Source organism: Semicossyphus pulcher, unplaced genomic scaffold (assembly GCF_022749685.1).
Source record: "Semicossyphus pulcher isolate SPU_LCO1_2020_fin unplaced genomic scaffold, fSemPul1.0.p SCAF_10, whole genome shotgun sequence".
Classification (NCBI taxonomy): domain Eukaryota; kingdom Metazoa; phylum Chordata; class Actinopteri; order Labriformes; family Labridae; genus Semicossyphus; species Semicossyphus pulcher.
The window spans coordinates 23,423,625-23,494,106 of record NW_027211604.1 but is presented as its reverse complement, the minus strand read 5'-3'; the positions used below and the strand labels follow the sequence as shown (position 1 = coordinate 23,494,106).

At 40.0% G+C, this 70,482-nt stretch overlaps 3 protein-coding genes across 3 annotated transcripts; 2 read left to right on the top strand and 1 right to left on the bottom strand.

Annotated features, from left to right (window-relative positions):
* Positions 1-34,591: 34,591 nt before the first annotated feature.
* LOC138601905 (lathosterol oxidase-like) lies at positions 34,592-40,228 on the top strand. The gene is made up of 5 exons (XM_069673210.1): positions 34,592-34,633; positions 35,832-36,049; positions 36,423-36,555; positions 36,682-36,782; positions 37,731-40,228. Exons 2-5 carry the CDS (start codon positions 35,840-35,842, stop codon positions 38,193-38,195), a joined length of 909 nt encoding a protein of 302 aa, XP_069529311.1. The 5' UTR covers positions 34,592-34,633; positions 35,832-35,839; the 3' UTR covers positions 38,196-40,228.
* A 933-nt stretch (positions 40,229-41,161) lies between these two features.
* Positions 41,162-46,289, bottom strand: plekhb1 (pleckstrin homology domain containing B1). The gene is made up of 6 exons (XM_069678140.1): positions 46,253-46,289; positions 45,000-45,152; positions 43,545-43,647; positions 43,414-43,453; positions 43,218-43,308; positions 41,162-41,295 (listed from the first exon to the last, which is right to left on the bottom strand). Exons 1-6 carry the CDS (start codon positions 46,287-46,289, stop codon positions 41,162-41,164), a joined length of 558 nt encoding a protein of 185 aa, XP_069534241.1.
* Positions 46,290-50,879: 4,590 nt separating this feature from the next.
* On the top strand, positions 50,880-65,544 carry tbcelb (tubulin folding cofactor E-like b). Its single transcript, XM_069674567.1, has 8 exons — positions 50,880-50,940; positions 55,597-55,739; positions 56,477-56,616; positions 58,129-58,310; positions 58,535-58,791; positions 58,895-59,021; positions 59,459-59,575; positions 63,088-65,544. The coding sequence occupies exons 2-8, from the start codon at positions 55,607-55,609 to the stop codon at positions 63,431-63,433; spliced, it is 1,302 nt and encodes a 433-aa protein (XP_069530668.1). The 5' UTR covers positions 50,880-50,940; positions 55,597-55,606; the 3' UTR covers positions 63,434-65,544.
* The last annotated feature ends 4,938 nt before the right edge of the window (positions 65,545-70,482 follow it).

Sequence of the window (70,482 nt, the reverse complement as noted above, 5' to 3'; positions counted from 1 at the left end):
TGTTGTCACTTTGAGATCTCAGCAATGAAGTTGGTGTCTTGTCATAACTGATGGAACTGATGGCCTCACCTCTGAAACTATGACCGAGTTTGAATATTTGTTTTCCATTTTAAGATTTGACAAACTTTTATAAGACCCTTTGATTACTTTGTTTTTTAAAAATGTGTTGATTTCTGAAGTATTTGGTTTAAAATCAACATGACTTCAGATCTAAAGACACCTTGCAATAACAGCCTTTACACAGCCTGTTATAAACTGTTGAGTACCTTCCTCTTGGACATTAACAAACCCCTGCAACAAATGCTACCCCTCTGAAGCCAAATATTCAAATTTAGTTCACACTCTGTCAGCGAGGTAATATTGCTGAGGCTGGAATTAGTGTTGTTGGTGTATTGTAGTGCAAGGTGCACACATTTCTTTACCCCTGGTGTACAAATGGGTTGTGTGGGTGCAGAGGCAGAGACAAAACCTTCATGTTCACCTCACTATGAAAAGAAATGGCTTTTTGTGTCTTGTTATATTGAACATGTGCTGACCCCCTGAAGGCCTTAATAATGCTAAAGGGTCTCTCTCACTGGTCAGTAAGGTAGAAATAAGGCTGGAGCTAACCTTTAGCCGCTACATGGCATCAAAGGTTTCACCATGTTTAACCCATGGGGTTCTTTAGCCAGTCGGTTTAATATATCTTTGTGCCTCTCGATGGGGCTGTAAATTATATAATCCTGGAGGTCATGACAAACCTTGTGCCTCCCAACAGGAAGTTTGTCTGTTTTTGCTTCCTTGATAAGAGCAGTGGGTGAAAGGACCGAGCTAGTCAGTCATGTACGCGGGCATTTTTGTTGCTGTAGGGTGCAGGGAGGAAGCCCCAAGGCCATGCTTGTGGTGTTGAGGTGAGAGACCTGCAGAATCTCAACCTCAGGTCAAAGTAAAACTCAGTCATCAGCAAGTGGTCCTGAGGGTTTATAGTTTGGTGCAGGAAAGTTGATGGCTGAGTCTGTGCTAAACTGTTGTCCCTAGTGAATATGTTAGTCATGTTAACAGCATATTTTGGCCTTACTCAAATTGAAACATTTTCTACTTACAACATGTGGGATGTGCTGATATAACCCAGGTTTTAGAGGCATTATTTGTACATGTATACAGCAAATAGGAGTCTAAATGAGCTTTTTTCCCTGATATTTTTGTGATGCATGGCCCGCCTGTTTACAGTCAGCTCTGTGGGTTGTAAACAAACAAGCCAACAGTATGCAAGGATGGGGTACAGATGGGTGCACAAAAGGCCCACAATTCTGGTCAGAAGGAGAAAAACACCTACGTTTAAACACAATGCACAACACACTCTCAGCCTAGGTTGTCAATTGCAGATGCATTGTCACACTACTTTTGCTTTTCATACTGCTGCAATAGGTAGTGGCTGTCACAAGATGTACAGACACTGTAGGTTCTGTTTTCTTCTTGTCAAACACGTGGTTACTGTCAAACAGAGGCACAAAATGACATGGTTAATGTTTGCAAAAAGATCAATGTATTGGTTAAATCAATAACACGCACAGGCCTCGTCTGCTGGGTGAAGGACCTATAATGTTTTCTCTGTTGGTCAGCCCCAACCTCCACCCCAAAAGTACTTAATCTCTCTTTCTACTGCGTCATTTACAGCTGTTGCTCTGAATGTCTAATATTTCTGCTGATGGGTTGTCATTGCAGTTTGTGGAAAGCTCAGTTTTTCTTCATGCAGAGAGTGTACAAGTGTATCTTGTGCATCTCTATAGCCCCTTACAAACATGCACTGCACTCCTAAATATTTCCTGACATTGACCGGGTGAGCTGCATGTGTGGCTGAAGGACTTTTTTGCAGACTTTTTTCCTGCCAGCTTCCTATAGTAAAATGTTGGTAAGCCGATGTGTGAATGCAGCAGGTAACAGTCAGGAACATTCACCGTGAGCAAGTGGGCGAAGTGATGACGATTATATCATGCAACCGGTGTGAAACCAGAAGAGCGACACTTAACAGGATGAATAAAAACATCCAAGATTGATGAAGAAGGATCATTCAAAAGACGACAATAGCCAAGATGTTGGAGAGATCCAGGAGATGTTGGCTGTTAGGGCCGACGCCAAAATCGCGAGTTGCAGAGACTGCCATGTACTTTTATACGTCATGTCCTTCCACATGAGACTCCCCGATCGCCCCCCTGCCAGTCCGGCAGGGAAAATCCAGCTCTGAGGGACAGGTGTGAAAGGGAAACTCTGGAAAATGCTGGGGGCAGACTGTCTTGAAAATTTCGGAAAAATGTAGGGATTTCATGTGTGATGGGCTAGAGAGATGTGACGTAGCTTCGATATTTTACGCTTCAGGAGTAAGCGCATATCGTGTATTGCGAGCCTCTGTGTTGCATGTAGAGATTTTAATAACTTTCTGATTTAAATTATTATGTTTTTAAGTTTTTAGGGTGACTCAAAACATCTGTCCAGGGACTACAGATGAAAAATAGCCTCTTGGCTAACACTGGCACATTTACAGCAATGTTCCTTTATGTGCACTGTCCCTGTCAAATTAACTAATAAATAAATAAGGCTAGGTTGCAAGGACCGATATGAGCAGGTTTTTGGATGTGCATAAATATCGCAGCAAGGTGGTTGATTAAGGGCCCAATCAGACAGAACGCGTTTTAGCAGCTGGGAGCAGCTTTTATGTCGTTGTTTTCAATGAGAGGCTTTTTGCGCGCTGCTTTTGCGTTGCAGAGCGCCTCGCATTTTTCCGCTCTGTGCGCCTCGCGTTTTTGAGGAAACGCTCTGAGCGCTAAAAAACTTCAACTTCAAGCAGAAAAGCGCCCAACGTCATGGGCCTTTATTGTTATTGTCCAATAGGATGAAAGGAGAGACGGGCCTTGTGTCAGTAGACAATATAACGGTTAGGTTAATGACAGCTAGGATTCGGTGGTTGCCTTAACGACAGTAGAAAAAAAAAGACTGCTGCTCTTTTTTTTACCATAGGCTTCAACATAAAAGGCAGTGCGGCTGTAAGGCTGTAAAACGCGCTCTGTCTGATTGGGCCCTAAATGAATGACAAAGGCTGCGTTTGCACATGTATAATAGTGTGTATAGCTGAATGAAAACAAAATATATATGGTATATTCTTTATTTACGACTTAAAGTAGGAATATTTTTAAAATAAGGGCAGAAACAGAAACATTTTCCATGTAAATGTGAACATTAATCGAAGAGGAAGAGTCCATTTGAGCAGATAGAAGTCACCACATGAGCATGAGAGGCCAAGTGCTTTTCTGGACAGCAGCAACACCATGACAACACGGTCAATAACTCCAACTCCTGACCACTCGTATATCTCCACACATAAAGAGCACATATGAGCTGTAGGAGCAGATTTATTGCTGACCTTTTGTTAAAGCACACATGAATGCTGATGGACAAATCTATATTTGATTTACAACCTCGAATATGGATGTATGATGTTTATTCTCTTTATTTATGTGCAATGATGCTTCCTTTTTCTTTAGTCCCTTTAGCTCTTGAGTGTTGTTCCTTTGTAAAGTTAATTTTCCGTCATTTATCCAGTTCGGTGTTGTTTTGTTTTGCTTTCATACCCTCCAGAAAAAGTGCGACTTTCCAGACAACTTCGCACCAATACATAATAATAAATAATTCAAAGTTTGAATATGCTGGAAAGATATAATACGCTGTACATTATTTTCAATTAAAAGCAAATGTTGAGCTGTTTTTCTTCCTTTGAGCAATTTTTAATAAATGCAACTCTTTTTATTTTATTTAAAGAGGTTTTGTTTGTTTGCCCACTCAGGACCTTTTCCGATCTTATTGATTTTTTGCTGCAAACTTCATGTGTGTTCTTATTATATAAGGGCAGATTCAGAAATAATTTCCTCTGTTTCTTTGAGCCTACATCAGAAAGAAACTGTTTTATATTCATCTTGCTGAACTCGCAATGACCTTTTTATTAATAGGGCTGGAAGAACCAAAGGAGGACTGCACTCATCAAATCTTGTGTTAAAATCTCGATCCAAGGTGCTTGTTCATGTTCTTCTGTCTTTCTTTACTACTTTATCTGATCAAGCAGGGAAAAAAAGTGTTTTAGATTTTGTAACTCAAGTGTAAAACACATTTTGTTTTGCGCTGCAGTTTTATTTTTTAGAAATGCTAATTTTGTTCAAAAGTTGCAACCCTCTTTCTGCCTGTTAAACCTCCATCTGAAGCACCTCTCCCTCTGTGACTCACTGCACGAGCTCTGAAACAGGTGCTAGAGCGCCTTCCTATGGCCACAACAGGAAGTGCATGGTAATGGCTAATCAGTGGCAGCTTCTTCACAAAACAATAAACTGTATTTAGGCACATGGAGGCAAATCTATTGAGTTATATGTTATGAGTTACATAATTACTTATTAATTTGGACCCTATTAGCCATGACCAATTTAGCAACTGCTCTTCCTGGGGTCCAAACATGCAACATTAAAATGTACAAGGCACATGGGAACAATTGTAATGCTAATAAAGATGATGATAATGATAATAATAATGTACTTCTATAGCTCTTTTCCAGTCTTCTGACCACTCAAAGCTGCTTTTACACTAAGGATCACATTCATCCCTTCACACACACATTCACACACTGATGGCAGAGGCTGCTACGTGTGCCCAACTGTCAATCAGTCATCATATTCACACACTGATGTCTATGCCATTTGCAATTTGGGGTTCAGAGTCTTGCCCAAGGACACTTCGACATGTAGACTGCGGGGATCGGACTTCCGACCTTCCGATTTAAAGATGACCAATTACCACTCAGCCACAGCCGCCCCTTCCTATAATAATGATAATGATGATAATGATGATAATAATAATAATGCAAACAATGATAATAATCATAACAATACTAGTAATAATAATTAGTATTATTTATATTATGATAGTAGTTGTAACACTGTTAATACTATTGACGATTGTGATAATAATGATAACAATGATAATACTGATAATATATATAATATTATTAATAATTATTATTGTTTTTATATTATGATATGGTAATAATGATGCCAATATTAATAATAATAATTATAATATTGATAACAATGATAGTACTGATAATAATAATCGTAATGACAATAATGATGACAAACTGAAAATTACAACAGCCAAAACACCAACACCAAAAAAAGGAAACACGTCAGATATCAACTTCAAATCAGAATCAGCTTTATTGACCAGGTATGTCACATACATACAAGGAATTTCACTCCAGTTTATCTTTGCTCTCTATGTACACTTAAACATTAAATATTAAAGTTACATGTACAAGCCTACATTAAACATTAAACATTAAACTAGTATCTACAAGCCTATGAAAGATAATAGTGCAACGATGCTGAATATACTGTATAATAACCACCTGATTCATAACAACATTTATCTCAGCATCCATTGCAATATTGTCTATTAAGTGTTGTAGTGTTTATTTGAAATAATGTATTTAGATATTAATACTTTTTAATACATATATTTATACCCATTGGTCTGTATGTAGCAGTTTGAGTGTGAAAGTGTTGTTTAAACATTGATACGTCTGTTTGACTCTGGTTTTACATAACTCTCAATGTACCGACACACAAAGTCCTCGTATGTGCCTACGTACTTGCCAATTCAACTGATTCTAATTCTGAACCATGATGACAAAGACATCAAGTTCCCACAATACATCTATACAGTCAGTAAGACAGTTGATAAAGCTAAACGACAATGGTGCTGCTTAAAACAACACATTGAGGGAGTGTTGTACTGTATGAAAATGTCAGTTTCTTCTTCTATAATGCATTTCTAGTCTGACTCGTATTGATATGTCACATTGATTCTTGCCTTTGTTCATCACGTGATTTAGGGCTTTAACCAACCCCACTCAAAAAGCAGGACCTCTAAAAGATAATTACCCTCTCTCTAAATGATGGTAATTTGAGTGGACCATTACTAATTGGTGTCACTAAATACAAAGATTTTTGTAACCGCGGTGTATTAAACGATTTTGAATGATCCAGCCTGTTTTTTTATTGACGGTTACAGCAATACATGAGAATCCTGAATATCAGTCTGATGGATCTTATTAACCATGTCCTCCAGACGAAGGTGAATTAATCAAAGCAGACTTGATTTATAGACCCCGCCCCTTCCTTTGGTCCTCCACCTCTCTTCCTCTCTCTCTCTGTTTCAGTGCTCTCTCACACGGAAGCAGCTGGGGATTCATTTGTCTTGCTGATTAATGATGAGAACCATATCCTCCACAACACCAGTAAATTAAAAGAGATCGGGGACAGAGAGAAAGAACATCAAGGTCCATTCATCCCAATCAAATTTCACAGTAGGCCCAATTCATCCTAAGCTTTATTTGTATTGTCTGCTATACAAACACAAAAACACACTAGTCATTCACTTTCTCCTCCCAGGCCCTCACTGGCAGTCTGGGGATTTTTCGGCTGGCAACTTTCCAGGTACGCGCTCATTTTTTCAGCCTTCAGGCCACAAACATATCCACTGCTGCACTGCTATGACAGCAGCATGTCTGTTTCAGATAATTGTAATTGTTCGTCAGCAGCAGCCTTCGCTCACTGTTAGCACTGTTTCCTCCATGTGTCCTCATGTTCTCCCTGTGTTTGCTGAGCTATCCTCCCTGTCTAGACAAATACATTTAAGGCCATGCACAATAAGGACATTGGAGACTCTAGGTTTGTAACAAGTGATGTGCATGTATGGAGTCTGTGGTGTACTTAACTTAACACAGTGATAGAGTGTGGTATATGCTATGCTGTGTAAAAGCTTGAAAAAGAAGAATATGAATAGTTATTCTAGACATAACTAACTTTTAAGAGGGGGTATTATGCTGATTCACATTTTAAAACATATATATAATGTTACAGTGTTGGATGTCAAGACTAAACGTGGGTGAAGTTTCAAATCTGTAGGTAAAAGTATGTTGGAGTAATCCCCAGGCTTCTCAGCTCAGTCTGCAGGCTGCTGTGAACGCCAGGTTTCATGCAGTTTTTTTACGCACTGCACTTTTTGACGTCACAAAGTGCAGCCTCGGCAGGATTTGAGAGAGGTGACCAATCAGAAGAAAGTGGGCTTGTAGGGGCGGGGTTTCTTAAAGGGACAGAGCTGACTGAGTTGTTTCAGGCAGAGGCTGAATGAGGGCCTGCACAGAGCACCAGGGTGAGAAACATCAGTTTTTTAAACTGTAAATTACGCTAAGCTACTCCACAGTTATCACAGAGTGAAATATGAAGCTTGAAATTAGCATAATACCCCCCTTTAAACAAAACAAAAAACCTACTGCCCAGCTAGTCTAGCATGACCAGCTTGCATAGACCGCTCAGGCCAAACTGAAATTAGACAGTCTGGTCTACGGAGAATTTCCTGTTAAGACAGCATTTCTTTCTTATCATTGTACTGTTACAATTCTCTGAATTCTCTCTCCACATCTCCATTGCCATTTCCCAGTCCATTCCCTTGCAGTGGGACACCTAGGGTTCTTCAAGTTTTGCAGTGAGTCTTAAAGCTGTATTAAGCCTAACTTTTAAAATACTGAATTTATTGTTAGTTATATAAGGTGCCATTGTCCTGTCACCAAGGAGACAAAGCCGTGGATGTATGGTCCAGGACACATTTGTTGGCCGCTTCTGAAGGAGCCTTTGAAATGGGACAGCTTTTGCGCGCCGCTGTGACGCAATCTGCCTTGAAATACGTCCTTCGAAGGATGCAGGCCCTGAATTGGGACACAGCTACAGTATATCAGCTATACCAAGGGCTACCAACAGCCCTGATATGGACACATTGATTGTTTGACACACAGATTAAGCAGTGTTGAATTCCAACCATTTTTTTATGTTTTTATATTGGGTTAGGTAATATGAGTGAGGACTGGATATGATAAAGAGCTGAAAAAAAATAGCATCATTGTTATTTTAGTCTTTGATAGATACTTGTTAGACTCAGACAAACCAGGTTGTCACCCTAAGCTAACAGCGTCAGGCTTTTGCTGGCTTATGCATGGGGATACTATTAGCTAAATGTCAACACACTAAAATAATCTCAAGGACCATGCTCCATCACTGAGTTAAAAATACACAAGCTAGGTCAGTGTATACACCAACAATAGCGGCATCATTCTTTGGTGATTTAGCATGCTAACGTGCTTACAAAGTAAAACTGCGTGGAAAGTGATCCAGAGAAACATTTCTTTAACAGGTTTGTTGTCTTAACTGTCTATGATCTGTTTTTATTGTTGTAGCTGTCATTTCCTTCGTAAGCGGGCTAATCTTTCTTGGCAGCTTTTATTTTCCTCCCAGTCTGTATCATCTTACTGTTGTACTGTTGCAACAAAGCATTTCCCCACATTAGGAATCAATAACGTCTTGCATTTGTTGGATGTACTGACAGCTCTACTCTAAGCAGCACCATGCAGCGTGTGGAGGGTATTTGTACATTGTTCAGGGACACAATCAGGCTGTAAAATTTCATATTTTTGGGAAACGGCCACAGCATTTGGCAGTTTCCCAAAAGTCGTTTGGAGTGACTGACGTCCTTAGGAAATAGAAAGCACTCAGGTCACATCTCCCTAATTAATGCTCCTTCCCTCTGCTGTTTTAAAATCAAATGTAATGTATTTTTTCCTTTGGTTTCTACTCTCTGTTTTACCTGCCACTGCCTTCAAAGTCACCAGAGCCCCATTTTGGATCAAAAGACGAGGAGTTACACGGAGGAGGTGAGGACAGTTTGAAAAAGAGCACCTCTGCGGCAGCAGAAATGATTATTAAATAGTCTGTGAGGTTAGTAACCCACTGACATTTAACTAGTCATTGATCTATGTCAAAAATATCAGTAGAAACCAGACGTAAAGAGCCCTGTAGAAAATATTTGTGTGTCTTTCACAAGAATACAAGAATAAAAAAGGAACATTCAATCTTTTGGCTCCATCTGCATGACCAGAAAATTACATTTGGCACAAGTGAGGAGGCGTATTCTGCAGCAGAAAGGTTCCCTGTTAGGAAACACTTTGCCTCCTGGTTTTTAAACACTTTAGGCAGGAAATTAAGCTTTAAATGCTCCTGGAAAATAGTAATATCTGCCCCTGGAAAACTTGATCATTATTGCCAGGGCCTACAGTAAGGGTTCACACAGAGTCATTTTTGGCTGGTCTGCAACACTGGATATCTGTTAACTGACTGACAGAACAACTTTACTATAGACCGCATGCTGCATTACCAATGTCTTTCTTTAAATCTAGTTCGGTGGTTGCTGTAAAACTCATTCACGTCAGCCATTTTCATCTGACGTCATGGTCAGATGCTGTTATCAAAAGGACAATATTTGATGCCTTTTTTTTAAGTTACTATTTATATAAATATATAAGTAATTTGACAAATCAATCATGTCAGCAAACATTGGCTTTATGAAAGCTAAAAAATATTGGAGGGGGGGAAACATCAAATGTAAGGTAATGAGGTGTCAAAGGGAGTGTTAACTCTGACATTGATGAGAGGACACTGGGTCACATGACAAACAAAAAAACCGATAAATGTTTCCATAAATAGAAGGAAAAAAATGTATTCAAAGTTTGTCTTATACACCAAATTTTACGGTATTTGTTTTGTGTTAATGAAGCTTAAAAGGTTAAAGGTAATCGTTTTCCTCAGAGGAAATGAGAAGAGACAGAGACAGAGTTTGAAGTTGAGATAAACTAACTAAGTTGTTAAGTTCAAAATATTCACCCATTTTATGTTCAATACACTAAATGGAACGGGTTCTGTTTACTTAATGTATTTAAGTTACCTTGACAATGAATAAAACAGTAAGGTTTCCTCAAATGGTTTGAGTTGAACTGACTGGTTTTACAGTGTACTTGGAGACATTAAGTGCTGACATCTTTAAAAAAGTGCAGCTTACTAAATAAATAACGCACGTTCATTCTAAACTCTTTCGCAAGGTAATCGGTTTCCTAATTTTTTTTAAGTAAACTTAACTTGTTAGAATTTACAGTGTAGGAAAACCCCCCAAAATACTTAAGAACCATAAAAAGCTCTTTGTTACCAGGTAATTTTTAGTCTTTTCGGAGCAGCTTGACCTGTGACCTTATCATCAGAACTTAGAATAACCAAGAATAGTCTATGGTGGCAGCTTGAACTTCCTTTTCAGTATTTCTTTCCTGCCAGCTATAATCTCCCCTGTTCTCTTCAATAAGGTTGTCATTATTGTCATATTTAATATTTTAACAGCAATTTATTATATAATTTTATTTTAAAAAGAATTCTTTAGAAACACTATTTGTGCATTGAGTTTGCCATTCAGACTTTGAATCACATTTTACCCACCCAGCCGGTAAGCTAAACAGCCCTTGAACGTAGCTGACCCTTTTCAAACATTAATCCAGCTTGTTGGAGGGGTACACTGTTGAGGGATTCATCTGCAAAACATTCATTGTACCTGCGGAAGAAAGACACTTTTCAGTTATTTTTCTGTAGTGTGGGACCCATCTGCACCTCTTCCTTTCATTGTTTGGATGTTGATTTGACCTCTCTCAGCTCCAGCCTCTCTCTCTGTTTGGTTTTGGTGAAAGTGATGAGCAAGATGTCAAGGAGAAAGAGAAGGAATATTTTATTTTAGCAGCTCTGAAAAAGAAGACTGCCCTTTCAGTTCCCACATCAGGAAGTACTTTAAGTTTGAAGGGCATCTCTGCTGCACTTCCTGCTGACCCAGGGTCACTGAGAGACGGAAACACAGAGTCATAGTCCTGAATACTTCAATTTGGCCATGAAGGATGCACTGATACTTTCAATGACAGCCGAAGTGAGAACACCTTCCACCAAGAAAAATATCGCAAAAGTTACAACCTTTAACAAGGAAGCAGCAAACATCTTGTTGCCTAAGTGGCCATGTACAGATGTTTACCCAATGTTGCCAGTTAATTAATCAGTACACCTGCTCTCAATTAGTTTGACTTTACAGTTTCTTTTTAAGACTACCTTCTAAGATATGGATGATATACCTTCTGTCCTTAAAATGATGCCAAATAAGAAACTAAAAGGCAACCTAATCCATAACCAAAGTGAACGCTCTTGTTTGTGGGACTATCTTGTGAAAAAGAATTGTGCTGGAGTACAGTAATACAGTATCCAACATTAGAAAACATGATCCAGGGGGCGCTGTTTAGCTCAGTTGTTAGAGCAGGCGCCCCATGTATAGAGGCTACAGTCCTCGTGGCACTGATAGCAGGTTTGACTACCGGTCTGCCGATCATTTGGTGCATGTCGAACCCCCATTCTCTACTCTTAACATTTCCTGTCTATCTTCAGCTGTCCTATAAATAAAGCCAAAGGCCAAAAAAATAATCTTAAAAAAAAAGAAAAAAGAAAACATGATCCAGTATCAGAAATGTGTCCCATACCAACAGGGAGTATGTCGGTCAATTACCAGATCAGATGCCATAGTTTACTAGCCCCGCTAAAAATTAAAAACGGAAGCTTTGCCTCCACTAGCAACTACTGTTTTAGAGCACGCAGCAACCTCCTGTGTTGAAAAATGAAGCCAATGTGGAAGTGCAAAAAAAACTGCAGTTCCTCAAGTGGCCACTTGAGGCTGGCTCCAGAAAACAAGAAATAACATTACAGCAGGTGGGAAAATGCCAATTTTTACAGCTGAAATAAACATGTTTACAGCCAGTTACAAAAAACAGTTTTGTTAAAAATAGCTAATTTTATTGTTCAGGATAACTGTACGGTGGGTGAAATTTTTTTATAACAGACCCGTTTTAATTATATTAAGCCTTAAATCATAGGGGCCGACTCACTTGATTGACAGGTGGATCCTGCTGGCTGTCTGCTAGACGTCAACACAGACAGCAGACAGTGTTTTTTATTGAAAGTGAAGACAATTAAAACAGATAAAATCACCTAATAAAGTAGTTTCATGTTTAAAATCAATGTTTCTTCAACGCTCTTTGTCAACAGTTTAAGTCAGGAGAGGCTGTGTGCTGAGCTGCTGCTAATGGTTGGTTAGCTTGTTTCTAGGTGCTCAAGGTTTCCAGTGATCATGGCAACTATTCCACCTTTTGTGATCAAAAAATGTATTAACAATCAGACCAATCAGTCCGGGGCTGTGCGAGGCTCACCCCTCGAACCCACAGGATCCGTCTACAGTCGATCGCGCCCATTCAAGTCAATGATTGTGATTCCACAGCACGCGCTGCCGTCGGTCTCCGGCGCGTCCCAGTAGCGTGTCTCCGCTCTTCTCCGCTAAAAATACGTGCTGGGTCTATTTTTGACGGAGGCCGCTTCAAACACGCGTCAAGCTCAACAGAGCAGATCGTTCCAAACAGGAAGTCACACACGAAAGCACATACAGCATCCGGTCATTTCGAAATAAAACACCATGTGCAGACCGGTACAGACTCCCGTTTTTTCCCGTTTATTTTTATTCCCGTTATACAACACATTAAAATCTCAAAAAAAGAACACTTTTAATTAAGTAGTGTACTCCTCCATGTTAGAAGCACAAAAATCACAGAATGATATCCAAATGAGAAGATAATCAACCTCGGATGTGCTAACTGAACTGTTGTTTGTGTGTTGCTCTGTTTAACATTGACGTTATCGCGTGATTTCTCAATTCTCGCGTGATAAGGTAGTTCTCTCGCAATCTTGTGATCTCGAGAATCCAGCTGCTTGGGCCAGCACTCTGCTGTGCTGCGGATCAGACACGCTTCCTGTGGGCGAGGGCTCGCGCCGTCTGACAGAACAGAACCGCGGCACAGACGGAACGCGCCGGACACGAATCCTGTGGGATCAAGGCCTGAGAGCGCAGCAACGCGCAGCAGAGAGTGGAGGTGCAGACAGCTTCTCTCCACAATCAGACACAAAACAAGAGCAAACTGCACAGATCTGCGAAACTTATGGGCGTTTTTGCACTTGAATATCATCAGTGCAATATGCTTTGTGAATCGGACCTTGAGATGGAGCAGATAGCGGATGCAAATGGTGCGCAATTTGTGGTGCTATCAGCAGCTGCAATTCATTCTTAGTGAATTCCCCTCACAGTTGTTAAAAATGTTATCTGTTATTATTTGTGGGGTACCTTGTATCAGCTGAAGCTAAATCTAGCGAGGTCTTGGAATCTGAATCAGAGATGGAAAATGGTATTGAATCATCTCTACTTCTAACAGGTAGATTTTTACTTACCTTCAGTCAAAGGTTTAAAGACGTCCGCGTATGCAGCTAATAAGCACCTGGCCACTGTGTTAGGTCATTGATCCACTTGTATAGGGGAAGATTGGCATGACAGCTGACATTTAAACCTTAATTTATTCAGGTATCGCAAACTCTTCAGTGCAGACAAGGGAGCCAAATAACTATTAGACATGTCTATAAAACAACAGCATGCATACAAATTTCTCAAATTGCACTGATATCTTAATAATTGTTGGTTTTCTATGTCCAAAAAAAGGCGTGAAGCTTTCCAAAAGTACCCTTATGTGCCAGTCTGGTTCATTGCCTCTCAGTGTCAGACTAATTCCCTCTCTGATCCTGTTGCCTGTCCTTCATCCTTTAACGCTGACATCGTGCTCATTTCATTAAATCTCTTGGACATACTCTCGTCGGAGCAACTGGTGCGAGCAACTGGTGTCTGGCTCATGTTTCCACAGCAATATACCATCAACTCATACCAAGAGCCGAAATGTGAGTGAATCATTCATTATCAGATGTGTTCTCATTTGGTTTCTGCTTCAGTCCCTCTGTCGCGGCCAGAAACACTAATACCACAGATGATGGCGCAGCACTCAAAGCTCAGCGGTACAACAACAGGGTGTCGGGGTTGCATGCTCCACAAACATTGGCTTCTTTCTACCCGCAGAACACACACATGGAAACACCGCTGCTGCCTCCAGCATGTGCTATTTTGCCAACTGCAACCCTGGGCAAGATAATAAGATGGCTAGCAGACATTTTGTCAATATTTCTGTCTTGGCTGGGAGTACGCCTGGCCGGCTGCTTACTGATAGATGTGTTGACTGAATTCTTCTTCTTTTTCATTTTTTACACAGGAGCTCTGCCCCAGTTTGCCAGACTGCGAGAGAGCAAGTAGAGGCAAGTGTACAGGGAGGAGAGAAGGGCTCACTAATGCAAAACAGTTCATTAAATCCAGGCACAAAGCATCTATCAAGGGGGAGGGAAGCAGCTAATCAGTGCCTGTGGTTAGTCCAGCAATATGTAAAAAGAAAATGGTGCACTCCTCTGTTGTGATCCTGTCGGGGGAGCAGCGGAGTTAGTTGATGCTAAGGAGGCTGTGCAGATGATTGATTTTCCAGAAGGATGCTTTGAGACTCTCTTGCTCTTGGTCTGCCATCTGATTAACATACACAGCATTATTCATGTCATGAATATACAAGGAGGCGAGGAACAAATAAATACTGACATGCATCCAGGAGCTGATAAATATTAAATGGAGCACACATGGCTTCAGATTTTACCATTTCATAATTTGAGCATTCATGCTGTGAGGCCCCAAGCCAAGGTCTAATCTTGGGTTTAAACAGGTTGAGCAGCCATGTGTGGAGACCAAAAGTTCTCCATAAACATCATATTTGTGTTTGCTTTAGTGTCATGAATACTGCATGCTGGTGTAACTGCCTGATGTTTGCAGTTCATACAGTCCGTCGGCACTTAAAGGCAGCCATACTTGCTCTCATATTTGAGTCTTTAAGTTTTGATGCTTTTTTAAAAATGAAACAAAATTATCATCTTATAAATTCTTTTCATAACACTAACACTGGAAAACACAAATTATTTATAAGACTGTTTCATGCAGCAACATCTAGAAGTTTGGATCTGATAAGCCAGATAGATTAAAACAACACCACATCTCTAAGGCCCTGTTTACACCTAGCATTAGCATGCAACCTGGGTGATGTGATCACATGAGAGCAACTCTGGCATTAGAATGCGTCTCCACATGCGTTTCTAGTGACCACTTGTGATCGGCTCTCACTTACCCCGCTCTATATGCAAATAAACACATACATCATTTACGTTTGCAAAGACCGAATCAATGTTGTTCTTAACCCCATGTGGAGGTCAGACAGCGTGTTTTGTGTAGTCTGTGTAGCTGTTCTTATCTACATTATGTTTGGATCGTTCTGTATTATAAAGTGAAAATCACTGTCCCTTACTGAATCAATAATGTGCGTAATTTGTCTGGTATTTTTGTGCACATCTCACTCTGATGCATAATTTTTACATGCTTGGAATAACATGATATATTATAAACAACCACAAGAGTTTCATGAGACGTAGCAGTGAATTTCTTTACACACCTCTGAAAGAATGCAGCCATATGCATCCAAGACGACCTCCGAATGTGGTCTAAGCTGTCAAATCTCACTTGTACTTAGAAGTCAACTTGTAATTGGATCACACGTGCTTCTGCCAGGTGTAAACAGTCGATCAGAAGAGTGTCTGTTCTTTCATAGAGGCTGATCAAATGAATGCTTCTATGCACTTATATGGTTTGCATAGAAATTAGATCATGAATAAGCCTTGATGTTCGATGATCCATTCAAAGCTTTAAGTGCTCTCAAAGACTCATATTGACTTGGCTATTTTTAAACGGCGGTACACATCAATTCATGATACATCCTGAATTAACTCAAGCATTAAATCAGTGAGCAGTCAGGCATTACCTAAGCAGTATAACAGAATACGGTCCTGACCTGTGTGTTCTGATGGAAAATTGATTGATTGATTGGTAAGCATGTTTTGTTTTTTAAAGCCTACTGTATTTTACAACTTTTTTGTTAGGATTTAAATGTAATGCTTGTTTGCCATTTCATTGTACAATAGTAGATTGTGTTTGTGTTGTCTTAAAAGAAGTCGGGAAATCTGAACGCTGAACAGCTTTCGTATCATAGCGTCAAGGGAATTCATCTCAAGTAAAATGTTAGATCTAGAACAGATTGTTAGCTGTTAGCATGCAGATGTCTGTTTATAGAGATTAATAAGAAGCTAAATCATCGTCAGATCACGCTGACGGGAGCCGGGATGTCATTACGGTGGATTATCTACCGCCTGCTTTTACTCTCCTCACAGACTGTTTTTCCTGCAGCCTGCTGATACGTGACTGGTCAATATTACTCATCACTACAAGCGTAGTACAAATGGAAACCAGAACATTTGCCTTCCTGGAAATCCACATCCCTGCGTACAGATTCTACATTTCCATATAGAATCTGTAAATAGAGATTGGAGTATGTGTAACCCAGCAGGTCAGCTCAGGCTTATAAGGAACGGTGCTGCAGCCTAGTGGTGTGGCTGACTAAAAAGCCTACAGTCTTTAAACCTTGAGCAGCTTGCACGACCTCCCCATCGCATTATTATTTAGTTTATATTCTCATTTTCTTTATGTAACCCTTTTTGAAGTTGTTAGAAATAAACAAGTATCTTTTGATTTTAAATCATATCTGGACACTCCCCTTTTTATAGTGTGTTTAATAATATCAGTCAGCCCCAGAGTGACCTACATTAACGGACTAAACAAAGGATATCATGGTCACTAAAATGTTGAACCCACTTTTTAGTGACAAGTAAGTGATTACGGAGTCTGGAACGAATTTAGCCGCTCTGTGAGGCTATGTTCTTACAAAGTGCTAACATTAGCATTCTAACATGCTGACAATTACAATGCTGTCCTTGCTAATGTTTAGCAGGTTTTATGTACTTCATGTTCACTAACTTAGCTTAGCGTGTTATTTTGCTAATATCACACAAATGAAGAATCACTAATTCATCTTGATGGGGACATTGATGTCTGTACTAAAAGTTTCAAGACAGTTCTGAAAAAATATTTAACCTCGTGGTTGAACTTGAAAGAAAAAGTCATCTCTGAAAGCGTATAGAAAAGCTTCTTTGTTGCCTAAATACAGGTTTTATGCATGTGTAAATGCTTGTTTATCTTTAGTGACAACATGCAGTGGCTAATTCACATTGTGTTATTCACAGAGGAGGATATGAATACGCTATTTGCGCTTACAGCTGTAACTGCATGCTCTCATATTTATTATCCGTGCAAACACAGTCTACGCAAATGTATGTATAGAAACGTTTGGGAGCAACGTTGGCAGAGTATCCAGCTGTGTCTCTGACCAATAATAATGTCTCATTCAATAAATGTGTTTCTTTAAACTCTCTTCCACACATTAAAACATGTTTTATATGTGTCCTCCCACTTAAAACTCAAGAGGAGAGAAGGAGACGAGAAAGACAAACTGGTTAGTTTAATATTTCATTTACTCAGTACTTGTAACAAATTATTATTAATTTTTCATCAAAGAAAATCAAGAACACTTTACAGAAAGCGATCAAATATATCAGGCTCAAGTATGGTGTTCATTTCTTTGCTAATGTAACGGATGATAGAATGGATATAGACTGAAAGTATATCAGGGATGTTGAATCGCTTCTGCACTTTGTTTCTACTTCCAGTGAATCATTGTGTTGTCCGCTGATATTTGAGGACCTTACATTTAACATCCATTACACCTTATCATATTGAGGACATTGCATACAGTAACCTTTACACACTTTACCAAGTAACACTTGCAGCTTATGATGCACATTAAAATTAGGGCTGTCAAAATTAACGCGTTAACTTAGGATGATTAATTAGTGGAGTTAACGCATTCATTTCTTTTAAAGCATTAACGCATGCGCAGAATGACCCGCCCCACATATCCCACAATTCCATCCACTCGCACTAGTCGTCGCTCTAACGTTATGGCTGATGGAAATCCGAACGAGATGGAGAAAGAACCTGGTGGCCCTCTGGATGGGAAGTTCGAGTATAAAAAAAACAAGGATGGAACACTCCGTAAACACGCCATGATTTGCACACACTGCAGGAAGGAGTTTTCGTTTCACCGAAGCACTTCAAGCTTAAAGTACCATCTCAACGCTAAGCATGTATTTGTTGGGGGCTTCTAGTTCTGGTGTCAGAGGTAGACTTACTCATCTTAGTTAAGTTGACTAACACAATTGCCAAATGGATTCCAAAGGACTGTAGACCGATTAATATTGTTGAGGACATGGGCTTCGCGGAAGCTTTAAAAGTTGCGGCTCTCGACGCATCCTACAAGCCACCGTCAAGAGGCAAAGTAATGACTAAAATCCACGAGCTCTATGAAACTGAAAAAAAAGCAAAAAGAAGAGGATTTGGCTGTAGCGGAACATGTCGCCCTGACCACTGGACCTCTGTGAGTAACAACAATTACCTGGGTGTAACTGCACATCAAATCACCAAAACATGGGAACTGAAGTCGTTTGCACTAACTATAATGAAAAAAGAAGAGCTTCACTTTGCAGAGGCATGTGCAGAACAGTTCCTAACAGTAGCACGGAATTGGGCAATTGAAGGAAAAATCACAACAATAGGGGCCGACAGTGCACGTAATATGATAGCTGTGGCTAGACTTCTGCTATTTGAGCACATGCCATGAATGGCTCACATCCTCCAGAGGAGCATCTCTGTGAGCATCACTGTGAGCCTCTCTGACAGCGGATTTGTGCATGCATTGTCCAAGTCTCGCAAAATTGGCGCCCACTTTAAACACAGCCCGGCAAACGCCGCGGAGCTTCAAGCATAACAAGCCTCCACTGGACAGCAGCGGGAGCCACTGATCCAGGACGTTCCAACACATCGGAATTCAATGCTGGAAATGGTCAAGCGTCTATACCGCAACCAAGCAGCATTAAATGCAACCCTGGACCAACAGCACCACAAAATAGTTATGCTGACTCTACCAGAATGGGACAAACTGCAGAGACTGGAAACTCTTCCCGAGCCCTGTAGGTAAGTAATCCACATATAATGTGATTATTAGTATACAGTAGGTTGAAAATTAAATTGAATTAATTAAACTCATACCGAGTTGTGTTCTAGTAACTCACTGTTGTATCTCTTTCTCTGTGTGTTTGTGTGTGTGTGTGTGTGTGTGTGTGTGTTATTCCACTGCAGGTATGTTACTGAGATTCTGGGTGGGGAGGCATATGTCTCCTGCTCTGTGGTACTGCCTGCCCTCTGCCACTTGCGTCATGTAATCAATGCATATGTGGTGAGATTTAAGACGTCACTTAAGGAAGACCTAGCCTACCGAGTTAATACCAACAATGCATGGCTCAAGCTTGCAACGGTGCTAGATCCTCGTTTTAAAGACTTCAAGAGCCTGCCCAAGAGTGAAAGAGAAGAGGTGTGGACCACAATCACTCAGAAGGTCTCCACAGACTTCTGAAGATGGGCCACCCAAAAAGAAAATTAGCCTTCTGCAGATTGGCTCAGATGAAGAGGTGCAGCCTGAACAAGTCATACACAAGTGCAGAGCAGAGCCGAGCATTAGTATGGAGGACTGCCCCTTGCAGTGGTGGTCTGCTCATTCAGGAGTCCATGACAAGCTGGCCCTTCTGGCTCGCAAATATCTAGCCACTCCACTGCATCCACGGTTCCGTGTGAAGACTCTTCTCAGTCACAGGCCACATAGTGCAAAGGAAACGGTCAGTTTTACTGTCAGAAAATGCAAACCACTTAATTTGCCTCAGCAAATGACAGAAGGTAGATTAGCTAAGAGGGCCACATTTAAATGTGTTACGATGTGGTTGTTTGTTTGATTTAAAAAAAGAATCGAAAAAAAGTTTTATTCAACCACCCTAGTTCGCTAAAAAAGAGCAATGGCTAAGATGCCTAAATTGTTTAGAATAAAGGTTATCTCTCGTTTGATTTAAAACTGTCCATCCTATATATGCTAAGGGGCATAGGAAAGAGACAGCCAAATTGATTTACGGTGTGGTATGTTTTAGTTCGATTTTTTATTTTATTTTTCAATCTTAATAACACCATTTGGATTTGTCATGAATAAAAAAAACAAATGTTAAATGTATATGTCCGCCTTCTGTCATTTATCTTTCTGTTTCCACAACAATATACAGAGTCATTTTTGGGGCTTATTTACGAATGGTGATTAATCGTAATTAATCCACAGCCACCCAGTGATTAATCTGATTAAAAATTTAAATCGTTTGACAGCCCTAATTAAAATACATGCGCCTTTTCAATGCAAGCCACCAAACACCTAGTCATACATACGTACATTCTAGAAAACTGATTTGCACATCCAGGCTTCCATACATGGCTTGACTAGTTCTTGACTGGACTCCCCGCAGTTGCAGAATCTCGGCCTCAAGGGGCGCTATAACAGCAAGTCCATGAGTGCTGAGGGCTGTCCATGTTCATGCTTTCCAGAGACCTTGATTAATTTAGAGTGAAATGGATGTCCATCCATCCATTATCTATACCGCTTATCCTATTGGAGGTTACGGGGGGCTGGAGCCTATCCCAGCTGTCATTGGACGAGAGGCGGGGTTACACCCTGGACTGATAGGCCAATCCCACAATATGGCGCTCGGAACCGGATGTAGGTCCCTCTCCCTTCCGGTGAGCTCCGTAGTTGCAGTAGTAGCGTTGTGCCGGTTCGCACATGGTAAACAGATTTCACTGCCGAAATTTCGTACCACAGATGATGTGAGGATAGCTAATAGCCATTCGACTGTTAAACATTCTGTGGACAAGGGCTGCAAGTTTTTCTTTGAGCAGTTCATTATTAAGGTTAGTGACAGTAAAACAGAGATTGCGCTGCATAGCTAAAGCTAACAGTTAGCAGCTAACGTTAAACCGGTACTAGTAGTAGCTACATTCTAAGACTAGTAGCTTTGATCATAGTTTATTTAAACATGTAAACCTTAGTTTTTCCTAGTTTTTTAGTTGTATTTTGTAACGTACCATAGGTGTTTAGTTATATTACATTACGTTACCTGTCAAAATGTTAGTGTGCATACCTGCCTTGTTGCATGTGAGAATAGTAACGTTACTCCAGCTTGGCAAAGCAAAACAGTTTACTAGCTGGAAGCTATAACAGACAACTAGTATAGCAAACTGCAGAAGTATCAGTCTCTTAAAATTACATATAACATACAGTTGGTTTTCAAATTGCAATATTGTTGTGCATTATTTGTTGTCACATACACGCATCAATATTTCGTCCGTTTCATCTTCAGCTGTGAAACCTTGCATTGCTGTCAATAAAACTAACATTATTTGTCAAATGTGTTTGTGTGTTATTGTGCGTGTGCCTACCTAGTCTCTAACATTGTAGCAGGCAAGGTGTTTGTAAGATCGAGATGCTACAGATCTCTGAGGACGAGTGAAGAACCACACAAGCTCGGGGTTAAGAAAGTCCTCTGTGATGCATATTACAGACATAAAAAGATGTTAAATGTATTGCTGCACTTTTTCAGAAGCAATTCCTGCTGTCAAGACATACTATTTACTGTATGTTTACAGTACAGTCATGTTATATATGAGGGAATCTCCGTGATTTGGCAAATACACCTCGACTGCTGTTTGCAACCGGACCCGTGGGTAGGTATGTCTGCAACCTCAAAGTGCAGCGAACAAACATAGCTGCTGAAACGCTTTATGGCAAAATTAGGGCCCTCGTCCCTCCTGATTGCAACATCCCACCTTTTCTTTCAGAGTTTCACTTGTCGGGGAAACTATGGAATGAAAGATATGGCTGTTTAAACCTTGAATTAGTGCACATAGGCACACAGCAACATTGGCTACAGCGGGATTGCACCATTGTTATGCTAACCGGAAGGAGAACAGACCCACTTCCATTTTAGCTATGTGGAAATGTGAAAGAGGCCTATCACCAGTCAATCACAGGGCTGACGCGGACAACCTTTTACGCTCATACTCACCTCTATGGGCAATTTAGAGTCACCTATTAACCTAACGAGCATGTCTCTGGACTGTGGGAGGAAGCCAAAGTACCCGGAGGGAACCCACGCATGCAAACTCCACATAGAAAGGCCCCCTACTTTCAAACTGGGGTTCGAACTAGTAGTCTAGTAGGAAGATAGGGTCCCCATACACCACGTGGATATATTTTTCGGACTTAGTTTTTTGTAATCCTCATGGTGTCTAGTAAACAAATTTTGGTGTTCCCAACTCAAAGTATTATCCCAAGGGTCTGTTTGGCAGCCATTTTTGCAGCTTGGATTTCTGACGAAAAATTGAACATCTACATAACTTTCGAACTAGAGATCATGCAGAGACAAATGACCCCATTCTGTGTAATTGTGTCATCATCACTGTCATAATTTCTGTCATCATAACTGTCATCATCTCTGTCATTTCTGTCATCATCGCTGTTGTCACCATCACTGTCATCATATCTATCATCATGATTGTCATCATGACTGCCATCATCTATGTCATCATCTCTGTCATCATCTACGTCATCATCCCTGTCATCATCTTGTAACACTCGACCTTTTTATTTTATCGAGGTTCAACGCTCAAGGGTTCTTTTAGAAGAAAAGAAAACCTATAACCTTTTTAATCAAAAATTTAAACAGGTATCAGAGAAAATATCAATATGAAATAAGTTTCACCCTTTTTAATAGGTATTGACAGGCTACTCAGGTGATTAGAGCAATATGCGTCACTCACAGAAATATGCTTCACCCAGCTCAATGCGACAAATAAAAATTTAATTACAAGAAAAATAACTCTCTAAATCAGTCCAATATATATTCACAACCAACTAAAAGTCCAAATCTAACGAAATATGAACTTAATTGAACGAAAGTTCACTCGAATAGTCACTTTTGGTCCTTCTTTTCCCACCCCGAAAACAAACAATAAATCCGTTGATGCCGTCGTCCGTTTGTCCCCAAAAACAAAAATCCTTCAGTTCGCTCACAAAACCAAATATAATCCACAAAAAAAACGATCGAGCGCGACTGGTACCAGTATTCAAAATCCAGACAAAAAAGGAAAGATCTCACCAAGAATCCGGAGGAAGAGTAATCCCAAAGTCTTTGTTCTTGGCGTCCTCATGCTGCGTTCAGCCGCGGGAGATGCCGGAACGGAGAGCTCGAATAATATTCCTTTTACTTTCCCTCACAGTACATTCAAAAGTCTATTTCTTCATTACATTTTTCCACAATTTGAATAGACTGTGTAGTAAAGGGCAGCTGCAGACTCTCGCCTGACGCTCACCAATTCAACCCTGCCGCGCCGAATCTCCCTCTTTGTCTACGTCACATCCCCCTTTATCACCTCTGCACAGACATATCTCTTAACTGGCACATACCCACATCCTTTTAATTTACAGTGGACAGTTTAATTTTCATAGCACTAAAAGGCAAAACAAACATTATCACTCTTAGTGTCTTAGTTTTAATACCCTTCTAATGACCATTCATTTGACACTTTTTTTCTTCAATGTGGCTCTGTCACAATCTATGTCATCATCCCTGTCATCATCCTTGTCATCATCTCTGTCATCATCCCTGTCATCACCCATGTCATCATCCCTGTCATTATCACTTTCATCATCTCTGTCATCATCCCAGTTATCATCCCTGTCATCATCCCTGTCATCATCTATGTCATCATCCCTGTCATCATCTCTGTTATCATCCCTGTTATCATCCCTGTCATCATCCCTGGCATCATCCCTGTCATCATCCCTGTCGTCATCCCTGTCATAATCCCTGTCATCATCCTTGTCATCATCCCTGTCATCATCTATGTCATCATCCCTGTTATCATCTACGTCATCATCCCTGTCATAATCCCTGTCATCATCCCTGTCATCATCCCTGTCATAATCCCTGTCATCATCCCTGTCATCATCCCTGTTATCATGTCTGTCATCATCCCTGTCATCATCCCTGTCATCATCTATGTCATCATCTCTGTCATCATCCTTGTCATCATCCCTGTTATCAACCTTGTCATCATCTATGTCATCATCCCTGATATCATCCCTGTCATCATCCCTGTCATCATCCCTGTCGTCATCTCTGTCATCATCCTTGTCATCATCTCTGTCATCATCCCTGTTATCATCCCTCTTATCATCCCTGTCATCATCCCTGTCATCATCTATGTTGTCATCCCTGTCGTCATCCCTGTCGTCATCCCTGTCGTCATCCCTGTCATCATCCCTGGTATCATCTCTGTCATCATCCCTGTCATCATCTATGTCATCATCCCTGTTATCATCTACGTCATCATCCCTGTCATAATCCCTGTCATCATCCCTGTCATCATCCCTGTTATCATCCCTGTCATCATCTATGTCATCATCTCTGTCATCATCCTTGTCATCATCCCTGTTATCATCCTTGTCATCATCTATGTCATCATCCCTGTCATCATCCCTGGTATCATCTCTGTCATCATCTCTGTCATCATCCCTGTCATCATCCATGTCATCATCCTTGTCATCTTCCCTGTCATCATCCCTGTTATCATCATTGTCATCATCTATGTCATCATCCATGTAATCATCCCTGCCATTGTCCTTGTCATCATTTATGTCATCATCTGTCATTAATGTCACCATCTCTGTCATCATCACTGTCATCAATATCTGTCATCACTGTCATCATCCCTGTCATCTACTGTTGTTCTACTGTCAACAACTATTTTGATGATCGATTAATCTGTCGATTATTTCTATGATTAATCTATTATTAATCAAATAAGAAGAAAAAAAGATCAATGTTTCTATTAGCATTATATTCAGTAATATCTCCTTGATTTACTTAACGTGATTTTATATCTGCCAATCAATCCTTTTTTTTTTAATCATATCATGTCAAATCACAAGTGATCTCATGACACTTACATATAGACCAGGTCAGACTGTACTGTTTATAAGTGTTTGGCAACAGTGGCGAGAAAAAATGTCCTTTTAACAGGTAAAAACCTCATGCAGAACCAAACTCATGGTGCACAGATAGGAACAGACTCACAGACAAACAGGGAGATGTACTCACAGCAACAAAAATAACAACGTAGCCTATAATACAGACTTATGAAAGCAACACCAATAATAATAGTAGAAATATAACTACAGTCTTTTGTGCATAAGCTGAAAAACGTGTTATATTCTGCAAGGCCGAACAGGCAGAGGTTGTTTTCAATGAATACAACTGTGTGCATTTGTATTATGTATTTTATTGAGTATTTACTGCACATACTGACCATATCTAACTATGGCTTCAATGCACTGCAGCCTGCACATACCATTCGATAGTTTGCATTGTACCTTCAGCCTTTCTCTCTATGTGGGGCATCCGCCCCTCGCTGTGGGTTCAAATGATGTGTATCAAATGGTGTGAGGTGCACTGTGTGTGTTTTGCACTTTATCACTGAATTGTCTGCAGGATGGAGAAAATAAATATTGCAGGGAAGAGACATATCCATTGACTAGAAAGCAGAGCAAAGCCAAGTCAGCATTTAATTGAGGCCAAGACCAGTCCGAACCAAAGCCGATTCAGAAACGAAAAAGTTTTTAAACAGGAAAAAAGTTGCAGCTGAGACAAGAATCCTGCTCAGACTCAGACTCAAACTCGATAGAGAAACTGAAAGTAAAAGTATTTCCTGCGCTTGCCGAGGTGTCTTGTGTATGCATCACAGAGGTTATTAGCCTCAGTCTGGGGTTGTTGCCTTTGAATCATTAAGTAAAGGGTGAGTGTTTGAAGCTCCTTGATATAATGATCCTTGGCAACTGTGAGAGTTCAAAGTAAATTGGCAAGAGGAAAAAAAAAGGCTTTTCTGCCACTGAACAAAATAGAGAAATCAGCCAACTATGTTTAATAGAATTTTCATCAGTGCTCAACCAGTCTCTCAAATGGGTTATCTAAGATAATGGCTGCACGGGTTCATTACCTCCTTGTCAAATTAAATTTCTTCTTCTCCTCCAGGGGGGATTGGATAGTGATTACAGATCTAACCAGAAGAAACTCTAACTTTCACTCTGTGAAACTGGAGAAAGGCTACAATGATTGCAACGTTTCTGTCATCTTCAGACTTTTAGTTGTACACTACAGTGACCCGTTCACATCAAATAGAGAGTGTGTGTTTGTGGTGGTAGCATTCTCTTTCTTTGTGTGACACTCGTTCTGCCTAAGTGTCTTTTGTGAAAATGGGGTTATGCAGAAGGCAACAAGGGGCATATACAGAGAAGAAAACAATTTCAGCCGATGAGACATTGCTGTAGGGCTTAATGGATTCTTATTCATGGCTTTTTTTTTTTTTTTTTTTAAGAAAAGGAAATTAAAATGTTAAATGATGCGTGGAAAACATGCAGCCTCCAAACTTAACTGAATCCTGGAGATATAACTGTTCCAGACCAGAAGAGGAATAACTGTAGTTTTAATTTATATTAAGTATATTTAAAGATGAGCTCTATAAACCTGTGCTTTTCTAGTATTTATGTCCAAATGACCTTAAAGCTGGGCTTATCTTTGGAAAAAACATTGAGTAAGCTACATTTTGTTACCTTGGCTGTGCCATCAAAATGGCATACTATATACTGGATACTGCGTTGGGCGGTAGTATGTAGTGCGGAGCTGTTCAAATTTATTTTGCAGTATGCTAAGCCAGGTGTTCCCCATTTCAACTTCCGTTGTGACGTTTCAGCGCTTTGCATTGTGGGATACAGTAGGCGAGGTAGACTGGAGATTTTTTCCGAGTCAGTACGACATCCGGGTATTTTTGGCATACTGCACATTTTGCTTTTGTTTGCATACTACATACTACATTTTGGCCGAATCAGAACTTACTGCTAGTATATGCTGTGTTCGAAATGCCATACTAGCAGTATGTACTGATTTGGCCAAAATGTAGTATGTATGCAAACAACAGCAACATTTACAGTATGTCAAAAATACCTGGATGTCATACTGATTCAGAAAAAATTTCCAGTATGCATCGGACCAGTCTACCTCGCCTACTGTATCCCACAATGTAAAGCACTGTTACGCCACAGCGGCAGTTGAAATGGCAGACGGCAGCAGCATTCCTGAAGAGCAGAAAGGGGGCGCTATAGCTATTGTTTACTTCTGCTTTTGAAAACCGGAAACTCAGCCTGGGATTGCATACGGCAGAATACATTTGAACAGCTCCGTACTACATACTTCCACCAAACGCAGTGTGTACTATGTAATATATAGTATGTAGTATCCAATTTTGAACACAGCAATAGTTTGCCATTTGTCTCGTGTTGACCCACCTCCTGCCTTTGTGTGTTTCCCTCTTGTTTGATGATGTGCCCTGCCCTTATTGTTTTCACCTTCCCCTTGATTGTCTCACCTGTGTCTGATTAGCCTCACCTCCTAAGTTTATTAGTGTTCGTGTTCCCCTGTCTCAGTGTCAGTTTGTCGCTTGTCTTTGTCTGTGAAACCCTTCGTTTGTAAAAACCCTTTGTCTAGTGACATATTTTTCTCTTGTGGATTTTCCTTGTTTTTTGTCTGGACGTTTGGTTGGACATTAGTTGGACTTTTGTTACTTGGATTCTGAACAGTAAGCTTTTGTTTTTGCCTTGTTTTTTGTATATTTTTGTTATAAAATAATATCACTGTCTGCATCTGGGTACAGCAGGTGCCCCATATACAGAGGCTCAGTCCTCCCGCCCTCGGACCTTTGCTGCATGTCATTCCCCGCTCTCTTCTCCCCATATCCTGTCTCTCTTCAGCTGTCCTATCTAATAATAAAAGGAAAAGGGCCAAACAAAAATAATTCTTAAAAATTGTTTATTGCATTTGGCGTATTAATTGCTGTAATGTGAGAAGTTCAAAAAATATAACAAAACACATGATGTTGTTCAGTGGGAGGAATGATCTTTCAGGCACTTTCAGCTGATATTTTGTTGCTAAGACATCTAAAAAGCAATATAAAAGACAAGTCAGAGGCGAAAACCTTCCCTTCCCTGACAAAAGGAGAGGAAAAGCTTTTTTATTACCTTGCTCGTTCGAATTGCAGTGAAAATAATAGCCAACATGTTTTGGCTGCAGACTGGCCTTCAGTATTGGGGAAGTACAAAGCAAAGTGAACAAAGCAGCTATCTCTCTTCACCTAAAAAGCTGCAGAGAACCTCCTCCAAAAAGCATTTCCTTTTACCCGTCTTTGAGGAAGAATTACATCAGGCTGCAACCGTCAGGATGTGCAGGATCTACAAACAGACAGCTTCAAAGAGATGGAGGTGCCACCTGTGTGATGAGTGAACTTTAAGCATCAAAGTGGAATGGGTGGAGCAGGTCGTGTCCACGAGGCAATCTTCATTTAATTATGATTTAAGTTGTTTGATTCAACAGGGTGTGGGTGTTTCAGGAGCCAAATATCAATTAGCAATTAGTTCAGTCTGTAAATGTTAAGAAACACTGAAGAAGGTTAATGAAGCCCTCAAGGGAGTTCGAGTGAGTTCATCTGAATGATCCTCCTGATGTATTGTTCATGGCATCAAATGAGAATGTTTCTTTATTCAATAGTTGACTTGGATGCTTTATTTATATCAAAGTGAATCTGCGGTGGTAGCTGACCGTAGTAGTTTATGTATTAGACTAAAAAAGGTAAGAGAGCTAGTAGCTAGCTCACTGCTGGCTTGCCCACAACCCCAGGGGGGAAAGCGAGCGCACAATGACATGAATCTGTTTACCTGAAATGGCCGCTCTGTGGAAAAACATTAATCCTGACTCCCACGCACAGGCCGACACAAATGAATCAATGTATCCTTCGAAACAGACTTATTAGACAGACTTACTAGTCTGTTAATACAAAAAAAAACACACAGCAAGCCTTACTTTTTGCATCAAAGGTTCTACAAAAATCACAAACACAGCCCAGAGGTTAATTTCAGTGATTGAATAGCTCAGCATACACCTCTCTTTTGTGAACCATGCCTCTAATTATGCCTAGCTTGAAGCCCTTATATCATTTAAACAGGTGAGTTATATAAATCTATTGTTGCCATAAATAAAGAAAAGAGCTTTGAAGTCCAAAACTGTATTTGTACCATTTTACTATGGAGCATAATGGGAGTTGACTCACTTTTGGAGCCAGCCTCAAGTGGCCACTGGAGGAACTGCGGTTTTGGCACTTTCCCAGTTGGCTTAAATTCTCACCTCCAGAGGTTTCCGTTGGGTATGTCTAAATCTTGGCTTTGAGATCCTGAGTCAAAACCATAAAAAAAACTCTATTTTATAAGTTTGATCAGAACAAAATCAGAGCTAACCTTAAGCAAAGAGCTTTTGTTGCCTAAACCTTACCACACGCAGAGCAGAATCAGAATCAGTCTCTGGTTGGCTTCATTTTGAATGTCTGCCATCCAGCTGCACCACATTTTTTACAACTCAAGCACACAATTTATCACTTCATATTTCAAAAATAATGGCGTGTGAACATAATTCAGGCAGCAATTATACCTGTCATAATGCCATTGCTAGGTGAATGGAAAAATACTCGTAATATAGAAGCATAATTTCTAGGAGACAGGCCTGGATAGCTATAATGCTTAGTGAAGTGGGTCATTGTGCATGGAGACTCTTTGCTCTTAGTCTGGAGGTCTTGCTCTGGTAGCTCCTCTGTGTCTTCTCACTGTGGAAAACTGCTGTTACATAAGCTTAAAACCAGTGTTGTGACAGGTGCTTTTATAAACAGTTATCTCATGTGACAACAGAAAACTGGCTTCCAATTTGTGTTGTTGTCACATAAATCCAGTCATAGTAGAGGAAAATGATGTTTGCAGTATTCATACGACATAAATTGAAGCTATTTCACATTTCATGAAATTTTATGAGGCTGTTTTATTTATGAGCAGATGCAGCCCCAAAACTGACTAAACAGCAGCAGCTGTGGCTGCAGCATCCAGATCCAGAGAGAAGGTGAAGAGGGTCTAACGTCTGGCTGACTTCAGCATCCTCTGAGTGACCCATGTTTGGACCCAGATGACCCAGAATCCTGCTTAAATACAGAAGTATGGATGATCTCGTTCACAAATCTTTGATGGGAGGTTTTCATATTTTTGTCAATAAACTATGAATTGATGATGTTTATGTTGGCCTTGATCTTGTGCTGCTAAGGTGTGGCTCTAATGCATCAATATGAAAAATGCGGATGTCAGTAAGTTTGTGCTCAGCAGCATCCAAGTGTGCACACTATCAATATAAACGTGGGAGCTGCTGAAAAGGTGTGCTTGATAAATCTGTCTCGATAAAACTAAAGAATAAATTCCTCTTTATTAGAGCTTTGGTCTTATTTTTGTATTTGGCCTTCATTTAAAAACTCTTTCCTCACAAGTACAAGATGAGCAGTTGGACGATCACAGGCTGGAAAAATAAAGGCAGTTTTGACAGATTTTCTGTCACTTTATTTGTTGTTAAAAACCCACAAACTGTATAAAAAAGATGGCTATAGACTTTGAACTGAAAACTGAAACCAATGTGGAAGTGCCTTAAACCTGAATTCTTTCTTATTGCCACAAGGGGGCGACTCCACTGATTGTGCAAAGTTTGATATTAAAGATTAAGAAAGTGACTCTACTTCTGTGTCCCAATCCAGGGGCTGCAGCCCTTGAAGGAGGCGGTCCACGGAGGATGCGTCATTCGTAGCCTGCGTAAACCATTAAAGACGAACTGAAATGAAACGGTCTGGTCTACGGAGGCTTTCCTGTTTGCATCACCAGCTGTCGCCTAGCAACAGGTAGCTAGCGGGCTAACTAGCTAGCTTAACTTACGTTGAGTAAGTTAACCTGTTATTTTAAAGATAATTTGTTTCAAGGGCACTTTTGTTTTTTATCATGTGTATCTCTAGCTAGGCGATAGAGTTGAAACCAAAAACTTTAACATTTTAAAGTGTATTCCTCGGCCGCGCAAGAGTCCGCAATCCCGTTTGAATTGGCATGCAATGCATCTCAGGATATGTTGGGCTGTGAAGGATGCATCCGATGCATCCCTTATGGCCCGGGAAACGGAGGGCGCATTTGTCTGCCGCATCTGAGGGAGCCTTCGTATTGGGAGAGCCTTCGAAGGCTGCAGCCCCTGGTTTTGGACACAGCTTATTCCTCGCTTGATTTAGTATTTCAGTAAACATTTTTCCGAATTGGTTTATGGTCCCAGATGCTAGTTTCAAGTCTTCTTTAAAATCACTGTGATGGTTATTTTGTAAATAATAGTCCCACTTAGAGTAAAATAGACGATAAACCATGCTGTGCTTGAGGGCATGGCTACCTTGTGATTGAGAGGTCACTATCTCGATGACCTTTTAATCAGTGTAGAATCGTTGCAATGTATATCCGACCTCTTGTCCAAATATAGTCACTTCCTGCTCAAAAAATCAAGATGGCGACGGCCAAAATGCTAAACTCAAGCTTCAAAACAGTATTCCACAAACCAGTTAATGACTTCACATTAGCTACGTCACATGGTAAAACCATTAGCGTGCCCAGTAAAATGTTCTCATGACTGTTCTCTTAAGCTTCATTCCCAAATCTCAGCCGTAAACTTTGTGAGTACAATGTTTTTATTACTGTGATGTATATGTTGTAACTCAAGTGTGTAACAGTAAGATCAAATTCACCGTAGTCCCATCCATGTATCGAGATAATTTAAAGTGTAATGGTTTCAAAAGTTGAACAGTCTCTGTGTCTGTGTGACAGCGACAGTTGTGACAAGTTTCTCCAGTTTTTGATTACATTTCCCAAAGTGACACATCCACTGTGGAGGCCCACTGAGGAGATGATGAGCAGCAGGTTTTCTGCAGCTCAGCATGAGGGTTCTCTCTCTGCAGATATCCTGATTGGTTGATGTGTGTCTGCACACAGAGGGAGATGCTGCCGAGCCGGCTGCGAGATGGCACCAGCTCCGCTCAAAAAACCAACATTCTTCTCAAGTGGAGACAGACGAGATTTCACAAACAAATGTAAGTACCAAACTAAGTGAGAGAAATGTGTTTACATAGCTCTTTCCATAGATATAAGTCACAAGGTGCTTTATAAAAACATAATACAACATACAGGAATAAAAGGTGAGGTGACCAGCCATGCCAAAAACACAAAGAAGAATATTCTTCTTAAAGAACACTTTCTTTACACATTCACAAACAAGATATTTTATAACTGATGCAATCACTGAAGCATTAGAAATATAGATTTATTCAGCCAAAGCATGAGATGCTTTCTGGAAGATATTATTATACTTTTCCTTTTTAATGTATTGTATTTGGAGAGAAAACCTTTCATGTCACTGTGGCTAAGGAGGAAGAGTGCGCCTTCCACTAATCACAGGGTAGGTGGTTCAATCGCCAGCTCCTCCTCTGCACAGACAAATACCTCCTTACCACCATTGCAAACCTAGTTGTAATTCTGGGCTAAAGCTCATGCTGGTGTTGTGTCAAAATCAGATCCCCTGTCAAATGGTGCCCTCTGTAGTTTGGGTTAGATCATGATTAGGCCCCCCAGTTCAGGATAGAGTGAGAGTTTGTGGATGAATAAGAAGCATAAAGCACTTCAGATGAGCCATTAAATCTTTATATTTATGCTCATTAAATCACTTTAAACTTGTAGCATAAGGATATCAAATATTGGGCATATGCATAAACAGAAGAACTAGTTTTTTGTGATATAAGACAGCCGACAGCTTCGTATTAAACACAAAGTGTGGCCATCTGCTGTCCTCTCAGCACCACAGGCAGAGCAGAGCAGAGCAGAAGAGCTTCATGCTGAAAGGGCAGCTATGGTGATGCATATCATGCTAATGGCCTTTTTATATTGATGGCTGGATTTGGTCAAAACCACACTGGTCAAAAAGCATTATGCTATCTGTACCAGTGTAATTTACCTTCTAAGTGTATTTAGCCTTTTTCTTCCCCTGCTTCTGTGTTGTTCTTTTTCCTTTGGATATTTTCTTGCTTCCACTACGCAACAACTGTAAGCTATAAGTTTTGCCTTTTTGTTCGTATCAAATAAGTCTGCTTTTGTGTCCCTTTCGTCTGTGTTTTATACCAAACTTGATAAAAAAAATGTGCTACATTTCCAGTTGCTAAGTAAAGTTGCTATCTGTGGAGAACTTTTGAGACGTTTGTTACTGAAAATATGAATGTACAGATAAAGGCTGAGGAGCAGTAGCAATAAAGAATAAGATGTGTTTCTGATTTTTATTATTTGTTTAATCAATCAATCAACCAATCAATCAATCAACCAACCAACCAATTCATCAAATATTGTAAGACTGGTTAAAATAAGTCAAAAGTTTAATATATGCAGAAAAAAAAGCTTGAACAAGGTTCAATTTTGTCATTAATTTAAACAAATCTTTTATTTTTTATGTTTTAACTTTTCTTGTAGAACCTGAATCTTTTTTCCAGGTATTCAATTAAAGTTTGACATGGGATTTGACATTAAGCTGTTTACAATGATCAAAACAGTTAAGACAAAATAAAGGAAAAGTAGTCACTGACTTTTGCAACATTATACACTTGTGGATTACCTTTCAATATAATAACAAACCGATTATATCTGTCCCAAGTGTCTTAATCTGCATTTTATGATATCAACAGGCAATAATTTGTGACGTACAATCTCTAAACTTGGACACAACTTCAGATAGGGAACAGAAGATGAAAAACCTTTTTATTTACATGGGCTTTAAATTCATCGAAATATAACAGCCAACTTTACAGGCAATAACAATACATTTTCCTACAGAGTGGCCAATTATTTTCGATAGCTATGTGGTGGATTATCAACATATTGAGGTAGCCTATTGAAGCAGATATAACTTTGATTAGGAACAAAAATAAGCTATGAAAAAAAATCAATATAAACTTTATTAAATGTATGCATTTTAACACGTTGCACACCAATCTTGACAGTATTATATATATTTGTATTATATTTTATTTTATTTTTTACTATGAACTTTGCACATTTTATAGCCTATGTTACATTACAACTTTTGAGAAGCACTGGACCGGGTTTTGCAACAAGTCCCGCCCTACTGTGCTGTGATTGGCCAGTAAACGTTGCCTCGATACGTCCTTGTGATTGGATGCTGGCAGTAAGCGCAGCTACTAGTCCCACCTTACTGTACTCTGAGCCAGAGAACACTCTGGTCAACATTATGGAGAAGGAAATGTTAACAGTTTCTTATAGTTTGTCTAAATCTTTGGATTGTAGGGGTTTTAAATGAAACGTTTAAACCTAATGTAGATATGCATATTTTATTTAGCCAGCTACATGTTGTGTCTTCAAAATATTTTATTTCTGTAATGTATCATAGGCTACTACAACTCTATGTTCGTGTGATGGGTTCAATGACAAATTTACGGCCAACTGCTTATTTATCAAACGGTGTCAGACAAGAAAGCGTTGAAAACGTGCTAAATAACATATTGCTGTCCTCTATCCGTGCTTCAGGTACACAGTGCTCTTTGGTCGCGTTATGTGTCTATTTAAACGCCGGTAGCGTTGTTACTGAACCACCATGATCAGATCCCCCAATTGGCCAATCAGAGATCATAACAAACCTGCCGTGATGAGACACTACGCGCTTATTGGATACCCTGTTTATGACGTAATACGGAAATAAGTACTGATTGGTCATTCGCCTGTCTTTATCCCAGTACACGTCCCTCCTCTGTTATACCAGAAAACGGAGAACGCACACAGGTATAGTGCTTTTTAAAACTGCAAATGTAACTTTATACCAACAAAATGTCAAAGCTGTTTAGTTATTCTAAAGTGTAACCATGAGACATAGCCTTTTGGGTTAATTAATACAGCAAAAATATTTACATAACTGTCGGTCAGGAAGTTGCGTAGATGTCACATCTGTATCTTTTCGTATTCGTTTTCACATAATAAACTTATATTTATGTCATTATTGTGCATTTATGTCAGCTCATTGATAATATTGCGTAGTTCTTGCATACTACTGAAATGAAAGCAAATGTAAAGTAGTGGAGTCCGGATCTGGCCACCTCTCCGGGATAAGAGGTCCAGTCATTTATCTGCAAAATAAATGTTTATCAAAAGTTATAGGAAGGTTACAACTTCTGTTGTGTGAAAATATGCTTTAAAATGTGTGTGTACCTAAACATAACAGCTGTCTGTTCACAGTATTAAAAAAATAATAATATCTTCATTACACTATATATAATTTGATGGGGGAAAAAAGCAAATTCTAGACTATTTTCAATAGATTGCCAAGTATACTTCATGGTCATTCATGGTCATCAAGGCCATTTGATCTTTTTTGTAAGCGACAATATACGGTACTAAAGAAAAGCAGATTTGCTTTAAGTTACAAATAGAGTCAGTAAATCTATGGTAATGGAACAAGGTGGGAAAGTGGAAGGCGGAAGAAAACTGTACTGCAGTTGCCCAGTTTGCACACATGTGCAAACCCTGCGTTATAAAATATTCATGAACTCTTTACATGCATTAACAATACCTTTACAGACTGGTTTGAAACTGTTAATAAATGTTTAATTCCATGTTTTAGAATGTTGAGCCTTTAGGTTTATTCCTTACGTTAGAAACAGTTCTTGTACATTGCCTTTTTTTCCCCCTCTCTTTTTTTAAATACACTCTTCAATCGTGTTGCTTCCATCAGCATCTTTTAATTAGTTAAAGACCTTTTATATTATTGTTACTGAATTTGATATTCTCCTGTATCAGCTGCACGCCTCTTTATGGATGTTTTACAAGTTGTTGTTGAGGAATAACTTCAATAGAACACTTGTTACAAATGTTACCAAAAACATCTCAGAGGATTCATACCAGAGATGACAGGACAACAGGGCTTCTGGGAAATGCATTGTTCTCTGATGTGTGATGTGACAGATTAGTCTTTCTCTCCTTACAGATTCAGCCATGGATCTTGTGCTGAATGTTGCTGACTACTACGTCCTCACCCCGTATGTGTACCCCGCATCGTGGCCTGAGGACGGGGCCCTGCGGCAGATCATCAGCCTGTTGGTGCTGACAAACCTCGGGGCTGCAGTCCTGTACCTGGGCCTGGGAGTCATAGCCTACTACTTAATCTTCGACCACAATCTGATGAAACACCCACACTTCTTAGAGGTATAAAGCCTGTGTCTCATTTTATGATCGGTGTAATAATAAACTGAGTGTGAGCTCTGCCAAATTCCAAGTAATCAATTGAACTTTGCATTTGCAGCCTGCAGAATAAATGTCATCTAGTTACGCAATAAATACTGACTATTTAAAACATATTATGCTGTCACAAGAAATATGAAACCACAACAAAACATAACAGCAAACAAGATGCTCTTACATTACAGAGAATCAAAGACAATTATATCATCAACGGTCAAGTGCACTAAAGTCCAACAACTGCCAGATTCAGCAGTTATCATGTGGTATTTCTGGATATTGATCCTTTATTATTTATTTATTTAATCTTTAACGTCCATTGTCCTTTTTTCCTTCTTAGAATCAGGTTCAGAGGGAGATCAAATATGCGATGACCTCTCTCCCCTGGATCAGCATTCCTACAGTGGCTTTGTTTTTCGCTGAGGTTCGCGGATACAGCAAACTGTACGACAATGTTGGTGACTCTCCTCTGGGTATGTTTAAGACTGAGCAAACCAGCTTTGAGTTGTTGAGTAATCTTTCTGTTTCGGTGCCTTAAGGCTCAAAACCCTGAACACACACAGTTCTTGGTGATGATGACGTAGTCTGTGTGCTTTCAGGTTGGCCTGGGCTCTTCCTGAGTATGATCTCCTTCCTGTTCTTCACTGACATGTGTATCTACTGGATCCATCGCTTCCTACATCATAAGCTCATTTACAAGGTCAGTAGAGCTTTTTCTTTGAACTTATTAAGGATTTTTTTTCTAGCTTCTTTAAAAGCATTTTAACACTTCATTCATTTGACACAGTGTAAATACTGAAAACAAACCATGTTTTAATTTTTGTTAAAATACCTTCGTTAACATAGGGCTGCACAATAATGGCCAAAATTTTAATCATGATTATTTTGATCAATATAGAGATCACGATTTTAATCACAACTATTTATTCATTTTAAGGATAAAACTTTTTGTACTTTCACATTTAAGTTCTCAGTTTCGTTCTCTTTGGCGACAACTTATGGCGATAAATACCAATTGCGAGTGCATACGTCGTAGATTACCAGATGTCTGAGGTTGGCTTCCTTTGTTACGGTTGTAAATCTTGATTTTCTTCGCTGATGGTTGCGTTTCTTTTTTTAGACAGTTTGCCTTCATCTGAGTGTCCAATTTGTTTCTTTTTCTTTGGATTTTCACTTATTTTTGAAGTTGTATCTGTAGTCATCCATCTTTTCTTTGTTTGTTCAGCCACAGTAGATTACTGTTTACCCGCAATACTTGCAGAGACCGGAAAAGCGGCCACTTAGCTCCGCCTACCCTCTCTGAACCATTTTGGTTTTGTATGTTTATCTCATTGTCCAACATTTTTTCAAAACAATATTAACCTATAATCTTGGTCCCAGAAACGTATTCTGTTTTTAGTCTATTTTCCTGTTTTTGTCCAACCTTACTCTTCACTGAAAGTGGCTTTACTTCCTTTTTGTACATTGATGTTAACCCACACTCACTGCATCTCCTCTTAAATTCATTACTTATACAGTTTTCTGTATTGCTTCATCATGGTCTACATACATTTAAATCATGCAAAGGTATGAATAAAATCACAATGATATACATTTTTAGAGATAGTAATAACCTTATCTCTCTGCTCTCTTTGCTCTTTCGTCACAGCTGTTTCACAAACCGCACCACTTATGGAAGATCCCCACGCCCTTCGCCAGCCACGCCTTTCACCCAGTTGACGGCTTCATGCAGGGCCTCCCATACCACATCTACCCATTCCTCTTCCCCCTTCACAAAGTGCTCTACCTGGCCCTCTACATTTTCGTCAATATCTGGACAATCTCTATCCACGACGGCGACTACCGCGTCCCCAGCAGTCTGACTGATGTCATCAACGGCTCAGCCCACCACACAGACCACCACCTCTTCTTCGACTACAACTACGGCCAGTACTTCACTCTGTGGGACCGCCTGGGAGGCTCCTACAGGTACCCGTCTGCTCTGATGGGAAAGGGTCCACACGATCTGATCCGGAAACTTCAAGCCGAGGGAAAGTTAGGAGATGATGGAGTGAAAGCTAACGGGAAGGTGAACGGACACGCTCAGAGAGGAGTCGCATGTAAGGAGGAGTAAAAGTGATTTAATGCTGAAAGTGATTACTATTTTTGTACAGACAATTTGCTACGCTCATCATCAGCTGGGAAACATAACAGAGCATCAGTTTGATTTCTTGCCAAATAAGCTGTTTTGAGATTTTAGATACTAACGGATAAGATTCATTAAAGTGGTAATTGGAGGTAAGCTGTGGGATCAACACTTATCAGGCCAACAGGCAAGTAGCAGATTTGGTGGTATTGTCTTGCAGTTCTTGTATTAGAAGTATCCGATGACAAGGTGACTTTCTGCAGACACCACAGAGGAGTAAAAAGGGTTTTTGCAATCCAAGCCAAGAGAGCCAAGAGAGGTGAGGAGCATGAAACGCTTCTACACTAACAGTGAATGACAATGACTGTGAATGGGAGTTCGAGTTCACGATTAGAGATGTTCTGATACAAATTTTTCCTCCCTGATGCTGTTTCTTATACCTGAGATTGTTGAACAGCTAATGCTGAGTATAAATACAATTCCAGTGCGATGAAAAGATAGTAACCTTGTATGGTAACACTAGTGCTAACACTCAAAACTAAAGCCTTGCAACCCGACACATGCCCCTTTTATAGCTGTGAAAAATACCGGTAATTGATTTCTGGTGAAACAATTTAACTTTTTAATCGAACCTAAAAGCATAAAGGTATCGAAATAATGCAGAGACTCTTTAAATTGCCCCTACTGAGGGCAAATATAAAGTGGTATCGAATGCAATGACATTTGTAACAGGAAAGTTCATTGTAGCAAAAGCAGAAATACTTCTATGAGCAGATGATAGCAAAAGAGTAAAAAGGTTAAATGTTCTAGTCCACTGAAGTGTGAAACACTTTTTTCAATAAAGACATAAAAAATTGTGATGAAGATGTGGTTGGCAGTGTCCCCTCTCTTCAAGATGAAGAAAGTCAGACTTCAGGTTCGAAACATTATTGCTGCTGTAATTGTTACCTTGAAAAAACAGCTCCTCTGAGATAACTCTTGATAGGTATCTTAAGGCCAGTTCAGATCAATGATTCGCAACAAGACTGGATGCAACTGCCAAAAGAATCTCTTGACATCTGATCGTTAACATTCTAATACGGGGCCGTTCACATCAAAGCAACGCAATGCACACAGACACAGCTGACCGTCTCCATAGCAACGACGCACTGACATACCCCACTACTTCTGCGTTGATCCTTTAACGTTAGTTAATACTATGACGTTAGTATTAGGCCCAGGTTACATGAATTAACTAGCTGGATTTCTGTTATTGTTTTAAAAAGAAATGGATGGCAGTGACAGTGACGTGCTCGCAATGTTAGCTGTAGCACTGATCAATTAAAGACAGAGAGTTTTGAAAGAGAGGATCTGAAGCCGTCTTTGGCTACTGCAGCGCCAGAGACAGGGTGCCTACACCAATTTATGCCGTTTCCTGATTGGCTGAAGTAAAATAGCTTCATCATTACGTTTTAAAACTGCGTTTGGAGATTTGACAAGTCAAATCTTTTGCAACTCCACGCAACCAGTTCACACCGCTGCAATTTTCTCTGCAACTTTTTAAAACTGTTTTGTTGCGTTGCGAATCATTGATCTGAACTGGGCTTTAAACTTAGACTAGACAAGAGCAATACATCAGTCTGGCGGATCAACCTTTGTGCAACCTTTCCCTGATGAGACTTACCTGCTGTGATGAGAATCTTTTAACACAGAAAATAATCAGCTTTCTTGAGTCTGGTTTGGTTTATAAATCCACAAGCATTCTTCACGTGTATTTCTGCTGATAATATGAATGAGATCATAATTTAACAAATGTTTTGCAGTGAAAGAGTCAGTGATCTGTGACATGTTTCAGTTAACTCCATTGACAAAGTCTACCTTGCAAGAACATGGATGCAAAAAGTGTCTGTTTCCGTTACATATTAATGACACACTTCATGTCTTCTTTGTGTCTGTTGAATTGATTGCATCATCTTTAGTATGAAAGTAAAGCACTTTTCCTCCTAGCATTCATGTGCTGGTACAAATACACTTTGGATAATATTGATACTAATAAATATGTCGATTTTTCCCTTCTGTGTTTTGGTTGTGTATTCTTACAGCAAAGTGTGAAAGTTTATTCTTGTTTTACCAAAAAATATAACTTATAAAGTCCACTTAGGAGCTTTTTCTGGGATGTGAAAGCTCCAGGGAAAAAGCTAGCTGTGAACCTTGAGCAGAAACAGCATGCTCAGTTGTGATGGAGATGGATCTGTTGACAGCTCAGAAGCTGTTTCCTAAAAGAACAACAATTCCAACTCGAGGTCCAATTATCTCAATTTTTCCGAAGAGTTCCACAATATCACACAATCTTCATTGGCAGATGTAGCTGGTTTTGTATCCTTAACTTTTAAGTCAGCATGAGCAAAAAGTCCTGATGATGTTATGGAGGAAATCATTACAAAGTTTGTGCATCAGCTGATCCATCTCAATGACAACTGCGCGGGTAATTGTGATATTGTTAAAAGGAAAAAGTCAGTTGACATTGATGTTTTTACTAAATTAGAAGAATATAGTCCAAAGCTTTATATTAACAGTTTGATTGTTATAAACAACTAAAGAATAGCTTCAGATAAACATCACTAGTTTAATTGAATACATCGACACACCTTACAAACTATCCAACACTTTAATCAAGCTTATAAAGTGTAAAATTCAGGCAGCAGATAAAAGAACATTAAAATACAAAATAAACCTTCTGACATTTGCAAATGCTTATGAATACATTCAGTGTGTTTTATATACAAGCAGGTCTCATCTCCAAAAGAAACTGATCAATCAGAAGAGCAGCAAACACAATGTGAAAGCGCTTATATCTAGAGGTAGATCTCAAGAGAGCTTTCTACACGTGTAGAAATCCCCATAAATCCAGGCTATCGGTCCATGTGAACAGCCAGGCTGTGTGCAGTGTTGTCATCTCAGTAATGAAGATCATCTCAGCAGAAGAAGAAGGGCATCCAGAGGAAGGATCTCATGGCTGTCCCCGCTGCCATGCCTGCCAGTAATCCCAGAGCCAGGTTCTCCATTACTCCATCAAACGGGTCCCTGTGAACGATTACCTGGTGGGTTCCTGAGAGAGAACACAGAGGAAAGACAATCAAGATAATGCTTACTTGCTGATCCAAATCATAGAAAATGAGGAGCTCAGGATTTTCATTTGTAGTGCTACTAAACCTTTGAGTCCTTCTATTTTTAAATTTACAAGCTGCGTATCACAAATTAAAGCTGTTTTGAATTAAATTTGCACAAAAATGCCTTCCTCTGGGTTTCTGAACAAATGAAATTTAAAGGGAATGGGCTACACAAACATAATGCACAGAAAGTAGGAGGAACCAGTGTATCAATAAAGGCCCCAAACTCAACTTTGCCCAAGGTTTTCTCTTGCAGAACAAGGGCAAAGTGTAAATTGGAAACTTTTTAAATGTTTTGTTACAATATTTTTTTAACGTTCCACAAAAAATAAGTTACCAGTACTGTGCTTCTGTGGTGCTACTGCAGACGGAAACACTCATCACCCTTTCACTGACCTCTGGAAAACTATGGCATAACATAAACCATCAGCATGCCACCCAGTCCATAAATGGGTTAAAATCAAACATATACATTAACAATACATTGGGTTTATTGTTTACAAGAGTATCTAACTGTGTCCTGCTACATGTGAAGCAAAAAACAATGACACATAACTTTAACATTAATATTTTTACACACATTACTTGTTTTGATTGTTAGGGTTGTACTTATGCATGGGTAACAGGAACTTTATTATTTCTTGCTATTTTCTACTTTGCTCATTAGCTTTAGTGCACCGCCCGGCGAGCGCGCTGAGTGACACGAATCGAACGCTCCACCGTGTAATCAGGCCGAGCATTTAGCAAGTGCGTAAAGTTGGAGAAACGGCGGAATATTTTGAACATTACAACAGCTTGAAAGTGGCGGTCAGAATAATAATGTTGAAGCTTGAAACTTTTATTACTTTCTGTTGGATAATGTTGGATTTACGCAGTCAACAATACCGCGGGAGGAGGCAGCCGCGCGGGATCAGCAGGTGAGAGGTGAGTTTAATGCGTGTTGCGTTTGGTTATGTTATGTTTAGCCTCATTCTGTTGATTGCATTTGATTAATGTATGCGTGCATACACCACCCACTGTGGATGAAAAGTTTGCCAAGTTTGAAGATATGTTGATACTTTACAATGACGAGAATGTCATCATGCCATCACAAGCAGAACTTCATGTGAAAACGGAATAATTTGGCATCTGATAAGAAGAAAAAATAATAATAACATGAAAAATGTATTGTTATATCATGTTATAGTTGCAGCAATATGCACTTGTAGTTATAAACCTAATATGTTTTATTTAGTTTACAAAAAAACTTGAGGCTCTCAGTTTGATTCACATTTGATAGGCTGTATATTGATATGGTAGATTTGTACGCTGGTTTTCCTAGGGTAAAAATGCCACAATGTAAAACAAACTCCATCCGAAAAATCCCGAATTCAAATTGTTACTTAAGTGTAAGAAGTCTTCGCACAAGGTATTACCAGCAATATGCATTGAAACTATGGAAATATTTTACTTTATTGTTAACTGGAATTACCATTCCGTTGTCTTATTACACTTAATTTGAACCTATAAAGCAAAACAGTATGTTTCCCAATGAAATGTTGTGAATTTGATACTTCAACCTTTAAAGTGAAAGAGTGAATGTACTTAAATACTGTCCACCAAAGGAACTCTTACTACCTTAGTCAAGAATTCAGGAATATTGAGATCCCCTGTTGCACAAAAAAAAAAAAAGTCTAAAATGTAAAGTAGGAGTCGAATAAGTCTACTGCTCCAAGTAGAAAAAAATCTGATGGGCAAATACTGTATGCTTAATTTTATTGGCTTAAAGTTGTCTGAAATTCAAGTCTGGGGTTGCAAAGTCAAACATCCCCTGTAGCTTAGATTTTGCCATTGTGTTTCCTGCATCACTATGTTAACATACCTGGTCCTGCTCCAGGCGTGATGTAGACTGTGTGATATCTGTTGATTGGGACTTGCTGGTAGGAGTCATCGTAAGGGTCATATGTGAACACCTAGATGAAGAAAACACTGCTTTTAGCACTCAGGTGGACATACCAAGAGGCACAGAGAGGGAAGAGATCATGTCTGAGCTCATACAGAGAACACAGATCACTCACCGGGTTTCTCCTGGTCTCCAGCAGAGACAGTTTCCACGCTCTGAAAAAGACAAGAACAGGGATGAGGAGCTGATGGAGGGTTGTTTGGGGAGGCAGAGCAGACAGGACGAGAGGGAGGAAAGAGTACCTACATGGATTCATCCTCGCTGTTGGCACACAGGTTCACGCTGGAGCCGTCTCTCAGCTGAACCACTATGCGATTCTCTCTGGGATTACTCTCGGGTGGATTCACATCTACAGAGCAAAAAAGAACATTTGTACATTTTCTGTCCAGATTATTTCAACCACAAGTGCTTATTAAAAAAGGAGGATTTGCAGGGTTGGAGGGACAAGGAGTTTTACAGTAAGAGAGTACATTTTGGATCAAATACACTGACTTTTAATCAAAGAATCCCTGTTAGTCTTTTGCCCTTTACCGTGTTTACACCTGGCATTAACAGGCATCTTTGGTGATCTTATAACAAGTGGACAGCTAAGTAAAGGTGTGAATGCATCCAAGAAGCATTGAGGACACTTTGAGTCTTGACCGTTTCAACAGTTTGTGTGGCCTGCATATTTTAGCAGTGTGTGTCACATTAAAGCATCTCCTACTCAACTTACATCCCCTGCCTAAGCGGAAGTACATACTCAGTCAAACTCCAACATCCATCCATCCATCATCTATACCACTTAACCTGTTTAGGGTCGCGGGGGTGCTGGGGCCTATCCCAGCTGTCATTGAACGAGAGGCGGAGTTACACCCTGGACTGCTCGCCAGTCAATAACAGGGCTGATACAGAGAGAGAGACAACCTTTCACGCTCACACTCACACCTACGGGCAATTTTAGAAGTTTTAGAGTATTTAGAGAATTTTAGTGTTTTACCAGTTAACCTAACGAGCATGTCTTTGGACTGTGGAAGGAAGCCGGAGTACCCGGAGGGAACCCACGCAAGCATGGGGAGAACATTCAAACTCCACACAGAAGGCCCCCTACGTCAGAACCGGTATTCGAACTAGGAACCTTCTAGCTGTGATCGCGCTAACCACTGCACCATCGTGCAGGCCCAAACTGCAACAGGTTCATAGAAAGTAACAAAAAAAGAAGCCACAACAACAGACAAAATTGATTATTGTGAATGCAGTACTCACGAAACATGATGTCTGATCTTTGCAAACAGATCATTCAAAGTGCATGTTATTTTCAGGTGTAAACAGAACCTCAGGAAGTGAAAACGTCTGCCAGTTCTGTCCAATCACAAAAATGAAAGTCCAAAATGTACCCTCTTGTTAGCTCTGTTTTGATCTCCTACAACTCTTGAGAAAAACAGATTGCTTCTTCAGCAGCCTAATGTTCCGCTTTAATCTCTAGTTAGATGCTAACTGTGTCCATGTGCTAGCCAGGTAACTTGCAGTGGATCCATCTGAACATTTTTATCTGTCATGGAGCTTGCAGGCCAGAAAATGATTGGATTCGTCACTCTAAGTAACCCATTTTCAAGTACAAACATTTTGAGCGGTGCAGCTTTAAGATGTAAGGTACTTGGATGAATCTTGCTTAGTTCAAAATATCTTTTTTTTTATAAAAGAAGCTTAAATGTGCTTCACCTCCACATTCCAGTCCAGATCTCACGTCCACACACGCCGTCTTGAGGCTGACGCGGTGCTCCAAATCTCGCCTGTTGTCGGACTTGTAGAAGCAGAGACTCCCGTCTATCCAAAGGTCACACCAGTTTAACTTCCAGCGTTTCAGGACAGAAGCTGCAGAAGAGACACAGGTCATAGTGTATCATTCGTGTGTTTTATGAATGAGCTGCACATTCATTGACCTCAAATTTAGGGAGTAAATAATGAATTAGTAAGTCAATAGTTCTAATTTTGTTTGTTTGTTCTTCTTGATGTTTTCTGGATGGTGTCTTTTTTCCAGAAGATTCATCCACATTGATTGCCCTTGGTAAGCCAATTAAAGACACGGTCAGGGACGATTAATGGGCTTATGAGTTACAAAGGTCAGAGTTTTGGAATAGGTACAGTTTTCTCTTTCTAGAAAATACTCTGAATAACAAGGAGGACTACAACACAACAGAAAACTAAAATGAACATGTAGTGCATGTGGAAAAACACCCGAGCTCTCTGGTCAACAGAGTTTGCAGTCTATGTTTGATTCCTGCAACAGCCAAGATGTCTGACTGTTGTCTTTACTGCGTTCTATTTTCTAATATTAAAGGCATTTCTTAATAGACAAAACAGAATCATAGTATTCATTGAAAAGATCTTATAAGGTATGATTGGTAAATGTTACAAAGACACAGACAGACATTTGGATCCATAGTGTTTAAGATTCACACAAAAACACATTTAACTGTGTTGTATAATGTGAACACACTGTTTTAGTTAAAGTTACTCTGGCTTTTCTGTGAGTTCAAGCTGCAACATTTGATATTTTTTTACTCTTAAGAAAGCAAGGCTCTTTGGGGGCCTAGAGGTAAAGGCGGGATCTTGAATAGCAACCCTATCTTTCCCCTCATTTCCTGACATCCATTTCCTGTCAACTGGAATAAAACAAGAATAAGAAATAAGCACAAATACTCTTAGCAAGTTTCCAGATTCGCAGGTGTCAGAGGAGAGGTTTCTCAAAACAAAACTTTACAATAAGATTTAGAAGATCTGCAAATCAGATAAATTGTAACCTGCACATTAGGTCATTTTTATTTGATAAACCCATCAAATATAATAATTTATGATAAAAAAATAGTCTCCAGCACTGGGTGTGACTTTTATTAACAATTACAGATAGAATCCCCCCATTTATATTATATATTTTATGTGTAAACAACAAAATAAATCTTGTTCTTACTCACTCTGTCTCCACAGCCAGCCAGACCTCAGCAGCGCCATGTTTCTCAGACGTCGTCTCAATCGTTGTTATAATTATTATCCAAAAGAAGCAAAAGGAAACATCCAAGTCTAAATAGAATACAAGATTTGTCAGCTGGTTTTTGGAATCCTTTGCCTCTGTTTACGTCCCCTGAGTGAGGTACGGGTAGATTAATGTGTCCAGGACTAAGACTGACTCACAGGATCATTGTGGATTAACTGTGTGAGGCCACTCCTTCTCGTCCTGTCTCATCGCTCTGGATCTCTCTGGACTCATTTCTCCTCCTGTCTTCACACCATGTGCTATGCAGTGTTTAATTTGAATAATTATGTTGTATGCACAGTAAACTCATGTGAGCCCTGTGAGTTTAATGCACATAAATAGAAACCTGTACCCGTTAATCCCAGCCCTGAAATAACAACGTGAGGATTAGCCTCATTGTAAAAGTCCTCAGGTCAGTTATGAGAGTCTTTAAGGGATGTCTGGTGACATCATTCCCTTTTTATAGCTCAGAGAAAACACTGGACTCATCTGTGTCAGCTGAGTCACCTGATTATATATTTAGATAAATGTCTTAATTTAGAACCAATATTTTCTTATATTTGTTGCCATTGTCTGTAGTGAAATAAGGATCACACACCACAGTGACAAACTATCTCTAAAACCTGTCAGAGTTCCTGCTCAGCTCTCCTCTCCATTTTCCCTTGTAGTGAAGACTTCAACAGGAGCTCGTTTTGATTGAAAAATGTTTTATACAGGTATGTCAGCTTGGCCACCTGTTGTGAATCTGTAAAGAGCTCTGCCAGGAGAGGTCGCTTTGTGTCAAGAAAAATTGTAATGTGAAAGCTGTACTGTTTAACCGGATGCTATTGATGCTAAGCTACTGTTACCAAAGACTGAATTAATGTAGTTTACAAAAAGTACACTTTATCAGATATTTATCTAAAAGCTAATTATTCAAAAGCGTGGTCTTGCAGTTTGAGTACATTACTTTTTCATTTAATTCTAAATAGTTTTCCCTCATATCCCTGCCCTCTCAGATTCAGGCCTTATCCTCTAACTTAGGCTACTGAGCGCTTTTTGGTGCAACACCATTGTCAAAATTCTGATTAAATGTCAGGTATGATGTGACCAATTGAATGAGCAACAAGCAACTGAGTGCCAGTGTAAGGTGTCACAGTCAGCATGACAGTAAACTGGTAAAGATCTCCATGTTCTTCATCTGAAGACAAAAAGTATAAGGGGTGACATTTTCAAGAGATGTCTTGCGTGGGCTGATCAGGAAAAATATATTTAACCATTAAGAAAAGAAATTAGCGAGTATAGATGTTGGTCTGGTGATGGAACACAATGAAATGTCATCAAAAGTTTGCACACTACAACCTTGTGCAAAATGTGTGCAGTTCAGTCAGACAACTCACGTTTGTAATAGTTTGTTTATTGCAGCAGCAGAACGTCGCTTGTGTTTGGCGCGTCGTCTCCGACCTTATCACTCCTCGCAGATTTATTTTACATGCTGAAATTTGACGAGTGATGAGAAAATATCTCACCCCCCCTAGCCCCCCCATAAATGGTTAGCATTTTTTGAGGATTTGGTGATTGGAACAGTTTTAGAGTTTAGTATATTTAGTATCTGGATGTTGGCAAACACTGTTGATTAGTTTTACCTAATTCTTACCTAAAGTTAATCCTAATTAACCTCACCCTAAAACCTAAAAAGCCTAACCCTTGAGTAATCCTCCCAAATGTCAAGCTTTCTTTCTGTGAGTTCTAGCAATGCTGGCCCCATGACACAAGGGATGTTGGTGCCGGTCCACCATTGTGGTCCAGACTGAAATATCTCAATTATTTGTACAGACATTTATGGGCCTTCTCATAGTGGGAGCTTTTGCTTGATTCCTGGCTGAGCCCATTTAAAACACGGCTAAGTTGAGTTAAACTAGCATAAGAGGGGTTGAACATCCTAAATGCATTCATGCTGTGCACTTCAGATCATTCAAATTTTGCCCTTCCTCTTTTTTTCACATCAACAACTCTATCTAACAACTCTAATGCTATTTCCTGATGGTTTGACTTTGTTATGAAGGTAAATTCTCCTTTTTTTAAAATATGGAAAGCTCCTGAAGCTGTGACTTATGTTTCTTGAGGTGGAAAGTGGTGTCTTCTTTGACCTCTGACCTTGTGCAGAGCCTTGGCCTGTCACTACAGCCCTTTCTCTCGCTCCTCTTTGCCTCTTTATCGTGCTGGGAAACACAGCCAGTATCTACTTAGCTGTCAGCTACAATTAGGAGAACTGACCCATGAACTTGTTGGCTGCATTGTAGTATGTTACTTACTATAAAAATTCAAAATGTTCTGTCTGTATGTATCGGAATATCAAGCGTTTCTAAATAACAGGTGTTAATAATGTAAAAATAGGCTGAATTCCATTGAGTTGCATCAGTTTCAGGCCCTGGTGTTTTTCACGCTGACTCACTGTCACACAGTCATGGCTTACTGGAACTGTTGTCATAATGTTATCAGTAACACCTGTACCTTTCCCACTAGTCTAAGTGTCTGCTGTGATATAAAGCTCCATGGCACAAAATCAATCTGCGCTCTACACTCAGGGACCAGAAAACGAGACACCAATATTGGATGTAATGGAATCCTTCTGAGAAAGCTGCTATAAGGCCTAATTTTATGAGACATACTGTACATTGTTCAATTTTGTGTGACACAGAAGTTGGCTGAAACAACATTTTGTAGGTGAGGAGAGTGGTGGTTTTGTATTGGATAAAGTTAGACTGAAAGGTATATTGTCCAACACAATTAAAGGTTTGAGGTATTTACTTTGGCTCCAAAGCTTGGAGTGTTTGTGAGTAGTAAAGTGTCTTTCATGCATGGCTTTTGGACAGCATAAATGGGCATTCCCTGAATATGGGTGTAGTGGACTTTATTGGTGAAGATACACAGTATTTAAAAGTGACTCAGATATTCCGCTGTATTTATTCTAGCAAGAATACCGAGGATGAAATGGTCTGGTTTCCTAGTCAGTATATAACACACCAGGAAAATAATTCTTCATTTGACTACATTTACTGCACGCAAAATGTCTAAAATTCTGTCTAGTATTTGTACTCCACTACAATCTTAGAAGAAATATCATGATAAAAGTGAGAAATTCTATTTAAATCTTTGTTGCAGACTTTGTTTTAGTCTACTCCTTTTTGTAAGTCATATTTATCTTTTGACGCTTTAGGATTAGCCTGACGCTAACTTGTATAACTATAGAAAAAGTAGTTAAAACAATTTCAAACTTGACAGGCTGTAACAATAAAATGCTGCTTGTTCATTAGTACATTGGATTTAAATGTTAGAATGTACTGTATGAACATGTTAGTTTTTTATAAAAGACAATTATTGTGACCAATGAGCACTTTTATTTTGTTACTTCACAACATTTAGCTAATGATACTCCTGTACTTTTATTTAAGTTGAGTTTAAATGCAGAACTTATGTTTGTAATGGGGCATTTCAAATTTCTTGTATTGGTATTACTTGTACTAAAGAGGAGCATGAGCTAAACCATTTTGATGCACACAACATGACTGCCATCTGGTGGCAGTTTAGAGGCAATTACATTTCATTAAAGCTATTGTCAATAACTTATTTTGTGTGCTATCATTCTGAATTAAACATGAGCAAATTGAGAAAAATGGTTGACAAAAATACAAAACAAACTCTGTATTTAGTCAAATGATGTACATAAAAGAAATAGTTTTTCCCCTTTTGTGTAAACTGTTTATGACAGTTAAAGATAAAATTATATTTTTTCTATCATACAAATGACATTAGTTTATTATACTAATTGTGGTCTTTTATTTTGTTTTGTTGTTTTGCCTGAACTGATAAATGACTTCTATCCATGAAAAGGTTTTCCCCACACTCCATGCAAAAATCAGGAAATTAATGGTAAAAATTGTTCTTTGTGTTCGTACTACATTTGTGTAAGGGCAGCAGTTCCTTTTATGTATGACTGTATCATTTCTTTAATTGCAGATTGTAATGTGTCATACATGCAGCCACACTAATAATGACACTTTTATCACTGGTCTCTTTATATTTCAATCCGTCAGTCAGACTTTATTTGTGTAGCATTTTCAATGCTAGTTCATGCAACACAAAGTGTTTCACACCAGATAAATTGACATAAATAATTAAAACTCAACAGAAAGCCAGACTAAAAGGTAAAACGCAATAAATAGTTGAACTTTTACTTAGATAATGCTCAATTATGAGCCAGACTAAAAGGTAAAATACAATAAATAATTAAACTTGTATATAAAGCTAAATTAGAGGCCAGACTAAAAGGTAAAATACGACAGATAATTAAACAGATCTAAAAAACATTAAATAAATAAAAGCCTTTTGTATGGCTCTTAATTGATCTTTCTTTTTTTTTTTTTAGGTAAATTCAAAAGATTGCCTTTTAGAAATATCAAGATTTTGTCCTGTTAATGTCTTATTACTTTCCATATTGCGTTTTGAAAGAAGAATGTACAGTAAAGAAGACGGAAAATAACAACACTTTTAAACAACGTCATTTCCGGTACAGTAGGCGTGTCTTAAACTGACAACTAACCGAAGAATAACAAAAACAAACAGAGCACGGAGGGGGTTCCGGGGACGGTGAGTGTAATGGTCTTAAAATAAACCGTGTCAATGTCAAAATACTATATGAATACGTAATTTTACGTGGGGTCAGTTTTAGGGCTCATAAAAATGACCTTTATAGTAGCTCCCCCTATCTATATGTAAAAACAGCTACGCTTCTGCACGACCGTTGTACTTCAAACGTGTTGCACACTCTTTCGAGGTTGACAGTACTGAGCTAAACTCGCATGGATGCTAAAAATATATATGACATTACCCTCCGTCACTGTAAAAAAGTCGGCAATAAGTATGTTATTTGGTCTGTTCGTGTTTGCACGAGCGACGTTGAGCAACAAGGCCTCGCTCATAAGCAGCACTCCAGACGTGCTTTGCTCTCTCTGGCTGGAAGACTGTTTCGCCGAATCCCTTGAAAAAACTTGCTGGTTCAAGGTGGCCTTGCTTGGAAGCGAGTGTATATAAGAAGTACAGTAATACTTTTGACCTTGCACGAATCACTATAGGTCGCCAATCAATTCGGCATCAATTAAAGCAATTTGTTTCTTTATTAAACACTGTATTTCTTTAAATTTGTTTTTACATTGTTGCACCAAATCAAACCCTGGAGGGCAGTAGCGAGTAGTCAAAAACAATTTGCTCTTAAAAATACACAGCACTGAAAAGAGAGATAACTTAACATAGGCTGGTTTTGAATGAATGGTACTCACTCTGTGATGAAGATATCATATCACCTGAGGATGGCATATGCCCATCAGAGCCTTTTGAAAGTTTGTCTTTGCATTGTGCAACTAAATTGCTTTCTTTTACCTGCAGGGACCCCAGCTGTCACTTAACCTTCCTTTTGTCAGCCTCATAATGCATGTTTCACTCCTTTTTATATGGTGTAAAGTCCGATGCCCTGGGTTGTTTTTCTCCCATTCATAAACCATAAAGTGTTTTTTATCTTTGCTAGCATGTAATCGAGTTTGCTCTGGTTCCCAAACTCAGTTTAGTTCTCACCTCTCAGCAGAAGAGGAGGAGGCATGTTATCTGATGTGTTGTTGAAAACAGTCGAACAGACCTTTGGTCTCTTCCACATCAGAGCTATAAATCAGGGGATCTGTGTAATAAGAAACTATCCATGACAGATACATCAGATATAGCTGGACAAGTGGTCAGTCATTTTGCAAGCACACCTCCTCAGGTGGGCCTGAGTTTAAGATGATCAGACCCCATCTGTGTGAAACTGATAGGGCTGATCAGGGCTGAAGAGGGACACTGAGTCCTGGGCACCCGGGTGCTGCAAGGGAGCACACAAGGTCGAGGGCTTCTGATATGAATGATTTAATCACACCTATCAAATATGAAAATCATCTTTGTGTACTCATTGATTTGTGCATCTATTTTTTAAACATCTCTACTGCTCTTATTAATACTCAATAGTAATGATACTGCTGATACACTACCAACGCCTTCATTTCTTCTGCTGTTTATATTTCTAACACTGCTGCTGCTATTTCCTCTGCAGGACTGCAGTTAGGATATGGTTGCCAAGCTGGCAAGCCATCAGCTGTTTGCCAAATTTGGCAGAGTGGTTTCTGTCTTTTTATTATTTTTAGTTGGAGTTAAAATAGTCCTGTGTGCTTCTGGCCCCATGTCTTAATGAATTAATGGGAAATGTAAATTAGTTGAGGCTTTAAAAGCTGTGGTGTGTGGTCTTGGTGAACAGGCTACACCTGTCCCTATGCAAAAAAAAATAGTTAAACATATTTTACATTACAAAAAGGTTTTAATCTGTTTCTACAGTATGTCTCGAAAGAGCATTTTTAACTGCAGCTGTATATCTAATCATTAAACTTTAGATCAATTATTTAGTTTATAAAATGTCCAACGTTTCAGAGAATATCTGTTAAAATTGCCCAGAGCCCAAACTGATGTATTTAACATGCACCCAACAGTAGAAACCCACATGCAAAAATGATGTAAAATAGAGAAAACTGGAAAATTCACAAATTGCAAAAGTTAAATGTTGGTACTTTTGCATAAAGTCAGGCTGCAACTGCTGATTAGTTTTATTATTGATTCATCTGCAAACTATCTTTCCTGGGATATTAATCAATTGTTTAGTCTTATAAGAAAATAAAGAATAAAAATAAGAATTTCCTCGAGATCCAAATGACTTTTTCAGATTGCTTCTTTTGTCTAATCCACAGTCCAAAAAACTCAGACTCTTGATTTACTGTCGTCAATGACAAAAGAAAAATTGCAAATCCTGCTCGAAGAATGACACAAAAGAAAAGATTGATTACCAAAGTGTTTTTGGCTAATCAGTTTCTTAACTACAGGTAATTGTTGCAGCTCCTCACAAAATGACTTTCAGCAGGAACAGCTGGTTCGGCTCCACCAGGAAGTGCACTGGTGTCAATGGTGCACCTGCTCCTGTCAGTGCTGCTCTGCCTCTCACGTTTCTGCTCCTGTTTCTTTTTAGGTTTTCTGTGATATGATGGGATACTTTTAGACCTGATGGGATATTTCTGGGATAGGATATTTTTAGATCTTTTTTATCCAACACATACACAGAAAGAAACACCCATCAGAGAAGAAAATGTGTGAAAACAGACGCATCAAATACAATATTTCATAGTGTTGTCTCTGTTAAATACACAAATAGGAACTAGATAGAGTTATTTAACAAATGTGTGTAATCATACTGCTATTAATGCTACTACTTATTCATTTATTTAAAACGCTGGTTAAAATGTTTGTGAAATGAATTATTGTTTAGGGAAAGTGCCCTGCAGCACAATGCCTCAGTGATGGAGCATAATAGCCTGCAGAGTCATTTATGCTGGTTTAACTGGTCAAGCTGCACTGCAGATCTAGATCCAGACATTTTTTGGTGTAGATAATCCTGTGTTTATTTTGGGCAACAGGGAGTGTCCTTGTGTGACCCTTTACCTGACAGTTTACTGAAAGAGTCCTTAGGTTAGAATAATACAAAATATGTTCAGTTAAAGAAGGATGTGTTTACAGCGTACAGTTAGGTCCTCTGTCTTCCCAGAGATTGCTTCTATTGTTTGGACAATAAAAGCTGGTGGAATATCTATAAACTATCAAATGTTTTCTTGAATTGGTTTGGATTGATAAAATTCCTCAAATGATCCTATGTGCTGCCACTTGGGGCTGGAACCATTACAGCTTTTCTGTAGCTATTAACAGCCCATTGCCCCCTGAACCTTTAAGGTCTTTGATTTGATTAAAATACCACTTTATATCATGTGATTAGTGCTGGGGGGAAAAAAGCAATTTTTCTGTTATTTTTACGATTAATTGATTGATTGTTTAGTCTGTAAGGTGTCAGAAAGTTGTGAAAAATGCTCATAACAATTTACCACAGCCCAAATTGATGTCTTCAAATTGCTTCTTTGTCAATCACTTTAAACACAATATCTAAAGATTTATTTCAACCAGATTTTTTGAGTAGTTTTTGCTGCTTTATATGTGATATTAAAGTTGTAATCTCTAAGATCTCAGTTTTGTTCTCTTTAGCGGCACCTTTGGCGATAGACAGTAATTGCAGGAGCACACTTCCCAGATATCCAGACAGTGTTGCATGTGTGACGTCCACGGTTGGCTCAGGTTGTAACTCTTGATTTTCCTCGCTGACGGTCGCTTTCCTTTTCAGACTGTTTGCTTCATCTGAGCGAATTTGTTCTTTTTCTTTGGATTTTCACTTATTATTGAAGTTGTATCTGTAGTCATCGATCTGTTCTTTGTTTGTTCAGCCATAGTGGATTACTGTTTACTCGCAACACTTGCAGAGACCGGAAAAGCAGCCGTTTAGCTCAGCCTACCCTCTCTGGCAGACCAACCACTGCTGGCTGATGGAAAACGCGTCACTAATTTGGCGCCGTCACAGACACCCAGTCTGTAATACTGCAAATGTAAAGGCTTTCATCAGTGGGCCATAGGCTCAGTTACCATTGTGTGACCTTATTTGGCTATAGATAGTGACTTAACTGACATTTATTTAAATGAAAATCTTCGAGATAACTTTAAATAATAAGCCCGTCAATGTTTTTCTTATTGTCAACACATAACAACTCATTCATTCTGCTGACAAACATTGTCTGTGTACAATGAGTTTGTTGTAGCTTATTCCTCTCTGCCACACAGTTCCATTGTGTTCGAAAAACAATTAAACGCTCATCAATGAGTCACACTGTTGGACTGGGTGATGGTTTCCTTCTTCACCATAAAGACAACTACTGTAGTTCATTTTGAGTCGGTCCCACATCTCTATCGTGTTGCCTTAAATACTCACTAGAGCACTACATATGCTGCTAAAAATAGTCGCTAACAGAAGAGCTTTCTTTGTTTTAGTAATGTCTGTCTGAAAGTGCAGTGCTTAGTATTGCTTAGCTGTTGTGTTAAATCACTGAGCTTTAAACTATACAAAAATGGTTGGGTTGAGTCCGACAGACAGGGTAGGAAGACTAAACATTGGTACTGGTGTTTGTATGACATACAGCAAACAATGTCATAAGCCTTGTACTTACAAAAGGCCAAAAAAAGCAACGCTGATCTGACCCAGGACCTTGTGTTATTGTTAAAATTACTCTACAGTTAGTTTTTAATTTAAAAAAAAAACACACTGCTGTTTTCACCCTCTGTGTCCTTTTGTTGCCTGCTCAGGGCTGGAACCATGGAGTCGTCCTCTGATGAAGAGGAGGCGCGCACCTTCATCCGAGTGCTCAGTGAGAAATACAACCCAGAGAATTTCCCCTACGGCCAAGGAGTCGTGGTTATGCCCAGCCCGCCTGGATCCCCCGTTAAAGGTGAGAGATGATTCAGGGTTTAAGTCAGGTTTAGGATAATTAGTGTATTGATTGGGCTAAATGAGCACCCTACATCCTTGAATTTTTGGGTCAGAATCATAGAAAATAAAAGTGGAATGGCTTGTGTCCACATGGGTTTATTTCTGGCAGGTAGCCAGGATGAAGAACTCGTGCAGTGAGAAATTAAGCTGCACATGGGTTTTGTTTCAAAGATGACAATGTCTTGACAATATCTTTTTGTCACTATGAGCATGCTATCCTTCATACATTGTTTGGATTAGTTTAATGGTGGCTGCTGTCACTGCTCAGTCTCACTACTGTAGAGCGAAGTGGATGTGGGTGCATGAAACGATCCATTGGAGATAACAATCAAGTAATATCATCCCCTTGTCCACAAGCTGTTGTTGGAGCCGCTTCCAGTCACTCTGCTCCCTCAAAAGTGCCTTATATTGTTTCATAATTGCTGTCTGAAATATTTTACAATTCGTGTCTGCTCCATTTGATTTGTTGCTGGAAAGTTTTGATGTTTTCAACTTGAAGCGCTCGAAGAGAGTCATTCAAAAACGGCGGAGCGCTCTGAAAAACGATGCTTTTCCTCCTCCAGACGACGGCTTAATTCTGCAAACGTTGTCTCATCATAGGGAACTCTTCAAAAATTGATTTGTGTACACAAACCCCGAAGCTCCTGAATGCTTTTAAAGTAAAAGTGTTGTTTAACGGACTCACTTTGTTTGCAGATCGCTTGTTCTTGCCCAGCATCCTGGTTCTGAATTACTGTGGAATCACTAAAGCCGGTCAGCGCTCAGACATTGCAGCTTTCTGTGGCCATGTGGTGGAGCTGGACCTGTCCCACAATCAACTCAATGACTGGTCAGAGGTGAGTGTGCTTCACACATTTGGAGTTTTGAAATTGGCAGACCTGCATTATTATTTTTTTACTACAGTAGTATTTGAACACAAGACCAATCACAGGTCTTGTGGTTTCAACCTGGTGTCTCTGTAGCTGCTGTAGGCCCGAGATGTTTAATAGCTGTAAAAAAAAAAAAAAAAAAACTGTAAAAGCTGTCCTCCATTTAAAACCTATGTATGTTTAAACCAATGAAGCAAAGCCATTATTCAGTCCGTCCAGAAAGTTGCAAAGTTGCAATTTAGTGAACTAATGCAAATTCAGCCAATCTCTGCAACTTTTCCACAAATTTGGCCAATCAACCTTTCTCCCCCTCGGGTGTCGACGTGTGCGTCACCAAATATTGCTCTTCGCACAGGTCTGCAGTGTCGAAACATCTGAGAGTATCGTTTACTGTGCCTTTAATTTCCTTTCATTTAAGTCAAATTTTCTACATTTTATTTGCCATCTTTTACTCAGTTTGTCTTGGTTAAGGGAAGAAGAACATCTTGTTAGATGTTGCCAGCAGAAGCATTAATTGATGTTTCTGACAAACGTGCAAAAATTTAAAATTTTATGGTAAACGTTTCATATATTTCTCTTCTACATCTTAAATTTTTTATGCTCCAAGGAAAGGTGAAAAGTCAAAATCAATGGAAATACCAGTTTAATGCAGATCATGTTTATTGTATCGGGTCACATTGTGAGTCTAACACCTCAGAGACACTAACCCTCAAATTCCACAGGATCCGTCTCTGGCGCGTTCCGTGTGCGCCCCAACCTCTGGAGTCGATCGTGCCCATTCACGTCAATGCTAGTGATTCCACAGCACGCCGTCTCCGGCGCGTCCCAGAAGCGTTTCTCCGCTCTGCTCCGCACCGAGTCAATTTTTGATGGAGGCCACTTCAAGCTCATGTCAAGCTGAACAGGGCAGATTGTTCCAAACAGGAAGTCACACACGAAAACAGCATACAGCATCCGGTCATTTCAAAATAAAACACCATGTTCAGACCGGTACAGACTCACGTTGTTTTCCATTTTCATAACAACACACTAAAACCTTGAAAAAAGAACACTTTTAATTAAGTAGTGTACTCAGCCATGGTAGAAGCACAAAAATTACGGAATGATCTCCAAATGAGCAGATAATCAAGCTCGGAGGTGCAAACTGAACTATTGTTTGTCTGTTGCTCTGTTTAACATTGAGGCTATTGCGTGATTTCGCAATCTGGCACGATAACGTAGTTCTCCCGCAATCTTGTGATCTCACGAATCCAGCTGCTTGGGCCAGCGCTCCGCTGCGCTGCTGATCAGACATGCTTCCTGTGGGCGAGGGCTCGCGCCGTCTGACGGACCAGAACCGTGGCACAGACGGAACACGCCAGACACGGATCCTTTGGGATCCTGGCGTAACCTCCACTTATATCTACATATCTTCTATTAGTGATTAACAAACTTCGATGTTTCCTTTTTGTCTCTTGTTTGTTTTGTGGGTTGCTGCAGATCTGCACCATTGTCTCCAGCATCCCCCACCTGGACTTCCTCAATCTGAGCATGAACCCTCTGAGCGGTATGCAGCTGGAGCCCAGCATGGCGGATGTTTTCTCCAGGCTTCGGCAACTTGTCCTCAATAACACCCACGTCAGCTGGGACACAGTGCACACACTCACAAAACACACACCCGAGTAAGTGACGAAGCGTAGAAATGTTGCCTGTGGTTGAACAGTTGATTCAATCACTGTACAAAGTTAACATGTAAAAGATAATAGAATAATATGCATTTTTGCAACATTTAAGTATTAGTAGACACAGGAAGCAGGTGAAAACTGGAGTTTATGACAACTAAAATGAACTCACAAACAGCACAAAACACCTGCAAATTTGTTCTAATTGTCACTATTTCATCCAGGCTGGAGGAGCTTTTCCTGTGCCTAAATGAGTACAACACCGTGTCAGAATCCCAGTCGTCCTGTCCGTCTCTACGCCTGCTGCAGATCACAGACAACCAGCTGCATGACTGGGCAGATGTTCGGAAGTTTGGGAGGATGTACCCGAGTCTGACCACGCTTGTGCTGGCCAATAATACTTTGAATTCTGTGAATGACACTCAGGAAACTCTGCAGCGCCTGTTCCCCAACCTGCGCACCATCAACCTCAACAATTCAGGTCAAATCTGTGCACTTTGTCTTCTGTCCACGTCCAATAATGAGTGAGAGGTGTAAACAAACATTCACTGTGGTTCTAAATCTCTGTGATGTTGTGTTATCAGGGCTGGGTAAATGGGAGGACATTGTGAGGCTGAATTTCTTCCCTAAGCTGGAGGAAGTCAAAGCAATGGGGATTCCTTTATTGCAGCCTTACACCACCCATGAGAGACGATGCCTGCTATTAGTACAGTGAGTCTAAACTTATACCTACATATAATGGGCGGATGAACCCTCTGAAGCTTTGGGGCTTTCTTTCTATTTGTGCCAAAAGAGATTTAATCTAAACCAGAAAACACAGCGACATCTGGTGGCTTGTAAGACTAAAAGCAGCCCTTAATGAGAGTGGTAAGCACCCCCACACCTCGTTTTAGTCTCATATGAGGGCAGTAAAAGTCTTAAATTATCTTTTTACTTTTGTTCATATCTTCTACATTAAATATAGATATTTTTGTGTAACATTAAAACGGCCTTGGGTTGTCAAAACAACACAAACTGTGCACTTTGGTGCTTTGGTATTATCCGCCCATCTCTCACCCACATACATATCAATTCTTGCTGGCCCTGTACATGCAGGGTTGCATGTTTAATACCTAATCTTCATGGTTACAAACATGTCCTATCTACAGGCTGCCGTCTGTTGGGGTGTTGAATGGTGGTAAGATTTCCGATGGTGAGAGAGAGGATGCTGAGAGGTTTTTCATCCGGTACTACCAGGACTGCCCAGAACAGGAGCTCCCTGAGAGGTACTCACACGTACACCCATGCATATTTTTCACTTCAGGTCTAATTTTAAAAGAGGGTACCTTAAGTAAGAGGTGATTTACTTTTTAATGAGTGTGACACTCTTTTATTTTACTGTTTTCTCACATTAGAACGGTTGTAATCTCTATTCTCCAACTTATGTAAGTTGATCGCTCAGATAGATTTCATTTCCTCAGTGGTAGTCGTAATAAAGCAGAATCAGCGGATGCTAGCTTGTCCAAATGAAATATAAAACACGTTTAAAATAACAGACTTTAAGTTATGCAAATAAGTGTTTTATTATCTTTTATGCAGAAATAATACCAAAATGCCCCATGTTTACAGAAAATAATTGCATAAATATACTTTATATTATTGAAAATAATTTGAATGTTACAAAAACGAGTCACTAAAACCCATTCCATTTTCTTTAGTAGTGAACAATGCTTCTGTTGCATTAGAACCTTATGGGATGGTAATGATTTTTCTAGCTATTAGTCCAACCAACGGTCTGTACTTCATAACAACGGTCTGTTATCGAGAAATAGCAGACCTCGGAATGCCGTATTTAACCAATCAGAACCAAGTATTTAACACAGCTGTGTCATTAAAGCGGGATGATCTCCATTGAGGTGTTCAGGAATTTATGGACTCCCGATGATGAACACCTCATATGGCATTTTTCCTTACATAATTTATGCCAGAATAAATGAGACATTTTTTTTAATGATAAACATTTATGTAAATGGTTGGATTTTGCTGTCAGTCTTTGATAACCAATATCAATCAAAAGCTTGAATATGTCGCACCAAATTTCAACACTTGTTTCCACTTCCAACTCTGTGAACAACTGTAAAGCTGTAACAAAAGCAACAACCCGCTCTTTGTTCTCAGTACATGTTTCAAAATGTGTTTTAATATTTTGGAAAGCCCTCAATGGGGGGGCTGACAGCGGCCAAATAATCGCCCACGCTCTTCACCGGCTGCATTCCACTTAACCTCCGCAGAATGTAGGAGAGGGATTTGTGAAGGAAGGTGTAGTCCCTGACTGGGGGAAACTAACCTTTGGGAGACAATGCCACCAGTCTCTGCCTGCTCAATGAGTCCTTTGTGCCGGGAATTCTCTGATTGGAAAACTGATACACAAGGTAGCAGGTTGATTTTTTTTTTATGTATACACCTTCTCTGTCAACCTCAAGCCTTAAGTTGAGATTGATTTGTTTTCTGATGTCACTGGCACTCCAAGCGTCCTGGCTGATTGTCTTCACTTATAACGGAGAAGAAGTTTGGTTATTTTATGTACCTCAAACATCCATTTGTTTCTTCTTCCTGTTTTCAACAATGTAGTCATGGTCTTGGTTTGGAGCCAGGTTCTTGGTGTTGATTCGAGGTTAGGGATCACCACGACTGCGTGTGGGTGTCATGTGGGTGTTGGACATGCTTGGTAAGCAGTGAACACACTGATATCCTCTTTCCTATCGATTTGAGCTGTGGCCTTGCTAGCCCGAGAGATCAGAGCCCTGCAGGGTGGGTCACAGCCTCTCAAGTTCACAAATCTTACTCGGCCCAGCTTCGAGTAACTATAAACTTATATCAAACCATAAATCAGATGGAAAGACACCGATATACCTCAATAATCTCTTTAAAAAAAGATTGCTGGATAATCTGGGAGAGGGATTAAGGGTTGTGGGACGAGGAAACAGGCATGTAAAGAAGGAAATGTGTTGGCTGGACAGGAAGGATTAGAAGGAAACTGAGAAAGAAAGGACTGGGTTGAAAAAGAAATCTGAGATTCAGAGTATCCAGTAGAATAAGTAGAGAGGAACTAAGAGGGGACCGGTGGAACAGTGGATATTGATGGCCAGATCGGAATTCATTATTTTAATGTTTTGAAACAGGTCATCTGTCAACAAGAGGATTGGAAAAATGGGAAAATGAGGTTGGATAAAACCCCAAAACAGAAGTAGGCTAAGATCTGGGCTAGATAGCATTTGTGTTAGCTCCAAAATGTATTTCTTCTGCTAATTTACTGTCCATTATTGAAGAATGCTGGAAAACACAACTGGAATGTTGATTTGTTATCACCTGCAGCATTACTTTCCACATTATACCAAGCTTACCACCCTAAATGAAGCCTTTTAGCTAAATGGCTTCTCAGAATGGGACTTTGTGCGCCCTGGTCTTAGAGACGTATTCCCTGGGTGGACCGCGAGTTTTGGCCAGAAACCCCGGGCCAGGGGATCGGCTTTGTGGGGGAGTTTTGGGGAGGGACGGGGAAATTGCTTTGATTGGCCCAGCTGTTACAGTAGCTTTGAAAGCACAGGCCTTTTCTCCTGGATTTTATTTAATCGTTGCTCGGTCCTTATCTCGAACACGCATTCCCCTGAGGTGGCTGAGAGCTTTCTCACGGCTCAAGATGCAGAGAACCGGGTGTTTTTCTGCCTCTTCAACACACTTTGTACATTTCCTTTTACCTGTTTTAAAGCTTTTTTAAAATTGCTTATAGAATAAGCTGGGTGGGAAAATAAGAAAGACAAAGCATTTGGCTAAGGTGGAGAAGTTTCCCATGTAAAGAGATTTTTTTAAAAGACCATGCTATTACCTCTTCCCCCTGTACTTAAGATAAAAAAGGTCATTCTTCATGTCTGTGTTACAGGAATCCCCTCCACCAGAAAGAATAAAAGATTGCATAACAGCAGTGTCCCTGGGTTGAGTCCAGATTGGGTCCTTTTGTTGCCTCTCACCCTCCCCTGTACCTTTCACAGATTACAAAAACACCACAAGCTAAATGTGTATTAGATAGATAAAGTAACGTCTTTAAAAACATACAGCATTCTTCGTTGGGAAGCATCAGTGAAATGTCATGCAGTAAGAGTAGTTTTGCCATTTTGTCAGGTGAACTCACAATACAAAAACACAATATCTTTTGAACCCCTGGAGTGAATTTGATCAACTTTGGCACAAATTTGACTCAAGGATGAAATTATGAGAATTTTGTGGTCAAAGGTCAAGGTCACTGCGAACTCTCAAATGTCTTAGGGCTGTAACAAGAATGCATAAGCTAATGTAATATGTTTGACATAATCAAATTTTTTCTTACTAACTTGTTCCTTAAAGATATTATCTCGAAGTTCTCTGTTTCGGTCTATTTGGCGCCACCTTACGGCAATAAAAGGCAATTGCGGGCGCATACGTCCCAGATAACCAGACGTCAATGGTTGGCTCCCTTTGATACGGTTGTAACTCCTGATTTTCCTCGATGGACGCTTTTCCTGAGTGATTTTTTTTTCCGTGAACGTCGCCATAGACACCCGGTCTGTAATAATTCTACATACTACAAATGCAAAGGCTTTCATCAGTGGGCCATAGGCTTAATCACCATTGTGTGACCTCATTCGGCGATAGATAGTGACTTAACAGACATTTATTTAAATGAAAATCTTCAAGATTATATCTTTAACAAACGAAAGGAAAAACCCCTCAGTGACCTGACATGAACCCTGCTTTCTCCTAGGTACCACGTCCTTGTATCCAAATATGGTCCCCTGGCCCCGCTGGCAGAAGTGGACCTGAGCCCCCGCTGCACCACGGTGGATGTTCGCTTGGGCGATAGGGTGGAGGCCGTCAGCCTGCGTTTGGAGCAGACGGTGGGTGACCTGAAGAAACAGCTCAAAGCTCTGCTGCAGCTGCCCACCAATGGGATCCGGCTCTTCTACATCAACCGGGAGATGTCTTCGGTCCTGGGACCTGAGGAGCTGAAGTGTGGCACCCGGGCTCTTCATTCCTACAGCATCCGAGACGGGGATGAGATTCAAGTCGTGCCCAAAGTCAAAAGCCGCTGCAGCTCCTCAGATCTTTGAGACACAGGCTCTCTGAGTTTCGTTCAACTGAACGGATATTTGAAATAACAAACACTTACTGGATACCAAGCTTTTTAGATTAAAAAAAAGGCTGATATTGTTCAGCCTTGAATGTAAAGATGTTTGCTGTCTACCATATTGAACAAACCTACACAATAGTATATTTGCACATGGGAGTTCCACATACACAAAGATTGATTATTGGGTGCAGGTCACATATTTCTCTGCTTAAGGTAAAACTGCAGTTTAATTCTCATATACGAACAATATTATGCAAGTAGTCATCTTAAAGAAAGAACCGCTGCCATAATAAGCGATAAATTGCACATAGATTTAAACCTAGAAGTGTGATTGTCTTAGAAGATTCAGAGACTCTAGAATAAAAACTTTCCCTGACATGCTGGTGACACCGCTGCAACACGCACCGGACTTAAAGTAAGTTTGTATTTTAGGTGTGAAAAGAGTTGAAAATGTGGTGATAAATTAATGTTCAGATAGAAATTGAAGTTTAGAACTACCAGCTGCTCAGCATAAGATCTGTAGGTTCACTCTTTATTGTGTTTTTAAATTTCTTGGCCGGCAGCTTTTCAATGTTCCCGTTTTTGTTAACTTCCTGCTGCTCGTAGATTACTCTGAGACTGTTTGCTGTAATTCGTGAACAGTGTCGTCTGGCTGCAGCGAACAGTCCAATGTTTTATGCCCTGGATAATACAGTTTGGGAGGAAATCACTCAAAACCAATTTGCTCCTTAAAAGCCAAAACAATGAACCTCAATCGAGCAATGATCACAGCCAAGCTGGCTGAAGTCTTTCTTCTGAAGACTTTTTACGCCTGTTAGCATTGCCAAGTCTTTGTAAGCAGGGTACAGTATACATTTGCATTGCTTGCATGTACTCACTATGTGGGCTAAAAATGAATGGTTTACATTTTATTTACATTTTTGTGATGGTCACAGGCTCAAAGATGCTTTAGAAAAACATGAGTGTTTGCAAAAGGATCACAAATCCCTGTCACTCAGATCTCTGTCTTTTCACATGACTCTTGATAGCAGTGAAATCTTGGGATACCACTGAGCTGAAAAACACAAATGCAGTGTGTTGGGTCTAACGTAGAGCACATAGCTGCTGCTCAGTCAAGACGCCCTGGCAGAAAGATGAGACAAGTCTGAGGTGAGCTTGGGTCTGGGACTGAGAAAATGAGAAGTGTTGATGCTAGAGTTACCCTCTCTCTGTCGCTGCAATAGCAGCTGAGGCCCAGTCTGTAGGGTAACCACACACCAGGCGCTGTGTCACGGACACTTCCGCTGCATTTAGGTTAGAATGGGTTCATGCAACAGGCTCTCGCCCCTCACCCATTCACCTCAGTCTCTCCTTTACATCCGTCTTACAAACCTGACACTTCTAGTGTCTGCAGTTTCCCAGGATGTAGGGTTGTGACCTTTTCCAATGGCTAACATCGGCATTAATTGCTTTTAAACTCAAAGAATAGATAGAAAAACACAACTACTGGCATCTTGAGAGCCTTTTTCACTGCAGGAATCCGACAGCCCACAACCTGGGGCCTCGTAGAAAGAACTTCTAAGGCCCTTGCGAGGCTAAGGTACTAGACTTTCCCTTTCTAAGCTTAATGCAAAAGGCAACTGGAACCAAGACCAGTTGCCTTTTGGATTAAGCTTAGATTTACCATGACCTTGATGACTGAGAACCTTCACAGACATAAACTTTCCCTTGCATTTCCATTTGTTTGGTAAGGATGCACAGGCTCAACATGAAAACCTATTGGAGCTGCATGCCCAACACATTACAATCAAAATCTGTACAGTAACAGGAGAAACTGCTACAGGACGTTTCCTCAATGAGCCCAGTGCGAGCCTGGGGAGAACTTGCAAAACTCCATTCACGAACAACCATGCTAATCATTGTGTAAGAACCCAGAAGCTTCTTGCTTAGTGGCTGAATTCATAGAAAGCAATGGACACAAACTTGCCTTTAGTACCTCTAATGTCTTGTATCCCCAACCTGCTGGGTTTCTGAACTTTGGCTCTCTGTGTGCAGAATTTTGTGAGTTTTTAAAGGAGCTGGAGTGTGTTGATCGCTGTACATTTATTAACATTAACACACACTTTGTGTTTGGTGGCCAAGAATTTGAAGATACTAGTCAATTGCCTTTTAAAGTTTGTGTAGCTTCATCGATATAAGCACCTAACTGTCCAGTGAAGTTCAATGACAGGCAGGTCGGGCTTATCAGAGACTCTGAAATGAAATATTGGTTGTTGATATATCCCTGCCTTTTGCTGAATGCATGCTGGGATACAGTATGTGTCAGCCTGCTTGAGCCTGAGTAGCCCAGCTGCTTTGATCATGTATGTATTAAATGTATACAGTGTAAATGGGGCCCCTTTGTAGTGGCTTTCTTGTTAAAGAAAAATGTTACGAAGGGCTTGCACAAGCCTTTTTCTTTTAATATTGGGAATAATGCGAAGGAGTTCATCTTTGGAGGTTTGTTGGGTAAAGTACTCCAAGGCTAAATGTTTCTCTTGAACACGTTATAACAATAAGAAGTGAACGTTAGCCTCGTGTTGCCAAAAATGTGTTGGAGGGCTGTTGTCTTGTGTCAACCTGCATCTCCCCTCCGGCACGATGTACTCTGTAGTGGATAACTGGAGATCTCTTCTGGGTGTTTTCTGTCTGTACTGACTCACACACTTTATACTATATTACGATGGAGTTGCTGTCATGGGAAGTTGTGGGATGAGCATGAACCATTTTGTTTCCGAAATGTATGGTAAATTGGTATTTGCATGTTGATAATTCTTGATGTGTTTGATGTAAAACGTGTAAGAGGTGTGTCATTTCAGGGAAACAATGTTTTGTGTGGGCATTTGTAATTTTGACACTTTAAAAACGTAATCTGTGCTTCTGTCACTCTCACCTTTTATCCTACAGTAATACCAAATACAGAGATTATTTACAGATTTAAAAAATCTAAAAGATAGTTGCTAATCTGTTCTACGTTATGCCTCGTGCTGTTTAGAATATGGTGTCTAATTTATATCACGTTTGCTTTCTGAAGTCCTTAAATGTATCTTGATATGTAAAAGTCTTTCTTTCTTTCTTGAGATCATATTGCCATTTCTCTTCCTGTCAAGTATAATGGTGCTTTTACTTCTCTTAAAGAAATAAATGATCAGTAATTCAGCTTATTCCTGTGTTGCATTTTCATGAATAAGCTGAAACATTATGAGCGAGCTCAGGCAGACAACTTGAGTGAGCTATAGTACCAAATAACTATACTATGGCTGTTCCCTCTGCTGCGGCTGGCACGTGGCTGCTTCTCTTGCTTTGGCATTGTATAAGAAGGGGGTCACTTTTGCTTCTTTTCATGCAAGTCTTTTCCTGATAGGATGACATGCATACGGTGTTTAAGTATTTTGGCTTTGCGCTTGTGTTAAAGGCACTGGTGTTCTTCAACCAAAGAGCTTCAGAGATGTTTAACAGTCCCTTAAACCCCTCCCATCTCACGTTTCCAACAATTTAAGTTACTTTTTAAACTGTTGCAAAGCTATTAATGTCTGAGGAAAGATTGTCCAAAAGTGTTCGTCACTATCCCTCATAAATATTATCAACCCCCTTCGATTGAGGCCTTTTGGTACATGTACAAATACTCTTGTCTTGTAATGCATAAACTGTTTAAGGGTTAACCCTAACCCTAGTTTGCTGAGAACATATCTCAGGCCGGCCATTGGTAGTACCAGAAAGTAATATGGCTCTAATTGTTTAAAGGAATTGGTTTGCTTAACTACTGTAGACAATTTCAAAGTAAGACGTGGTATGGAGTGGGGCATTACTCCTGTTACATGTAGAATGTACACGTGCTCGGCGTGTACTGCTCTGTTTCACAGGCTGAATACTTGGCTGTGGCGGAGACGGGATTCTGCAGATCTTCTCTCTTTCTGGCAGGCGTGTGGTAGTCGACCTGCAAAGAGTCCATTCCATACGTGTCAGGTGGTGTTGTGTTTCTGGGGCATTCCCTCTATTTCCCCCTCCTCCCCTTCAACAGCATGGATCTAATCCTGTGTGGGATATCTTTGCCACCCACCACAAACGCCAACCACCCATCAACACACTGTCACCCTCTCAGGTTTGCAAGCTAAGGAGGCATTAGGCCGTTCAGTCACAAAGGTGCTCTTCAGTGACCTGCGCCTGAACGGGGACATTGAAGCACGCTCAGATATACAGTGTTAGCTGCCATACCTTTGTGACTCTCCCGGTTTGAAAAAATGTGAAATTACCATCAATTATTGTCCACCTGGGATGAGTCTCCTTAACTTATATCTCAGTATTTGTCAATGCCCTTACAGTCACTGACAAAGTAAATGAGTCACTGCCTCCTCACTTTCTTCAGTGATCCCCTGATTCCGTAGCTTTTAGCGCAATTTATGGGTGTGGTGAAATGTCTTGACAACTACAAGATGGACTGAAATTAAATTCTATAAATATATCAAAGTTTCCCAGAGGATCAATACTCTTGACTGTGGAGTTCTTGTGATTTTTGATATGTAGTTCCATCAGCAGCTAAAAGTTTGTACTTATCCAGTAAAGTTCTTCAATGTCATTCACACTGCCAGAAAACCTTTTGTAAATACATTCATGACCCCTAAAACATGGATCCCAATAACGTTGGTTATCCCCTGACATTAAGTGGCCCAGGCATTTCATCATAATGACTGGTGATCCCCTGACTCAGCCTCTATCTCCAGCAGGTTGGAAAAATTGGTTCAAAAGGAACTTTGGTTTATGACAATATCTGCAGAGCTTACACGGTAGAAGAGAATCCTTAGATGGGAAACCTTATCTGCTTAATACAGATATGTAAGCATTGTTGTTGTTGTTCTTGTTGATGATAGAATGCAATTGCCAGCATTTATCTCAAAGCATTACTCTGCCTGAGTACAGTTTCTCAGCAGCTAGCATGTAGGTTTTTAACCTTATTATGCATATGTGGAAATGGAGATCAACAACCATGGGTACTGAATTTCTGGATTGACTTGAATATGGGTTTCATTTAGGGATGCATGATATTGGATTTTTTGCCGATATCCGATATGCCGATATTTTACAACTCGTTTAGCCGATTACCGATACCGATATTTTTTCCCGCACACCTAATTGCAGAGATCATCGACTCTCTTCTGTATTGGAATTAGCGTTCAGTATAATGGTGATACTCTTATCACATTTGTTACAACGGTCGGGGTGACGGGTCTTGAGATGGTTCATCAAGTTTGTAGTTTTGAAAGACTTTGCCTTGGCTCCTCCTCGCATCACCGAAGCTGAGCAGTCATTGCAAAGAGCAGTTTTGCGATCTATTTCAGACACTTTGAAAAACGTCCACACCACAGACATTTTGGCTTCTAACGCTCTCATGCTGCAGGTAGACACACGTGACATCATCACGCTGCGCCGCGCAGGTCTTCTTAGTGCCGGGGACATTGGGCCGAGGTCGGGCATTTAATCAAGTATGCAGCAGCCCATTATTTTATCAGTTAATTATATCTGCGGATATCGGCGTGTTGGCCGATATCCAATAGTTCATTTTTAAGCCGATATCGGCCGATACCAATAACGTGCCGATAATATCGTGCATCCCTAGTTTCATTAAACAAATTAAGCTTATTGTTAACAACTAATACGCATTCGTCTTTTCATGTGAATTTGTTGACATTGACCATTGACATAAAAGAGCCTTCCTCTAAAGTCACCACAGTGTTTCTGTAGACCCAACCTTAATTTCATGGTCTATCATTTCAATAACAAGCCCGTAACCAAACTGTTGCCATTGAGACTGTTCAGTTGATGCATGGGTGGTAGATAATTGCGTTGTATCAATCGCACCTGGCACCTTGTTGTGTAAACAGGACCTGTCTGCGCAGTTGGTATTCTGATCTGCCCTTGATCTGCCCAATTCCATTATAAAGTGGGATTGAGGGCAGAAGGGCTGAACAGGGTCTATTGTGTGCTGAGGTGAAAGAGTCATTGGGGTAAGAAGGTTTGGGTTACTGGAAGGAGGTTAACTATTGTGAATGGAAAGGAAGGGGAGGAGGGCAGGGCAGGGCCAACCGCTGGGCATAAGGTTGAATTAGAGTGGCCCACTCCACAGATTAGGTGACTGGTGAACAGAGCTCAGCGGGTATCCAGTCCAGGACCTCTTTGTGAAGGTCAGGCTTGATGGAGTCTCCAGAACTTGCGACAGTGGATAGTTTGACCCTGTTCCCACACAATACCCTCCAGCTGCATCCAAATATTTGATGCAATTTCTGTCTTTTGCAAGAATCATTGACATCTGTCTGCATCCTCAGTGAGTGGAGTTTTTCAATGGTGAACTCTGCATGGACACAGCTGAGACAAAGAACCCAGGTCCTTCCTACTTACAGTGTCATAGAAACTAATGATCTCATCTCTGGTCAGTGTTTAACCACCAAAGGTGACATTGTTTTTCCTTGTTAAAAGCAGTTTGCATAGTCCAAGTGGAACGCCCAATCCAGTATCAGACTCGGTGTCATCAAGGTTGAAGAAGCTTTCACAGTTCACCAGTATTGTAGAAAGGATGGATATGACTAAAGGATTCATGGCCTCTGTGTGCTTCACAATCGAGTTGTATAACAAGTCATTCAACCATGTCCTATGGCAAAGGTGTCAGAATGGCCACATACAAGGCTGGGCCCTGTCCTTCTCCTTCTTCTGTGTTTATTGGTAGTTCCAACCCAGGGACTTGTACACACAAGAGTAATAGTGCATGTTATGGCCAGTCACCACTCAGAGAGCCTACTTTTACTACTGCTGTCTTTTTCATGGAGTTTCAAAAACTGTCAGACACAGTCAACCCTGATCCAATGCCCCACTGCCATCCAGATGTTCCATCCAGCAACAGATGCGTCATTACCAATGGAGCCATTGTGAAGCTAGATTAGCACTCATTTGGAGTCATATTTCTGACTACGCAACGAATGTAAGTCACATATTCACTCCCCATTTATCTCTGTTTTAGTC

Excerpts from the sequence above, each read along its gene's own strand:
- LOC138601905 (XM_069673210.1), top strand. The coding sequence starts at position 35,840 with ATGGATCTTGTGCTGAATGTTGCTGACTACTACGTCCTCACCCCGTAT. Across the intron at positions 36,050-36,422 it reads AACACCCACACTTCTTAGAG|AATCAGGTTCAGAGGGAGAT; the intron begins GTATAAAGCCTG and ends TTTCCTTCTTAG. Across the intron at positions 36,556-36,681 it reads TGTTGGTGACTCTCCTCTGG|GTTGGCCTGGGCTCTTCCTG; the intron begins GTATGTTTAAGA and ends GTGTGCTTTCAG.
- plekhb1 (XM_069678140.1), bottom strand. The coding sequence starts at position 46,289 with ATGGCGCTGCTGAGGTCTGGCTGGCTGTGGAGACAGA. Across the intron at positions 43,648-44,999 it reads ATCTGGACTGGAATGTGGAG|ATGTGAATCCACCCGAGAGT; the intron begins GTGAAGCACATT and ends TTTGCTCTGTAG. Across the intron at positions 43,309-43,413 it reads TGGAGACCAGGAGAAACCCG|GTGTTCACATATGACCCTTA; the intron begins GTGAGTGATCTG and ends TTCTTCATCTAG.
- tbcelb (XM_069674567.1), top strand. The coding sequence starts at position 55,607 with ATGGAGTCGTCCTCTGATGAAGAGGAGGCGCGCACCTTCATCCGAGTG. Across the intron at positions 58,311-58,534 it reads CTCACAAAACACACACCCGA|GCTGGAGGAGCTTTTCCTGT; the intron begins GTAAGTGACGAA and ends TATTTCATCCAG. Across the intron at positions 59,576-63,087 it reads GAACAGGAGCTCCCTGAGAG|GTACCACGTCCTTGTATCCA; the intron begins GTACTCACACGT and ends GCTTTCTCCTAG.